This window comes from Drosophila erecta, unplaced genomic scaffold (genome assembly GCF_003286155.1).
Source record: "Drosophila erecta strain 14021-0224.00,06,07 unplaced genomic scaffold, DereRS2 tig00000021-arrow-pilon, whole genome shotgun sequence".
NCBI classification, from domain to species: domain Eukaryota; kingdom Metazoa; phylum Arthropoda; class Insecta; order Diptera; family Drosophilidae; genus Drosophila; species Drosophila erecta.
In genome coordinates this window covers 13,258,209-13,321,790 of record NW_020825198.1, presented here as the reverse complement: position 1 = coordinate 13,321,790, position 63,582 = coordinate 13,258,209, and the positions used below count along the sequence as shown (strand labels likewise).

The following is a 63,582-nucleotide window of genomic DNA, read 5'->3' as shown; positions in this document are numbered from 1 at the left end:
TGTGCTGATGCCCCTGCTTTATGTATTCGAGTTCGGTGCTCCGCTTTTTGTTAGCTCTTTGATCGCTTTTTCCGCTCCTTTTGTGCAAATGAAGTCGCCCCTGCTCCGCATCCTTTGTCTGAGTGTATTTTGCGGTCTCCTTCTTTTCGGCGGCCTGTCAACAATACCATAGAGGAGTCTCCTTTTCCTTTCTGGTTTGTTTGTTTGCTATTTCTTTGATTCGATTTGCCGCCTTAAAGGAGCCCCGAACGAGTCCTGGCTGTGGTGAGAGCGAATTACGCCTTCTTTGATTCTGCAAGCCATTGAAATCATAATTAGAAGACAAATGATTCCTCTGTTCTTCTCAAGATCCCCGAACAATGGCCAGGCATCGAAGCTGAAGTGCTTATATACGCCACTGTTTGATAGAGGTTTATGAAAATAAATGTATGGCAAAACAACTTGGGCACTAATAAGCTTAGACGATGTGTGCAAAGAGTTGGAGTTTGAGTTGGGATCGGGGTAGCTGCGATCCCAAAAATATATTTGGGTAGCGGATCTTTAATTGTTTGAATACACACAATTCTTTCAATACCAACTATTTTTTATTTAATATTTGGTATTTATTTATAAGTAGCCGTCAGTCCTAAAGGTACTAACAGTGAAAAATGTTCTTTAGCTGGAGTGCTTGAGGATCGATTACATGCTTATCATATCATAAGCTCCTATCTAAAATGACTAAGAACTCCATCCATCAATTGTAATCCACCGTTTCCTCCTTAAACATATCTACACTGCCCACCACAGACAATTCATATCTCCATCTTGCTGTATCTCAACTGTGGGATCATAAAAGACAACCATCAAATGTGATCCATCTCCTCTAGACTCCACTGTTTTTATGACTCACTCTACAGCTCATTTCGTCACTTCAACATGGCTGGGCTGTCTGGGATGTCTCCTTTGATTTACGGCCAGCCTGAGATGTCAATTTATTTTTGTGTTCTGTTCTTAAACTTGGCATTGACACTGGCCCCATACCATTTTCGTGGGGTGCAGGCAGGTGTTAAGGAGGTTGGAACCGCGATCCCGCTTCCTGTGTTGCGGTTGGCCATGGAGGAGCTCTCTCCGGAATTCGTTTGCCTCTGGGGGCTGGTTCAAATTGATTTGTAATTAGTTGCAGTTGCAGTCAACAATGTGATTATCTGGCATTTGGCATGGGCCTAACCACGAGGGATATACATATGTCTTTGGGCTAGAGAGTGGGATCTCAGGGAGCTGGGGGCGTTGTGCGATCTAGGATTACACAGATGTGCGCAGACTTATCCCGAGAAACCGAGATCCACTTGAGTTTGCTATAGGCATAAATTACCGACAGAACACCACATTATCCTAGGCAATTGACAGATCCCTTAAGTAGTCATCTATCCATGACATTCCCCGTATGAGGAATGAGTGCTGGGCGTTCTGGTGAGTTGTAAACGCATCTGTGGGCAGGATTCGTGGATTGTGGCCAACCGATTCCACGCCATGTGTCGGCATACGTATAGTATCGTATATATATTCCATTCCATGTAGTATCCATAACCGTTGACAGTTCTGTGGTGTAAATCATTATGCTGCAACTGTCGCCCATTTTGAGGTTTTCATTTAATAATATTTGAGCACTTTGCGCGCTCGCATTTTTTGTTTCCACCCACCAGCTGAGTTATTAAATTAGAGTTTAATCCACTTCGGTCACGCGTCTGCGAACATTAATTGAATTCATAAATGAGCAGTTTATAGGATATTTATAAATTAACTAATTACCGTATCATTTGATTGTTGTTTCTGTGTGTTTGCTGCATTGTCCTTTTTTCACCGCCATCAACAATTGGATTAAATTCATAATGCAAAATGGCATTTAAAATGCCGCTTTTAATAATGCAACAGCGTAAAAAATCTGAAAAACTAAGTTGTGAAATTCCATTTGACTGGTTGGGGATTTTCGGCTTATTTTAATTAACTTAATGAAATGCTGTTTACGAGGTTTGCAAATTTAAATTGCACAAGACAAAAGGATTTTGTGAAAGGCCAGATTTGTTATTGCTAATCGGAATTGAAAGTTTAAGAAGCTTAACAACATTTCAGCAATATAAAGTGATACACTTCAAATCTGCATGGCTATTTTCGTTATTACTGGTTTTTAAGATTAATTATATAATTATTTAGGTAGAAATACATAATTTCACGTTCAAATCTCCTTGGAGCTCTGTAGGTAATAGCTATCAAAGTTTGTCGAGCATGAAGCCTTCAATTTTCCTGTTCTTATCAAAACCCAAATCTTAATTAAGAACATCCCAGCTTAAGACCTTCTCCCATGAATTTCTAGATTAGTTTCATTTGACTGAACCACGGTAACCTAACCACCATATCAAATTGAAGGGTACTGTAGTAAAAAGTGAATCATTAACCGATGTTCCCACAACTTTTTATCGGGATCATCAACACCTTAAAGGTGACTATCCTCCAGTTTTAATAAGGTTTCCTCATTGTCATCGCTCATTTTTGCTGGTGTATTCGGGTCATATGAATAATGTCAAATAATTTTATTGCAACAACCCGCAGAGGTGGTTGCATTTAAATTTTGATCGATTACTGGGCAGAGCTGTAACTAGTTTGACATTAATTGACTGCCAAATATGCACAAGCGCATGAAATAATGGAAAACCCTATTAAAGTCAACCCAACCTAGCCCAAAATCGCAGCCCCCGGCAAGTTGAGAGAAAAATCAACTCGGCCAAAAGTTCATAAATGCTAATGTGCCCCGGAGCCTGACGATGATTGATGGTCGCCTCCGGCTGAGGAAAGTTCCGTGCTCCGTTTCCCGCTCCGCATTTTCCGGTTTTCGCATTTGGGGTTTTCCCGCCAGCCAGAGACTGCGTAAAATTATGCGAAGGATCAATCCTTGATGAACTGTATACATTTCACCTTTGTGCTCTAGGTCCCATTTAAGCCAATTTAATCCCGAGCCGGCTTAGTACCTTACGATCTGGGCTTAGGCCATGTTGCAACATCTTCTCCCGCGCAGATTTAGTTGTTAGCTGTGGCAAATATTTGCACGGGATTTGTTTGTAGGCGGTGTTCTCCTAATGATCTTTGCCAAAAAGGAAACCAGATTTTCCAGTTCTTGGGAAAGTGGGCTCCTCACCCAAATAACCTTTTGTCTGACTAGGCCAGGCTGAATCCTTCTTTAAGGCCGGCCCTATCTCAGCCGTTCTACTTGCCTGTTTTCACCCAAGCTAACATGTCAATAAACTCAAAAATTGGCTGATTTATCCATAATAACTATAATATGAATATACAATTTAATGCGTAATTTTCTGGAAAAATGTACTTTTGTTACATCAAAAAGTTGTATCATCCTCAAAGTAATTGGACGAAAAGTTAGAAAACTGTCATAAAATAGATTTCTATTTTGAACACTGAAGTTTATGTAATTTTCGCATATTTTGAAGAAATATTTAATAATATTAAAATATATTAATGTTGCTTTTGTGTGCAAGCAAACTATAAACATAGATGGTAGAAATTAAGGAGGAAAATGTGTAATTTTCAGGAGACCTTAATTACCTAAAAATAGCTAAACCAACAGCTCTAGGCAAGATTCCAATTGCCGAATCCTCCACATTTACCAAACCCTTCCTGCTTCCATTTTCCGCAGTGCTTCCCATGTGTCTTTCGTTGGAATCCGCAGCGCATAATTTTTCACTCGCTCGTTTGGTGCGTATCCCTTGCTGTCTGCTGCTTTATCCCTTCATATTTTTTTCACATGTTCCGTGTTGATAAATTTGCTTAGATTATTATCCTGGATCCTGAATCCTGAATCCTGGCTGCTTGCTGCTATCTCCCTGTCGTAATTAGTCTGGAGCTTGTTTGCGCCGCATTTACACAAAACGCTTTTCCAGGCGCCGCACGCACTCACGGACAACGGACAAAGGACTCGCATACGGACGGACACTAAGGATGGGCTGGTATTGCCCGTCGTGCAGGCAAATTGCTCCTAAATATGAATGGATAACATTCGTTTTTGCTGCGACCGCCTTCATACGAATTACCTTCTATTCTAATAGATAGCCGTGGATTCGGAGGCCTCAAGTTGCAGGGGCATCTCGGTTGGAAAGCGCAGGTCGTTCCCAAGTCAAACGGGCAACCTTTTAGCATAAATTTCTCCAGGCCGAGCACGACAGGAAGTTGTCGCCAAACGCCTCCGCCAACCGCAATTTCCATTAGCAGCTGTGGGGGATGGGTACATCATATGTGGGCACGGACGAGCGAGCGAGCGGATGGATGGATGGTCCCCGAGAACATTTGACATTTTAAGGAGCGCCAAGTGAGTTGCTGGTTGAGCAGGTAGCCCAGGTAAAATGCCACCGGTAAAAGCCCCCAGACACCGAACATAGAGCCACGCCCATGGATATGTCAACTGTTTTTAGCACGCACAATTTGAGGGAAAGCCAAACAAAAAGCAGGGAAAATGCTCTCCAAGGTAACATGAATATATAAACGATGGACTCCAGCACTAAGGTACACAGTCTAAGGAGATTGCCAACCAACCTGCTCCAATTCCAATTCCCCAAGACCAAATCCACACACGCACACACTCACATTCATACACTCACTCACACACCTGTGGGAAGGGCTCGAATTACGAATGCAATGTTGAAATAGAAATTAAATGCCAGGGAAAACCGCATTTTAGACAAATGCCAAACCGGGTTCGCACACTCCCGTCGTATCGGCTTTCAGGACACTGAATTCGAGTTTCAGGCGACAGCATCCCTCGCGAGGAGCAGGTATCCTTCGAATCAACCACAACATGTACACCTACTTCCTCCCTGACACCCGAGAAGTTTGCCAAAAAAATATACCAAAACAAGGGGAAAAAACGAGCCACAATGCCAAGGAAGTTGCGGCCTGAACAGGAACCTCACCAAATTCGATGAAGAGGAAATGCGGCCAGATCGAAGATATAGATAAAAAGCATGTTAAGTGCCCCTGGAAGGCGATGGATTACCGATAAGTTCGAGCTGCAGATACGATTTGGCCGAAGCCAAAACCCAAATTGAGTGTACAAAGCGGCTAAACCGAAAGGTTAAGTGAAGATGTATCTACATCAGAGGTATCCATCAGATAAAATCGACTGGACAGCAGGTTGCATTTACTTTTTATAGGGACTATTTTAATAAAATTTATAAAAATACTTTTCGCAAGTGTAAAATCAATTTCTTTTAATATCTATGCATGTTAAAAAAACTAAGGGCCATAAACTTACTTGTTCACTTAAATAACGACCCATTTTATTAGTAAGTCTAGTGTTATATTCAATGCAGATAGGAGAAATAATTGAGATATATCCAAAATCATTTTCTTAGTCGCTTTTGAACTCTTCCAAGAATGTTCATTTCTCGAAAAAGAGAGAACTCGCCAATCAAACAACGATTGCGGTGGACAAGGGACATTAATTACACCTCAGTAGAGCGCCGACAATAGTCCTTGGATGGAATCCATGTGCGTACCCACACCCAAGCCACTTACATACACATGTAGGTATGTATGTACATATGAAGTGCAGGACCAGCATGGCAGGCTTTTCAATAAAACTTGCCCCAAATGGGTGCCGACAAAGGCCGACCGAACGAACAATTGGCCAACAAAAGGAGGTCGAAATTACAGCGCACTTTCGAATGCAGAGTGAGGAGTGGCGAGAGAGGGGGAGCGGTGTTGGCCAAGGCATTTGTCATGAGCATTTCGCAAGCGGGCCAAGAATCGAACAATTAGTATACGCCCCCGAGCTCTGGACTCTACTTACACCTGGTAATTGCCCCGCAAAAACTTCATGTAATTTTTCTTCAACGAATCTCAAATGACTTTGCAACCTTTGTCCCTGGCCGCCTTGGCCATTGTTTGTTGACCAGACTCCTGTGGTCTCTCCAGCTGCAAGTGTGAGAGAAGGTCCTGTTTGAAATCAGCTTGCTCTATTAAAACTGAAGCGACATTTATGGCCTTGATGTGAACAGAATTCAGAATTCTGGCTTTTTTTTGTTTGGTTTACTGATTGGCCTTGGAATTGGTACTCGATGATTAATGTTGGTCTTAGCCATTGGAAAACTATTTCTGGCAAATTCCTTGTCTGTTTCTATTGACGCATTGTGAGTCTGAAGGCGTTGGTCTTCTTTCTGATCCTTTGTCCTTGGGTCAGCACCTTTTCTTTACACCTTCGCAGGCGGCAAACTCTTTGGTATTCCCTAATTCTAATACAATGACCCTCGGATGACTTTTGAATTGTTTGCTTGCTGGCAGCTGAAATTGGTTTGCAGTGATCCAAAAAAGAGATCTAAGGAACTATTTTGATTGGACTATTCTTAGCCACAAGGCCATATATTTTGCAAGCATTTTTATGATCCTTTTACATGACCAATTTTGGCCAATTCAGTTGAAGAATTTATGCTACCCAATAACATTGAGAGAAATACCATATTTTTAATATCTAGTTATATAATAACCTCTGCCAATTTCAATTTCTTCGCATCACATATTTCGTAAAAATTGAAAAACGCAGCTTTCCTTCAACTTGATATCCACATTATTGAACTTTTCCCACAAAATACACACGTTAACCCGCCCTATTTAACCATAATCAAAGCCGTTAAGTGTTTTCCATTACAACTTTCCTTTTTTCTCTGAATGGACTTTCATCTTTAATCCCTGCCCCAGCCCCATATATTTGTTTAGTAATACTGCACACTTTGTGGGTCAGCGAAGGCTACCCTATAATAAGCAACTGTTTAAGCACTTACCCCCGAATGAGAAAGATTTAACATTTTGATGGATTTTCAATGAGCCCCTTTCAGCCGCGAATAACTTGGCCCGATGACAAGGCTCATTATTATTATGCGGCGAGGATCCGCTTTCGCAAAGGGTCCAATTAGATGAGTTTAAAATTGAATTTAAAACGCATCAGACTGTTTACCGTAATAATATCGACACATTTATGCGACTCTCCACTCCTGGCCAAGTTCCCCCGACTCCGCCGTGGGCCAAACCAAGGTGATCTTCGGTCCAGGTGCTATACCTTAATGGGCTTTTGTCTTCTGATGGCCGAGGCCCGCGGCCCGCGGCTTCTTCCTCATTGCATATGTATCTGCTCGCATAAGTATCTGCTCCTCGGCCTCGGCGAATGTATCTTAAGCTTGCGGATTTTTGCCTTATCCCTTTAAAAGCGGACAGATGTTTTTGCATAGCTGCAAAGTGTAAAACCTTTCAGTGGAATCGCTTTAAATAAATCGCCATAATGCATTTTTCTCTTATATTTTTAAGCCAGAAATTTACTATACAAAAATATGATTAAAAATATGTTAAAAAATGGAATGATATGGTTAGTCGGGTTTGGTTATAAGATTTAATCATACAAAAAAGAATATAATGGATGGCAATATTATAATTTATTTGGTTTCTTTTTATACCTGATAGTTAATTGCATTTATTTCTGCAATAGCGTTCATTAAATCTCAAATGAATTGTTATGAACGCTCATGCAATAAAATTCAATTAGTTTATCAGTACTATTTTAATTTACCCATTAAAGCATTGTTGTCTGAAACCTCTTCCGATGACCAAGTTTTTATCTGCTCGCCTCAACATTTTTTTACCTTGTGCCCTTCTGTTCGTGCCGAGTTAAATAAATTTTAAACCTGCTGCGTTTTTCTGGCTCCTTCGAAGAAAGGACAGATGTTTCTGGCTTGTGCTTTTTTCTGCGAGGGCTATGATTTTTTGTGCCATCCTCCCCCTCTGAGTTAACTGATATTGTGGATGCTTTATTGCTGCGGGGAGCAGGATGAGCAGCAGGAGCAGCAGGAGCAGGAGGAGCTGTACCTGCAGTCGGTGCCTTTCCTGCATCTGTTATCCTGACAGCAGGACTCACCTCACCCGCACGCTGGGGAGGTAATCGATCTCATGTGGTTTATTTACATCCGTTATTGAAATTCACTTTTCGCTCTTTTGTTGCTTTTGTTTTATGGATTGGCTTTGTGTGCCGCCCCGAATCCTGGGTTCTGCATCCTGATTCTCCGGCTCGTATTGATGACAATTGCAGTTTTTGGCATGCAGCTGGGCACATTTACATCCGCTTTTGGCTCCGCCTTTTGACAACTGATTTTTTTGCTTCGCTGTCTTTTCTTCTTGTTTCAGGTTTTCAGCCTTTGTTTTTTCGACGAATATTCGTTTTTTATTTGCAGAAAGCGGAAGTGAAATGCTACCCGGTGCTTTAATAATTCAGTTGCGCAAATAATGTTCACGGCAAATGATTTGGAAAATGTTAACTAAATAATAAATGTCCTCAGCATTGGCTGCAAAAAGTTTGGATAGATGGAATTTAATTCAATTACAACTTCATCAAACCGAAATACTTAACATTGCTACACTCAGAGGTTATTTCTCATCAATTTCATTTAAGTTCACAAACTATCGCAGATTTGGTTCGCTAGGCAGGGCTCAGAAAATATCTCATCATAGCCACTACCTTTTCATTAAATGCTTACCAAGTCATACCAAAATTAATAAGGGCATGAACTAAAAAAGTAACATTTTACTACCAGATAGACATAGGTATTACCACTAAAAAAACATTATAGATAAAGAGGGCAACGAATGGAAGTTGTTGTGGTAATTCCAACGAAAATGCAGTTCTTAGCGAAGAAATTCTCACCGCACCGCTCTTAAAATGCAAATGTAAGTCATTTAATAACGAAACCATTATGTAATCTTGCGCGCTCATATGCTTTATGGAGCACATCGGCGAGGATATCAAGTTGTATCCACAAGTTCACTTTAATTATAAGCCACGCCATAAGCCATCAAAGTTCCGATCCGATGCAGGTGCAAATGCAGAACCTTCGCTGACCAGTCGCCAGTCGTCAGTCGCCAGTCGTCAGACGTCAGTGGTCAGTAGTCAGGGATCCGGGGCTCATTTTCGGTTCCACATTATTATTATCCACGCTCTCGGTCCGGTTTGGTTGGGAATCGGGAATGCCGCTCTACAATTCATTTGCAAAGCGTATCCAAAAATGCTGATGGGATTATTATATGTTGTTGATCTGGGACTGGGCATATACGATGCGACTGCAGGTGGAATATCTCAATGACCCAACCGGGTCTTTATCGCTTCAATGCCGTGGATGGCTTTGTCTTTTTGTTTCCTTTCCTCGCATTTCGGCTCTGAGCCCTAATTTATGTATTAAAAGTTAGAAATCCGTGTGGACAGGTGAGTTTTCTTTCCTGGGTTCTCAAGGGCAAGGGTGTATAATTTAGTAAGGTATCGAAGTTCTTCATTAATAATGCGATGGGATGGCGAGGGAAAACAGGAATGTGTTGGAAATTAGTAGCAACGATATCAAAAATGTAAGAGAAGAATCTGAATGAATGGATGAATTTTTCTAAATGTACATTTAAATTAATATAAAAAACATATACAATGATTGAGACTAAGCCTGGATTAAGAAATTCCCGAAATTTGCTCTAATCTCAGCACTTCTATTTTCAAATATAATCCCCTATAAGAAGTGTAAAAAGCAAAAAATGGAAAAACTTAATACCCAAAACGAAATAATAGACAAAACACAGCTCATTGTCATTCATCATATAAATCAGAAGCCGCGCGTCGCATAGAAAGGATATGGAACTCAAACCAGGAACCAAAGCGTTCGATTGTATGCAAAAACAAAAAGATAATGAATACGGAATCGAATGGAATGGGTTCTCTTGTTTTTAGGTTTTTTTTGTTTTATTTTTATTTTTGAATGGTCATGGCTTGGCGTGGAATGCCGCAGGTGGCCGGCAGCAGTGGGCCTCTGTCGCTCGCTTTTCAAGTGTTTGCCTGTGCAGTTGGACAAATTTACATGCGCGCCTCGCACACAATGAGATGGCGGACAACCTGACCAGGTGACCAGGTAGCCGTGGTCCATGCCCCATACACTCTGAAAAAACGGGCCCATATTCTGCTAGAATCTCTTGTTATTACACTTTCACATGTATCTGTTTCATATAATTAAAGCAAAAGGTGGGGCGAAACCACATCGTCAAGAAAGTTATGTGCTTAAAGATATATAGGGCATTAAAGCGATTTAGAAATATATTTAAACATTGTTTATCTCCATAAGTGAGAAATATTCGTAAAAATCTTATAATTTGAATCATAAGTGAGATAGTAGTTTTTGCTTTGTTTATAACGCAACCTTTTGTTTAATTTCTCACCAAGCTCTCCTCTTCAATGTTTTTTTTTGAGTGTACGGAGATCTGCTGGCTGCTACCTGGAATGCCCGACAGTGGGACACACGTCGCTATTCAAATAGGTCGCCGACCGACTGAAGGCAGCCAGCAAATGCAAACGCAAGGGCAAACAGAAACGCATCATTTAAATGATGGAAAATGCAAAAAGGATGCTGGGCCGTGTGATTTCCGCACTGGACGCTGCTTTTTATCCTTTGTGAGGGCGGAGATGCGTGAAAGGTGTCCGCTCCTTTTGTTCGAAATATTTTAATTAAATGGACTGAGCTAAGCCCCGTGGGCAAGGGGATTGGTGGGTGGATTTGATGGTCGGATGGTCAGGTGGTCGGGATGGATGAGTCTGAATGCAAATCAATCAATTCCTGGCAAATGCGGTCAAAATGCAATGCTCAATTAAATAAGCCATAAAATGAAACGCCAAAAACAATCACTTTGATGTGGGAGACAGGGATTCCAGCGCTGGCTTTAAGTTGAAGAGATATGCGTTTTTTAATGCTGTTCGATTGGCATAAATGTTCAAGTGTCTCTGCTATTACCAATTTGCTCACTAATTGGTGAGTGCGAGGAGATTGGCTGCTAATCAAGTGGAACGCCAGGCTAAAAGCCTCAAAAAGGGTAGACAGTTTTTATTGAAAGTTGCTAGCATGAGGAATACTCTATAGATTTCTCTCTATGCTACGCAGTTGTTCCAGCTAACATGTATAGTTTTATAATAATTTCAAATATTATTGGAGGGCAGGCATACAAATAAAAATACCAGATGTCTTCTGTGTAAAAATTAGAAAAGTTTAGCTGTGCCATAGATTTCTATTTACTCCTTTGAATATTTTCCCCCACGACATCCTTCAAGACATATTCAAAACCCCCAAAAAGTGGCGAGTGTGCTTGGATAGGTGTCAAAAAGTTCCGAATGTCTGATATCAACTGCTTCTTTCCGGCACTAAAACTGCATTTCCGAAAGGTCCGTCCCCCAAATTGCTGGTTGAGTGCAGAAATGCATTTGCATGCTGGAAGCACTTTCAATCTGGTGCTAAACTAAAAACGCAAAACGCCCAAAAAACGACTAACGAGCACCTGGGGAACCTGTCACCTGTTCCTCAGGTAAGTGGGCGGCGGGCGTGGCTAATTTGCATGCGATTGAAAAAGCGCGGAATCAAAGTGCTTGATAAAAGAGGCTGGCTGGGGTGGGTTTTGGGAAAAAGAAAACAAAACAAAAACACTCAATTGGCTGTGAATTTTTCCGGCTGCATGTGAGTGCGGGATGCTGGCTAATTAAAAGCGCATCAAAAGCGGGCAGAATTTGCATAGCAAACGAAACGAAACGTTGCGAAAATTAAATAGAAATTGTTAGTTGCACTTTTTCCTTTTCACTTCGTCAAAGCTGCCAATGCCAAAAAAGTTAGTCATGAATAGCTGTCGTTAAAGGAGCGGAATTACGGAATTTTGGAATTCCGGAATTCTGGGCGAACGGAGCCGCAGCGAATCGTCCAATAAATGTCAGCACAACCAACTTTGTTGGCCAACTATTTTTATAATTAAACAAACTGATTGTGATAAGTAGGAAGCTGAATGCAAAAGTTCTTCCACCAAAGGTCCGCTCATAAATTGGCCAAACGTCAAAGTTAGCATTGTAGTACTTGGTCAAGAAGTCCTTGAGACAGCGTTGGGGAAAAGTCAAAGCTCACAACAAGAAAACTTAATGCAAACTTCAAAAATTCGTATAATTTGCGCGCAATTTAAAAGAAAATGTCATCGTTGTAAGAATATTGTAAAAAATATTGAATATTGTAGGAAAATGTATTCTGCACTGGACATCTTTCAACTTTTTCAAAACTTCAAAGATTTGGTATCAAAAAATTTGGCCACAAGACTATTGAATTCAGCAGGAACTTAAAAATGTAAGTAGTTTTACAAGTTTAGTAGAGTATTTCAAGACAGCGAGTAGTAAGAATGACCTTAAGCTGAAATGCTCAGCTATTACTGGGATGTAAAAACCCTTTTGAGAACCTTTAGAGGAGAACGCAGTTGGTCAACTGAGGAGAATTCATGTCCACTCAGTGCCAATTGATACTGTAACAATGGAAATAGTTTAAAAAGATTTTACTATACAATATGCAGGTCATTCGGTTATCAACAATGTACTTAGGCCTAGAGTAAGCTATTCCGCGGACTTGGCGGTACTGGACGCCGCAGCCGCCTTCGCCTGGGAGGCGTGGTGCTTGGCCACCGCCTCCTGGGCCTTGCTCAACTGGATGTATCCCTCGTGGGCGCGGGATCGCAGTTCGCTCTCCACGCTCTTGTTGACCGACTTCGAGATGACGGACTTGATCTTCTGCGTCTCATTGAACTTGGCCTTTTTCGCCTGTATGGGCGCATCTACAAAGTATTCATCCAGAAACTTATATTTCGATAGAGATTGTTGGGCATGCTGGTACTCACTTGAACGGCGGGTGAAGGCAGCCTGTTTTTGGTTCTTCTTTTTCTGTATCGCTGCGGGCAGCTTGGCCTTCTTGAACTTTCCCTGTGGCATCTTAGCAAATTGTATTTTTATCAAGAAAACCAAATGTAAATATTCTACTCCGCAGCACGTTGTTTTGGTTTTGACCCACACCGATAAGTCTATCGATTACGTGCTATCGATTTAAGCGGACTGCCAACCTATTCCACTCGCCTTGCGTTACTTGGCGCGCCTTTCAAAATACACAAATTGGCTTGTTCGATTTACTTTATTTTCGATTGCTGGCTCACTTATTTATAACTTGTAACATATATCAAAAGGGATTACTGAAACCGCATTCGGCTTCGGCAATCCCCCTTACGCTTGCTTGAAACTAAACACAAAAATTCTACAAATTTCAATGCAAAACTTAAATTGCTCGCGATAATCGTTTTCAACAAGAAATAATTAACATTTAAAAGCGCTGAATATTGTTTATATGCAAGTTAAGTGGGATTCAGTATCCTTATTTACTTATGTATATATATATATATAATTATAAATATGGTATTTGTTTATTTTTTGCTTTAGCTTTTCCTCTACATCTTGTTGTCTTTGCTCACTTGGTGATTAAACAGAGTTATCAACGATCGAATATTTTGTTTCTTATAAAAATCGTTTTACAAAAATCTATGCGTGTGTGGGTGTGGGTTGTGTATGTTTGCGTGTGTTTGAATGTGGGCGTACAAATAAAACAATTAACTGTTCAGTTTGGCAACGATAACGCCAGTTACGATTAAACCTATTATCACAGCGATCACCAGGAGTATCAAGATCTTGCGCCGGTAGCTCTGGCGACTCCTGGCCGCCTTGGCCAGTTCCGAGGTGCCATCCTCCACGTTGGCGGCCGTCTGCTCAATACTGTTCTCGATGAAGTCTGTGGAGAAATTGAAATCGGTTTAAAAATTGCCTTAAAAAACATGTACAATGCACAATCTAAAAAAATTTCTGCAAATATTACTAATGAGTAGATGATTAATGAGTATTTAAACCTGCAATAACAGTCAGTAACTATTTATCAGTAGATCTGCCTATTCGTGTAAGACCCGAAATAATTGATTAATGCTTAAATAAACAGGAAGTTGAATTCAACGAAATGATAGGAGTTATTTGCGAAATGACACCTGATTTTATGCAAAATGTGGAAAATTAAAGCGTTCTGCTTATTAATAATTGCAATCAGTTCGAAATGTGCATTGCTATTGAAGCAAAGTCAATGATTCATAATTTCTGGCACATGTTTAACTTATCAACTCAATTGAAAAAAGCCATAAAAGAGATTTGCAAAGTCACATTCAAGCAACTGATAAGCTCGAAATATTTTGTTGCACCAACGGATTTCTCCATTTGCAGGCTATAAAATTTCCGAAACTCCATGGAGTTTACTTTACTATAGTAAAGTGAGAACCCTAATTACGGCTTGTGGTTTCTCGATTTGCGGTTGCTGACCCCCACCTACATACATATATGGAAATTACTCACCCATCTGCTGCCCCTGATCGTGCACCAGTCCACTCAGCTTGGTCATGATCTGGTTGACATCGATGATGTCCGACTCAATTTGCTCGACCTGCCGCCGCCGGTCGTCGAGCATGTCGTGCTCCTGCTGGAGATGGGCCTGCTCCAAGCGCTGTTGCTGCAGCAGCTCAGCACGGGTGTTGGCCTCCACATCCTGGTCGGCGAACTGCTGGGCCTGCTGAAGGGTCTGTCGCATGGCCGACGAGATGCGTCGCTGCAGATTGGAATACTTCTCCACCACGCCGTGGAACTCCCTGGTGAGCTTCTCCAGCTGCAGCTTCTGCTGGCGATCTCCATGCCGCACAACCGCCTGTAGCCTCTGCAAATCCTGACTGGTGGTCTCCACCCGGGCATTGCACTTGGTGTTGATGGCGTGCACCTTCTCCCGCATATTGGGCAGCTCTTTTGGTGTCCCAATCAGTTTAAGCTGCTTCTCCAGCTGCTTGGTGCTGCTGTGGATGGCAGTGATGTTGTGGCCAATGTCCTCGCTGAGGGACATGAATTCCGTGGGACTGAAGCCGGAAGAACCGCCGGCAGCCGCAAAACTCACTTCGGGCGTGGAATCGGCCATCGCCCCATAGTCCCGATGGGGGCCACCGCCTCCTCCGTTGCCGCCTCCTGGATTGTTCAAGGCCTGGGACATATCTGTAAGTTCATATCGCTGTCAGTTCAGAGCAGGGGTCTCGTTAAATAGGCCGACATATAATACCACTTGCGAGCAAACGCAAACAGACAAATCCCTACAAATGATTCACATGCATTGTTGTTGTTGTCGCCAACTTATCAACATATGATGTTCGCCAGTGTGCGTGTGTGTCGGTGTGCATCGGTGTGTGCAGCACATCGGTGTATGGGTGGGCAGCATTTACGTGTTTTCTTCTTCGCATATGATTTGCTTTTGGGGGCGGGGGCTCTTCTACGGCTTCCGCCCAGCGGAGGAACGCTCCACCGGGATGGCCTGGTACTTACTTCAAAGCGAGTTCTGATCCGGGGACGCACAATGTCAGCGCACAAAGCCTTTCACCACACGAAATACAATGATAATTCTCTGCAGCAGAAGCAGCAGCCCACTGAGCAGTGTGACCGGAGCTTTTGCGGCGGCCGTTCTATCGATGCTTGGGGGGCGGGTTATCGATTATTTGGGCGCCAACTCCAGCCCCCACGCACCACTGTGGGGCTGAAATGCACCCCTCGATTAAATTCGCCCCTTTTCTTCGAAAAATTTGTTAGTAAAATCTTCAGCTGCATGAGAAAGAATATACACCGATATTCAGAAGACTTACCTTTAAAAGTTCGTAAGGAAAACGTAAACAAAGTCACCACAATTGTCCTAAAAGAAACCTTAAAACCATTACTTTTCCTACACAGTTTTCAATTCTTGCCACGGGCTAAGATAAAACTCAGGAAAGCCATATCAAACTCTGAAGATTTGATATTGAGGATATCAACTCTAAATAAGCTTAGATTCTGAGGATATTCTTTCAATCCTAATAGTTTTACTTCACATGCTGAACACACAAAAATAAGCTAAAAGCCAGCTTTACGCATTGTGAATAGATTCGAACTTTTTATGAACTCATACATAATTAACGTTTGAAGAACTTAAAATCACGCCGCACATGTCCCACGTTTTTATACACTATTCATTGCATACACTTGCTCCTTACAACTGTTGGCCAACACAAAAATTAAATATTGAATATTTCTTTGCAAAAGAAAACACATGCATTACGTTCTTGGCTTGTAATTCCGTTGCTCAACGTACAGAGTGTTATGCTAAAAGGTAAAAATCCTTAAACTCCTGCGTCTTAGTGGGTCTTGGCGGCCAGACGCTTGTCGCGCTCCTCCGCGATGCTCAGCTTGACACCCTTGCCCTTGGGCAGGGAGATGTAGGGCTTGTTGCCCTTGCCAATGATGAAGACGTTGGTCAAACGGGTGGCGAACACATGACCCTGCGAGTCCTTGATGTGCACAATGTCGAAGGATCCGGGGTGACGCTCACGGTTGACAACAGTGCCGACACGTCCCAAATTCCTGCCTCCGGTGATCATGCAGAGATTGCCTGTGAATCGAGAAGCATCCAATTAGTTGAAATCGCAATACTTAGCTCAGATTGTGCGACTGTCATTGCACGTAAAAGTTACTGAAACGACTGTGGAATGCCGAATCAGAGACCGTCGTGACAAAAATTGCTTTTGGCTTATTGTTTTTGAACCACGCAACTTTGATGAGCGTTTTGTGGTCTTCGAACCAGCCAATGAAAGCGATCAACGGTGGGGATCCTTACCGGAATCGAACTTGATGTAGTCGGTGATCTTGCCAGAGGCAATGTCCACCTGCACGGTGTCGTTGGCGTGGATAAGGGGATCCGGGTAGCGGATGGTGCGGCCGTCGTGTGTGACCAGGAAAGGAACTCCCTTGGCGCCCAGCTGGGTCTTCTTGACCTTGCACAACTTGTACTGCAAAGGAGCAAAGAAAATGAGGTTAATTCCAAGACTTGGCGTAGCTGAGGTTCCAACTAAACTTATAGTTTTACCAAATTCTTTTAAACTCTTACTTCCACTTCATTACATTGTAATTGCACGTAAAAGTTACTAAGACGGCTGTGGAATGCCGAATCAGAGACCGTCGTATCAAAAATTGCTTTGGGCTTCGATTTGAACCAATAGACACATGGCAACAGGCGGAAATCGGTCTTCGACGAAGCCCACAAACAGTTTCCCTTATTAATTATGAATAACTAATAATACATACTCCTTGATTTCATTTGTAATTGCACGGAAAAGTTACTGAATCAACTGAGATTTGTCAAATCAGAGACCGTCGTATCAAAAATTGCTTTGGGCTTCGTTTTGAACCAATCGGCGCACTATTCTACACGCAAAACGGTCTTCGACAAAGCCCTTTTGGATATTTAAGATGATAACATTCAATATTTATCCTAAAAATTGATTTGGTATTGATGTAGGATTTCAAAACAAAACTAAATAGTGTTCAATAGAACCTAAGCCTCATGACGGCCTCCTTTCTATACCTTGTACAAAATTAGCATATTTAACTATATCGTGCAAAAAAACAGTTTGAAGAGGAACGTTCATCGTAAGCTTACTCAAAACCCCAGTTGAGTATTTCAGATTCTAACTCATCCAACTGGCAATTCTGGCAACTTCCATCTAAGTTGGATACAACATTCTGGATCCAGCCTCTGGAAGCAGCATTCTTGGGCGGAATAGACAACTCACCTTGGCCTCCTCGGCGGAGATGCGGTGGATGACGAAGCGTCCCTTCACGTCGTAGACCAGACGGAAGAACTCACCGGTCTTCTCGAGGGTGATGACATCTGAAATGGGCAATGGAGCACATTAGTAATTGGCACATTCGAAGCCCTTTCGCCGCACAAAACTCACCCATGTAACCAGCGGGGTAGGTGGGGTCGGTGCGGACCTTTCCGTCGACCTTAACGAGGCGCTGCATGACGATCTTGGTGACCTCGGCGCCGTTGAGGGCGTACTTCAAGCGGTTTCTCAAGAAGATCAGCAGGGGCAGCGACTCACGCAGCTTGTGTGGGCCGGTTGAGGGGCGCGGGGCGAAGACGCCTCCCAGCTTGTCCAACATCCATGCCTTGGGGGCGGCTAAACGCTTCAAATGCTTCTTGGGGCCACGAGCCTGCAAAGTAAGTGGTTTTCAGCCGTTAGCCATGGTTTGCATTTGAGAGAAAAAACACAATCATAACCATATCTCGCCGCCAACAGATACTCACCATGTTTGATTCACTATATTGAACGGGCGATCACTGCAAATAGAACAATCGAACGTTAGTTTTGTGCAAGCAATCGGGTGCCTCTGCCAATGCCGCTTCGCTGGCCAGCAAATACCCACTGCCGGGCCTTCCATTGACAAAATTTAGCACGTGGCTGGCTGCAAAAAATACACATACCGTCCGTCGGGCAATACAACAGGAAAAGGAAAAGGCCGATTTTCGGACGGTGTGGCCAGCAGGCGGTTGGCGCGAAATGATTAAATACTAGATTCGACAGCTACGCGCAGGGTTACTTTTTGTATCACTGTATCAATTAGATTTTGTCAGCTGTCGCATAACTATGTCATAATGTAAACGCAAATATATAATTATATATTATACTTAAAAACGATCGAGAATACTATAATCAAGTGCCTCCGCTATATTGCCTCCAAAATATTTAACATTCTTATGAATTTATACACCCGAAATTACGTCATGACCAATGGCCGTTACCTAATAATAACCCACTTGTAGTTATTTTAAAGTTATTTAGTAATTGTCATTGTCATTTACATGAAGGCATATTCGGTGCATGGAAAATTATCAGGTGATAGATACTAGACAACCGCCTATTGTGTTCCTTATAGTTTTTGAACAAGGAAAGCTTGGCTTCCTTACGATTTTCTCAATCGACTACCATTTATGGATTTTCATTTACCGCGCTGAACCAACTAATACCTTTCAGTAGTTATATTATGCTAACACATAGTTTGTTAATAATTACTAATCCTTTTTTAGTCTGGCTTAACTAAGGAAAATTTAATACATTAGCGACTATCCTCATTATAATACCAATTTATTGACACGGGAATACCCTTGCTAAAACCAGAAAGTAGGGTACAGCAACGCGCAGCAAGAAAATACCAGAATTCACACGGCTGCATTGGGCGCCAGCAATCGAAATACAAAAGAGACAAGCAATCGAAATTTGAACGAACTTTTTATAATTTTACAATTGTTTATTTTCTCATTTAGTTAATGCCCCTCAAACACACAATTCGCGCTTTAGGCATTATTAATTACATTCTGTAAAACCTACTTATAAATTAAACTGCGGCAACAATACAAATTGCCAAACGGATTTACGCTTGTTTATGTGTATCCTTGCTTTGTTTTTATGTTTTTAATGTTTTTTTTTTATGCTTGTGTATGGGAATCTATGCATTTAATTTAAAACCACTGGGGGCTAAATAGTTATGTTGGTTAAATCAGTTTCTCATTTTTTTTGTACATAATACAAACTGTATTCAATCGCTTAATGTTGGCTCTCTAATTAAATCGCTACTGTTTTTGTTAGGCGAAAGAACTTAACGGTATGTGAAATACACTTTAAGAAATACAATGTATGCAATTGATGAATGTTTAGTTGGTTTAAATGTATACTTCTATGTTACTGGCTACGTACGTCTGTCTGTGAGGGCGAGCGATTCACTATTCACGATTCACGTTTTACCACTCGCGATTTGCGATTCAAGATGAATGGATGATTTGAGGGTCAGTTATGTGGGACTAAAGTGGGCAATCATTCACGCACAAAGTCGCTCGTGTCGTTCAGTCCAGCTTCTTCATCGATTTGAGGGCCCGTTCCCGCAGCTGCTTCTCGAGGTCCTCGTTGATGACGCCGGGTCCGGAGGCGCCCGGCAGCAGAATGGGCAGCTTGCCTGCGTTTCCATTCCGCCTTGCCGCACCCGTCGGCGGCTGCTCATCCTCATCGCTGCTGCCCTGGGAACTGCTGTCCGCCCGCGACTTGCCGGCACTGCTCTTCCGCTTGTGCTTCTTATGCTTCTTGCTCTTCTTGCCGTGCTTCTTGTGTTTCTTATGCTTCTTGCGCTTGGAAGAGGCCTCTGAATCGCTGTCACTGGAATCCGCCGCCTTCTTCGCCTTCTTGCGCTTTTTCTTGGGCACATGCTCGTCCTCGGAATCGCTGTTGTCGCCGGCCTCGTCCCGACGTGACTTCTTGTGAACGCGCTTGCGACTGCTCGTCGACTCCTCATCGCCGCTGGACATTGCACCCCGCTTGGACTTCTTGTCCGAGCGCCGCTTGTCCTTTTCCTTCTCCTTTCCCTTTAATGCCGCCACTTCCTTGCCCTTCTGTTGCTGCAGCTTTTTCTTGAGCCTCTCATCCCCACTGGAGTTGTCCTCATCGTCACTCTGTTCGCTGCTGGTTGAGCTCTCTGAGCTGCGCCGCGCCTTCTCTTTCTTGCCCTTAGAAGTCTGTACGTTGGCTGACTGCTTCTTACGACGCGGTTGCTCCTCGCTGTCATCGCTCTCGGCGCTGCTGTCCGAACTGCTGCTCTGGCTCTGATCGCGGGATTTCTTTGGTACCGCCGCAGACGCAGCAGCAGCTGCCTTGGCTGCGGCTAGACGCTCGTGGGGCTTAAGGAACGGTGAGGGCGTGCGGGACAGGCTGGCGTAGCTGCTGCGCACGGCTGGACCCTCGTCCAACACTATGATGGTTTCTGGCTTGTTTTTGCGCTGCTGCTCCTCCCGACAGAGATCGATGGTGTTGACCGCCGGGCCAGCATACTCCACCGAAGAGCGTCCTGTAATAAATGGCGTCTACACTTGATAACCCATTCTAAAGTTTGATATTTGCTTGTCACTTACCAACTGGACTCTCCCGCTTGCGGTTGCGTCGCGAACTGGAGCGACTACGGCTTCGTTGGCGACTGAGGCTGCGACTGCGGCTATGGCTACGACCCCGTTTCTCCGGCGGACTGGCGCTGCGCTGTCGCTGCTGCCGTCCACCTGCCGAGCTTCCCGATGATGAGCGCCGATTTCGGGGAGGCGGCTGGTTGTCCCATCGGTTCATGTGACCGCCACCACCCGGTGAGCTGCGCCGTTCCCTCGAGTTCGGGCGACGATCTCTTGAGTTTCGACGCTGCTGCGGCGACGAGAAGCGACGTCCCGGCCCCTGATGCGGGGAGAATTGCTTGCGGAACGGCTGGTTCTGCTGCATTGGCGACTGGTGGCGGTGGTCGCGATTATAGCGATTCTGTTGCGGCGACTGGCGTCTGTCGAAGCGACCCATTCCGCCGCCACCTCCACGCCCTCCGCCGCCAGGACTGTGTCTGGCCTGCCAGTGGATGCGCCCGCCACCGCGGAAGTTGGGCGATCCGCCGCGATGCTGCCACATCTGGCGATGTCCGCCGCCACGTCCGCCTCCACGTCCTCCACCTCTAAAGTTCATCATGGGCGAACGCCGACGGTTGTTAAAGCTGCACGGAACGAAGGTAATATGATTTAATTAGTTAAGGCATTGATAATTAGGTGACAGAGTGTACTAACCGTCTTGGAGAGCGAGAGTACCGCATGGGCGAGCGTGATAGCCGCCGGGATCTCGACCGACGACGCGAATTGGATCGCTGAAAGCGATTGCCTCCGCCGTTGCCTCCGCCACCTCCTCCATTATCCTGTCGCATGGGACTGCGTCCACGCGGTGAGAAACGTCTGCCACCTCGACGGCCACCTCCACCGCCGCCAAACTGTCTGCCTCGATCGTTACCGCGCTCCATAGAACTAGCCGAGTCGCCGCGATTGTTGCGATATTGCCGCTTGTTCTGCACGCTGTTCTTGTTGCGCCGGTGCTCAAAGTGATCTTGGTTGCGCTCCGGCGACAGCGATATGCTGCTGGAGCGTCCTCGTCGGCGACTACGTCGCGAGGAACTGCGGGAACGTGAACGCTTGGCGCTGGGCGATCGAGATCGACTGCGCGGCGACCGAGAACGCGAGCGGGAGCGCGACTTGTTCTTGGAGGCCGGCGGTACCGGCGAGGACTTGTCCGTCGAATGACGGCCGTTGACAGTCTTGGCGGGTGCGGGCTCCACTGAGCCCGTCTTTTTGCCAGCGGTTCGCGAGCGGGAACGGGAACCCTGATTAGAGCGCGAACGTGGTCGTCGGCTGGGTCTCCGCTCTCTGGAGCCGGGACGCGCGGCGGAGGTGGAGCCGCGTTTACGAATTTTGGCAGCCGCATTGGCGGCCGCCTCTCGTGCGGCACTGGGCACCGAACCGTTGTTGTTGGCCGGCTTCAATGAGCGGGATCTGGAGCGGGACTTGGATTTGGAGCGGTCACGCTGGCGATCTCGCCTAGAACTGGCCCGCTGGGAGCGGGATCGCGAACGGGATTTCGATCGATCCCGCTGTCGCTGCTCCTCCTCCCTTTTGAGTATCTCGTCCTTTTTCTGCTGTATAAACTCTGCCGGTATACCGGAATCGCTATCCTGGGCAGAGAGCAGCAGGGCCCACAGTTCACCCATAAACTGGCGGGCATTGCGGCCGTTCAAGAAGCCCGTCATATTGATCTGCATCTTCTTGGGGCACGGATACTTCTCCTCCTCCAGCTGATTGTAGACAAACTCGACGACCACGTCGTCCTCGATGTGCAGGATATCGGTGATTTTCTTGCTGATCCACGGACGCAGTACGTCCAGCTTGACTTTTGACATGTCCACCCTCTTGTTCAGGCAATCGCCGAACTTCATTTGCTTCATCAGCTTCTTCTCCTTGTCGCTGAACCGCGTGTCCTGCTGCTGGTTGGTGCCCTATTTTTGTTTTATTTTTATTTATTTTTTTTTTTGGTTGAGGGGAGAGGGGGAGACATAAGGACAGTTGCAAAGCATTACAAGAAGAAAATCAAAAACGAATGGGTAGTAATGTGTGAAAAAGCATTTATCGATTAGTTTTGCGGGGAGGGGAGTCGACGCTTCTGACTTACAGTGAACATCATCTTGGCTGCGTTTTCGTGATTAGAGTCCTGCGGGAATTTCGGTGCACTGCCGCCAATTCGTGGCCCGACTTTAGGCCAGGCACATTTGTTTTCTAGCGCAGCGAGGGCGAGTCAAAAATCCAATAAAAATATGTAACCCGGCACCACGCAAGTCGATTGTCTACAGGAGCACACACACACTCGCGCAGCGTCTTTTCGCCGTGTGTATGAGTGTATGTATGTGTGATGGCCGGGGAGATGCGCTGCCTTTGGCCCGATTTAATCGCTATGTGAGCACACTGCTAGCGCATTTATCACTCTCGTGCACCTGTCGTCGTCGCGGAAAGTCTTAATGGCAATTTGCGGAATAGTTTTCAGCACTTTACGTTCGCAAAATAAAAAATATATTCGTGAAAACGGTCTGCGCCAGTGGTGGCAGCAGCGGCTCAAAACACGAGTAATCGGCACGAGCGCTGAACTATCGATTCCTGTTATAGGCGGTCATCTGGCAACGCCGCGCACAGGGTGTTTGCAGTCTCTTTCATTTCAAATGCGAACGTTACATTTTAAATTATTATTAAAATAATCAGTTTGGATTTGTTCCTGGTTTATAAGATCTTAGGATCTTAGTTTTTTTAGATAATTCTAGTCAGGTTCGACACGTTATGGGCTCATTTGGATTTAACAAATTTTTCAAAATGACTTTTTATTCAACCGATTTTTAAAAAACAACTGCAGTCACATTTCGAAACGAATGTTTTTATTTTGCATTTTCGAATGCCGTAATTAGGGGTTCTAATAAATACACACTACAAACGCACAGAGGCATTTAATCAATTTTGTTTAAATTTAGACTTAACATTAGGATTTGATTATTTTTCGAGCAAAATTGCATTTCAATTTTATACAGCTTAGAAGGAATGAAAGGAGAATGAGAGAATGGGGGAAAACATTAAATAACATTGCAAAATTGATTTCGCTACAAAAAATAATTCCTTTTAATTAAGCCAGCCAGCCGCCAGCCAGCTCAGCCCAGCTCGGCTTGGCCCGATCTGCTCCGACCCAAAGCTCGCTCAGTTCTTTTGGTTGCTGTTGGTGTTCCTGGTGGTTACCGCCTCCTCCGTCTGCTCCCCCTACGGTATCATGTTGGGCTCCTGGGCGGCACCCGTCGAGTACTTGGGCTTGCACACGCATCCGCTCTCCACCAGCACGTAATCCTGGCCAGTCAGCGTCACCGGGCCGAGGGGAATGACCAGGAACAGGTAGGGCACATAGGTTTGCGTACACTCGCCGCGGACCACGTCGCACTCAGAGGATCTGAAACGGATCATAGAGGTGAGTTTCAAAGGTGGAACCATCTATTGAAGTCCAAATGGATCTTCTTCCTTAAAAAACATGTCAAGTTTTAGGTAGGAGAATGGACATAAAGTGCTTCCTCATTCCTTAGACCGAATGTTACTCACTCGCACACTTCGAAGACCACCTGCTGGAGGAGATCGGGGAACTTCTGGACGATGGTCACCGGCTGACCGGAGGTCAGACTCACTCCATACATGGGCGCCGTGGTGTTGTAGCGCGTCTTGCAGAGGCGCGCCGGCGTCTCGCTCTTGCACTGCTGCGCCGGCGTGGCATTCTTCAGCGAACGACCTGTTAAGTTGCGATGATGGGATTGATTAATCAATCAATCAGTCAATCAATCAATCGATCAATCAATCGATCAATCAGGCAGTGGTGACCGACTTACCATAGCGACTGCTTCCGACGGCCTCGTTGTTCACCTCGTCGTAGGCCCTCAGCAGAGCACTGGTGGTTATGGCGGGGTCCAGTGTGCTGGGCAATTTGCTCTGGCGACCACGTCGCGAGTTTCCGTTCCAGTTGGAGAATGTGCGCGCCACTGCCGCGCTGCGGAGATCCCAATTGGGTGGTCAAATGGGCGTTAGAAAAGAAAGTTACCATCCATACCATGCCATACCCCTCCCAGCTGACTCACCTTGGATACGGCGCATTATTGGGCCCCAGGCAATCGAGCGAGTCCGTCAGCGCATCACCCGACAGGTACTTCAGGCCACGCCCACCGCTGCAGCGGCTGGGGGGCGCATCATCGCTGCTGTAACTCGGCCACAATGCCGCGTTTGCGCAGGTGAGTGCGATGCTGATGACGCAGAGAGCCGTTAGGTGCTGCAACAGATACGAAGATACGGAGCGGTACGGATTTGGGTTATAAAACGGGCCAAAAGAGATTATTCGCGCGGCTAGCTGTAGCTCCTTTGAGCCATTATTGTTTCCTACACTCTCAAGTACCTCATCGAATTTCTTTGAGCTTGTAGATGTTTGTAGTTTAAAGTCTGAGATATGACACTTTGACATGGGGAGCATCAACTGGGCCGATTGATGGGCATAATTTTACTATTATTCCTATTTCCTGATAAGAACTTGAACAACTCGGGCAGACTTCCCTTCATTTTAAGCATTAAAACTTCTAGGAAAAAATAAATATTTAAAACTCCAGTGACAAGCCCCAGAAAATGACTCAGTCCGAAAAAGGAATTTATAGTATTCCTTGTTTTCACTGCTGGTTTCTATTTCACTTTGATTAATGTTGTCGAAATGTACTTTCTAAAGTTGTCGCACGTATGCGAAACAATCCCATAGGCATGGCATTACAATAGTAATAAAAAAAATTTTTTAAAATTTAGATTAAAATTTACAATTACTTGTAAGTCACTTGCGTGGAAATGATAAATATACAAATTTCTAACCAAAATTACTGCATTAAATAATAATGATGCATTTGATCGTGCCATTTCCAACGATCACGTAGTAACGAAACGCACCCACAGAGTGCATTCTGTAGACTTAATCAAACAGGTGCGTAACTATATTACAACGAAATAACACAGTATTTAAGCATTTGAGAAGAGATTTGTTCTTTCAGAGGCATTTGCTCAAGTGCTGATTACGCTATGTTGAGATTAGTTAGAATATCAATGTTTCCAGGTGTGGTCACTTTACAAAGGTTGCACTATGGATAACGGGTAATCCGCGCAAGGAGGGAAGTGCTGTCTCATGCTGAAAACACAACTAGTCGTACTGAACTGGAGTTCCGTAAGAGTTGTAACGTGTTTTATGGCCCGTCGTTGAACCGACGACCCTGACCATGGCCCATGTATGTACATAAATACTCGTCTGGTACTTGCCTTTGGCTGGGGACTCTACGGAGTTCTAGGAAAGGGTTTAAAAGTACGCCAGTGCAGACGATGGCGATTACGAATTCCAAGGGCTACTCTTTTTGGGTTTGAAGGGGGATGTGGCCGGTGAAAAGTTTCTATTTTCACATGCTTGACCCGCTTAGCCCCGAAATCCATAAACAAATTAATTAAGCTCATAAATAAGCATCTTGCGGGGGGCAGCGCACGTGAAAGTAAAAACAGAGACGAAAACCCACATCGAGTAGGAATGTGTGTAGTAAAACATACGGACATGCGGATACTTTTCAGTGGCTTGGCATGCAAAGTCGACTTCTAATATGGTCTGAACTTTTTATTGCCTCTTCTTGCGGTTTTTATCCATCCGCTCGCATGTAGATATTTTCTTTCACTTTCTCCGTGCAGATTTGGCTGCTGATCAAGTGCCTGATTCGTGCCGAAAACCCGTTTCGATTGAATTAAAATTGCAGCACAAAATTTGCCATTTTCTGCTTTTTTTTTTTAATTTTTTGCATTTGACTTTCTGTCGAGAAAATCGCTGCACGTATGTACGATAATCGTTGCTTTTCTTCGAGCCTTTGTGCAAATGTCAATGGCGGTATACCGCAAATATTTCTTAATTGATATAAATATTTTCTTTGTGCTCATATTGTTTTGTTCGGTTCGCACATTTGGTAAGTTTGCTAGCCAACTTTCTTTTCAGTTAAATATTTGACAAAAACAAAAAAAAAAACTAAAGAAAAACGAAGGGGCCATAATGGTCATTGCGTGTGCACTGCGGTGGTGGGAAAACCAAAACGAAAGCGAAATTCTATTATTTAATTCTTTTCCCATTCATTACACGAATTTAATGGCTCTGTGCGAACGGAAAAGGGGACCTGCACACGTGCAGACCAGCCGGTCTTCAGGGTCTTCAGGTTTGATGGTGCAACTATGGCCACAAGCACTTCCACTCTCTCTTCCGCGCCTTTTGTCGAATTCTTCTGGGGTGGGGGGTCTCATTAAACGCGCTTTTCTCGACATTGTCATTTCGTTGGTCGGACTTTCCGTTTTTATGAGTCTTCAGCAATTTCGTTTAATAAATGCTCGCTGTCCCCTCTTAATTCGACATTAAAGCACTTGGGACCCGGAGAAGCCATTGCCATTTGAACCTGTCACTAGACGCATTTCTACCTGGTAATTGCCCTCTTGATTGGGCCTTCGTCGTCTCCTAATGAGGCGACTTTCTTGGCTCTGTGGAGGGTTCATTGTAGTGATTGCGGCATGACTGTACCGAATGCAAATAATTGTGAACATAATTGGGCTTTGGAAATCGGCAAATCACGCATTAATCAAAATCCCATTGACGATCCGTTGACAATTTCAGTTTGCCTCGTCATTAGGCTTACATAACAAAAACAACAATAGCAACAGGGTGCACTACAACGATTTTCTATGCTCTGCTTTGTATTTGCCCGCGAGGAACAGAGAAAAAGAGAAGAGCCAAGCAGGGCTTGAAAGAACTTAGAGATGACAGCGTGATGCATATCGCACGCCCAGAATGAGGAGAATAGAAGCCACGAAGTGTAAAAAAGGTACAACTACCATATGTTGGGTTACAAACAAAACAAGCAATTTCTATATTACTATAACTTAGAGTGTACAGTACAGTGGAACAAAGCTTTGAGCAATAGTAATCACTATAGTCAAACTCATGGAAACAATGCAACTAAAACAAAGTGGTGAATACTTCATTCTGTGTTAAGTATGGTTATTACAGTTTGAATTTGTTAGTATTTATATTTAACAAGTTGTCTAATCCATCCATTTAAGGGAGCTGTAGAATTACGAACGGCAATCTTTTAGCGCTAATCCACTTCGTGTCACGAGGTGTCACGCCTTACTCCATCCCCATAAAGAACCGATGGCAAAGAGACGCCACAACAACAGCAACAAACGGCAAAAAGAGACAAAGCGACGGGCAAAACTGTCAAGAGCAGCGGCTCTGTTCGTGGATCAGGTGCCGTTATAACGAGGTTAACGACCCACATCGCCGTCTCCCTCTCATGCCATGTCCCTATCTCGCTTTCCCACTCGCTGGCATAAACAAACATTGGCGTTTAATAACAAATGAAATAAATTCTAACAGCTCAGCTGCACGGGTGAAAATTAGTTTTGGGAAAGCATGGCAATGTCGACAGATTATTGACAGCCAACAAATAGCCGCCGGTGACTTTGGCTGTGACTGTGGCTTTGACTTTGACGGTGACTGTGACTTCGATAGCTGGCGTTGCACGCGATGCGATGTTGTTAATGGCTGAAACCAGGAACTGGTTTATTGATAAGCGTAGCCCATAGCTCCGGGCGTTACCCCTCTCGGAGTTCCACATTCCCAATGGATGTCAGTGATAATGCATTGTGATTGAAACGAATAGAAAGAGAGAATTGTGCTTGGCCGTTGGCTTTGACTTCGCTTGACTGACACAATTTCCCAAAGGCCTTTGTTCGCCGATTGTGGATCAGTTGGTCAGGAAAAGCCGATGAAAAGCAAAGGCCAATTGTTATTCTTTGGAAGAAGCTGTCAACAGCAAGGCGTGTCTAAGAACAGGTAAGAATTGCTGGTAAATGGTGTATGAGGTTTCAAATCTTTCGAAATTTCGGTCTGTGCCACAGAGTCTTCGAATTTGTGTTGACTCAAAGCGGCATTGGTTATCTATGGGATATATTAGGCTTGTCCATAGATTGGGGAATATTTGCGGTACTCAAACTGTCAACATAAAATAAGTATTGGCACTTCGCGACAATAATGATTTGTTCATCGATTATGCAGAACCGATTTTGCCATTTATCGATCAATTACATCGCCTCAAGAACAGTTTCTGTGAAACTCTGTATCTTTTTTTCGCTACTTCCCAGCACCGTTGCGCATTAGACCGTTGTTTTATGCTGTTTTCCATTATTTTTTTCGTTCCGCGACAGACAACAGAGCTCAATGCCGTGATAACCCCGAAGCGACAAAACTTTCAATGGGTTTTTTCCCCGAAGAAGCAGCCGCTATGCAGATCACGTTTTCCCAGACCAATACCAATACCATTACCAAAACCAAGACCAAGAGCAAGACCAGAAAAGGCCAGGCCAGACCGCAAAGTTAGAGCGGGACAGGTGCAATGGACCTGGCTTATTGCGCCTTTGGCCATCGCCGCTCCGTTTCACTCCCCCGCACTTGAGTCTTGGTCGACGACAGCGGCGCTTTCATTTTTGGACCGCGTCCATTGTCCAGATGGTGGGATCCGAATCGAGGAATCCATGGAATCCGTGGAAACGGGGCTAACTTTGAGGCTGGGCTGACCAAAACTAGAACCGCTGTATCTTAATGACAATGGGCAACACTTTTACTCATTACGCTCTCGGTTTTAATGCCGCAGATCTAGATACATACATATCTGGGCAGAAGTTTCACTGGATGATTCGCGTCATTATCTTCTGGGCAATCTAGTACTGTTAGCTTTTGGCGCTACATTAAAGTCGGCAATTAACACAATTGTACAATTGTATGACAATATACTCCCCTGACAATCGGAACAAAGTTGTTGCAATGCTGGAAATATTTCACCCAGAACGCCGTTGTGGCTAACAGTTTATAACTCCGTTTCCCAAATAGTTATATACCCTGTTAGACTAAAGAGCAAGAATGCCAGAACATGTGACGCTCGAATGGGAATCTTCTACCTGTAGGGCAGAATCAGAGACTCAGACGGCCGCAACCCATAAAAATCAAAGTATGAATATATTTAGCCTACTTTTTATAAAATTTTTATTTCGCTTTTGCCCGCGGCGTGCTCGCCACTCGAGCATTTAGGCGACGCTTTGAATCATCGCTACACTGGCCACAAATTCCAGTTCCTTAACATCGATTAAATAAATCGGTGTTTAAATAATAAGCGTTTATTTTAAGCGTTCACTGGCAGAATGAATCACTTATCATAATCATATGTTAAATGAACACGTAACGGGGCATTCATGTTCATTAAGTAGAAATGTACATCGTATCTCTGATCACTCATTTCCAAAATCTAACAGACTAGCAAGAGATAGATGGATTGGTTGCTGTGTGGATTGCGGGTTAAATCGTTAAATTTGCTGGACAAGCAGAGAAAACCCCGATCGAATCCAATTGCCGAATGAAATCCAAAACTGCTCCATTCAAGGGAAATCGTTGACTAAGCGATTTGATTGAGTGGGCGTGTTTTTGGCTTTCTCGCCATCTGCCTGATTAACATTCACATGAATCCAAAGTCGGTCAAGTTCACAGGGGATTCTTTGGTCCCTACGATTTCATACCCTACAACTTAGGGCTCACAACTGCTATAGAGCTGCTAATAGAGAGAAAAGTCTTTTTCCCACAGGAATGCAGCTGCATTCCGCACACCAGCGTGCCCAATCGCAGGGTCAGATCTGCTGCCGCATTCCTCGACCTCTGGACAGGGCCATATATCACTTGGAAGCATAAAGCGCGAGAGCTCTCTAACTTTTGCCAATTCAAGTGGCAGGGCCTAGACGTGAGTGGAATACCCGAGTATACCCATAGATACACGTTTGGGGGTAACGCTGCCTAGTAAAAGTTATTTGGCCGCGGTAAATTCATTAAAAATGCGTCAAGACCGGCCGAAAAGAAAGTCCAAGAAAGGTGCTAATTCATGCCATCGGCCGATCGGGCTACATGAAAAAAATGGGTCGAAGTGGGCGAAATGCCGGCGAAATGCCGGAGCACCGAAGAGCTCCAATGAGGTGCCATCCCATCGGAACCCAGCCCATGCCATTGCTCCGCGCCAGGCACTTAGTGGACCACCGAAGGTGTTGCCTGGCTGCGGGATGCACACACATGTGTGCACTCGTATATGGCCATATTATATGCGTTCTGTATGCCATACTGGTTTCCAAAAGGAACACGGCGTCGCAGACGAGAACAATGCCAAGTTCAGGCAAAATATATAGAAAGAATGAAAAAGAAAATCCAAGACGTGTAAGAGATCTTGCAGCTGCCTCTCCTTGTGGGCGCTACGGCTTAGTGTCTTTATTTTTTGTGCTTATTGGGGTCACTTACTTTGACAGAACTTCTACTTAAGCACCGGTATTCCATTTTGTAGCTGCGTGTGTTGCCTGTTGGTTGCTTGGATGGATGGATGGATGGATGGTTGGTTGGTTGGTTGGTTGATTGTTGGCTTATTGGCTGTACTTGGGGCACTTGAGGTGTTCTGTCGAACGTCTCGTATATCGTGTCTTCTGCCGGCGACTTGTCCGATTCGAATTGGCTTTTCACTACACTTCTGCTACACTTCACGAAACGAAACGAATGAAATATCACACGGATTCTTTCGCCCAAGCCGCTGATTTCACTGGATGCCCCTGTTCGGAAACTCTTTGTGGAGGTAACGCGCGTCTAACAACCGACCAACTCGAGCGCTCAACCTGAACTGACGGCCCAGGTAACGTTTACCATTCCTTAAGCACTTGGTGTCTCGCTGCTGCTAATGGCATCTTCGGCTACATCGCACTCGTAACCTGTTGCTGTCGTGCCAAGTGCTGCTGCTGCTGCAGATGTTGCTGCTGTTGCTGCTGCTGCTGCCGCCGCTGTTGCTTCTGCTGCTGCTGCTGTTGCGGCTGCAGAGGATCGGGTTGCCCGCTGCCATTGTGGGTGCCGATCTGGATACTTGTGAGTGCTCCGCAAGAAACAATCGAGGCAGAAGCAAGCCAGGAACATCAGGCTGTAGCACAGGCACACGAACAGCACAAAACCGACCAGAAATGACAGGATTATGCTTAAAAGGAAACTCATTCTGCTGCCACAGCTCAATAAATCAAGCAATCCATTCAATACTTTGTTTAATTTTTCAATTTCAAGGAGATAGTAAAATCGAAGAAATCTGTAGATGGAGCCACTGCATTCTAGCAATGCAGTCCAACAAGACTTAACTGGCTTAAGACTTTTTAAAATATATTACGTTCTTTTTGATTGCTGGAAATATATCTTATACGATTAGTTAACTTAGAAATGTAAGGAGGATCAAGGAGGCTGCTACGTAGACTTTAATGTTTGACGTTCAAAAAACATTGTTTTAATGTACTATACACATGGAATATTGCTTTAGACGGCATTTGGGCCACATCCTCTGGGCTCTATACTACCTTCTGTGGCTGCCACTGCTTGCTGGGTCATGGGTGATCCCACTGCCATCAATTGTCGAGGCTGAGGATGCTCCTGGGGCAAATGTGGTTCCAGATGAAGGGCTCGCATTAGTAACGAGCAGCACCCGCAACAGATGAGGCAAAAGCAGCAGACACAGCAGAAAATAAGAGAGGTAGCTATAAAGATCGGAATGAATACCAGCCCAATACCTTTAAACATTTTTTTAAAGTTTTTTTCCAGTAAAATCCGTCTCAGGAAATTCTATTTGAAGTTAAAATATCAGCAATTCAAATAGCACATGTGAATTTTCAGATCATAAAGATGCCATGATTTTGGGTTTGGATGCCACGCTATCTGCTTCCAAGTCATCTCATGTCTCCACTCCCTCCCCATTTTGACCACTTCGAACTTAGAATTAATACCGGCGAATTTAAAAGTGAGACATTATCCTGGGAAGCAAACAGGTTGCGCGTTTTGAAAGAATTTTACTACAATGCTGTTTTATTGTTAAAATGATTAATTGCACGAATCAATTAAACTAGTGGAACCGCGGACCCATAGAATTACCATAGAATAAAATGGCAGCCAAAGCAGGAACAATACCCAATACAATAAAAATTCAGTTTTGTTTAAGACTACATACATAAAACGTATTTTAGCCTATATTTGTTTTAGCGCATCATTCCATAATTCAGATTTTTGTAAGTGCAAATAGTAATAACGATGTGAGAAAATGAATTTGAAATGGATAGGACAATACTGGCGAGAAAGGGTTTCCACCTTCACACCAATCTGAAAGCATTGCAAACAGACTTATCGGTTAATTGGTTATCGATTAATGGCATTGCGCAATCGCGCATTCTGTAAATGCCCATCGCTCCATTTCTTTCACCGCGTCTGGCAATTAAAAGGCGCTTTTCATTTTCTTTTGGGAAAGTTATCAAGCTATGTATATATTCGTTACAATTCGCTTCGGTTATTATCGAAAAATGAAGAAAACGCCGAAAGGCCACAGAAACTTTCATAGTGGTCGTAACTTTTTCCCCATCGGCCAAACGACATTTGAAGTCAATTGTCGTCGCGTCGTGCAGAAAAAGCGCTCTAGGTATATAAATAAATAAAATTAAATGAATACTAACAATTGAAACAAACGCACTGCCACAAAGCAGCAAAAGAAACATGCACCATTCCCCCTCCATACATCTCTTTTTTCGAATGACATGCTACGCATGAGCAGTCAACGCAACTTTTCAGCGAAAGTGACTGAACGAGTTCCAATTGTCCACGGCCGACGCTCCAAACGCCTTTATCGGTGCGGTGGCCAACAATTAAGTGGCCTGCCGTAATATGTGGCTGCCAAAATAAATGAAAACCAATTGCCTGCGGGACTGCTACCTGCTGCCGAAAAGCACGTTTATTTTCTAAAAAGGTTAGTAACTTTATGCGTCTAGACTCTGAACTCTAGACTTCCATGTTGTGTATGCAGCCATCAAATTCTGCAGTTGGTTCATTTTCTACTTCACCAAGCCTAACGTATTCCCACCATTACTTTACTAAACTGATAAATACATCTGTTAATTCTTAAATTATGCTTATATTTGAATCGTTTTACTGCTCTCTGTTTAATTTGTAGATAACTTTTCATTTTAAACATAGTTTTAAATATTTTGCTTCATCAATATCAAAAACCTTAAACAATGCAGTTGGCTTTAATGATTTGTGTACAAAAATATTGATAATAAAATTTAATGCTTAAAATGCTTTATGTTCCTGCAGATATGTACTTACATAGCTAGCCAGAATCCTAGCAACCACTGCCGGTCATGGCAACCGATGCCTGTTTATTTAACTCTGTTCCCACTCTTCAGTTGTCATCAACGAAACGAATCGGAAAAACGTGTCTTCAAATTTCCTAGAATTTTTAAAAGGTGTACAAGAAAAAATGGTGAACTTTGTGTATCCGGAGGAAATGTATCTCTTTGTGGAGAGCATTCGTCCATTTGAGGTGCGCGAGGTGGGCAGCTCGAAGTGGCTGGAGGTGCACGAGATGGTCCTCAGGCTGAGCCAGCAGGCCGCCCTGGAGCTGTCCCAGAATCGCGAGGAGGAGGTGAAGGAGTTCCTCATCTCGCGCGACAAGTTGCGCGTGCTGATCCACGAAGCCTATTGCGTAACCCTGTGGAAGACCCGTGTTCTGCCGCATCTGCTGGAGATTGATCCCAATCCGCAGGCCACGTTCCTTATTTACACGGTGCTCTATCATGAGGCTGCTTTGGTGGCTTTACTCGATGTGTGCCTGTACCATCCCAGTGGCTGTGAGACGCTGCAGGAGTCCGTGCTAGATTTGATTGACTATTGCGCCCAGGCCGTTTCCCAGGTCATTGGCTTGGTCAGCATGGGTTACCACGAGAATGAGACAAAGCTGGACGTGGATGAGGCAGTGCTCACGGAGCTGGAGCGCCAAAAGCGCGACTTTATCTATAAGATTGGGTTGCGCTGCATCTCAGTGCTGAATTACATAGCGGACAATGTGGCTTTGTTTCATCTGAGCGCCGCACGTCGCTTACTGGTGACTCATGACATCCCGTGGCTCATGACAGATGTGCTTTGCTTCTGGTGAGCAGCAAGGATTATTGAGCATTTTTCTTATTTCACATACTTCTCATCATCCTAGCCCGTGGCAGAGGAAGACCAGCAAGGGGATGCAGAAGTTCATCGAGGAGAAGTGGACCAATGTGGACGACGTCACCAAGATTGTCAAGCCAGAGGCGCAGGCCTGGTTTTGTGTGCGCCAGCTGCTCCTAAACGCTCAGATCATGGATAACTACGTATTCAACGAGGCACGCTGCAAGCAGTTGAGCAAGGTTAGTGACGGCTTAGTTCTCTGACTAAAGCACTGACTTACCAAGGAGAAATCTCACCGCATTTTCCTTAGCTTTTGGGTCTCATGCACGAGACTTTGCTGGACCAGCTGCCACCGCTTATAGAGCTGAAGGTGTTCCTCAGCCGGATGACGCTAAGCGGCAATACAGCCAAGTCGCAGCCGCTATTGCTGGAGGACATTCCCCAGATACAGGAGGATCTGCTGAAGGATGTCGAGGAATGTGGCGGCTTCTATCAGATTGCCCAGGATCAGGACGCGGTGTTTCTTAGCAAAAACAAGGAAAGCATCTGCGCTTTGGCCACTCGTCTAAGCAAAGCATACGGCACGGACTTGCTCTGTGAGCTGGAGCAGAATTTAGAAGATCTTAATATGGGCGAAGAAAAGGCTGCCGAGGCTGGTGGCGATGGGAATGCTGATCACACCTGCGCCACTTGTCAGGCGAAGGCCAAAAAGAAGTGTGCCAGTTGCAAGAAAGTGCACTACTGCACCCGGTGGGTTAGACGTAACCTTTATGGAGTTTGCATTATCTATAATTTCTTTATTGCAGTGATTGTCAGCTCAAGGATTGGCCACAGCACAAGCTCGTTTGCCTTAAAAACGACTTCTAGCCCAGCTAATATACAAAATAATCGTTTCAGTAGAATAGAACATTCCAAAAATGTAAAAAGGGTTGACTTTCTTTTATTTTTTCATCTGGATTCAGGTGCATTACGTTTTATTTTCAATTAGCGAATAGCTTAAAAAAAAACTTTCACGTAGTCTCTCATTCAGCAGGCAGGGTACAACTGTTTAGCTGTTCTGCCTGAGATGGTCCTTAACCACGTCCAAAGCGGGTGTCTCCTCACCGAAATCCTTGATCACGACCACGGAGCAGCCGCACACCTTGCGGGGCTTGCCCTCCTTGTCGATCTTGCACAGACCGGACCATTCGCCCAGCTTCTTGTGCGAGTCCACGCGGATCAGGGGGATCTGGTGCTCGTTGCACAGGGCGGTGACCAGCTTCTTGTAGTTGGGCTCGTCGAAGGACTCGGCCAGGATGCACAGGACAGCCTGACGCCTGTTTGGAATACAACAAATTATAATCAGGGAGGGTTCTTTTCATTCAATGCAAATCGATTTGCTGTGATTTTCTCAGTAATTGGAAGGTTTTTAATCAATATAAATTCATAAACACGGACCAATTAATTTCATCATAGGCAGATCATCAAAATCAAGCTGATTTCATGTGGAAACACTTCTTGGGATTTAGTTGAAAAGGATGTTATAAAAGAATAAAATGTTTTAGTTATTAGATGATTCTAAAAGTATTACAATTAATAAACGAAACGTCGTATGAAACGTCGAGGAAATAAATAGGTTAGGTAGAATGAAGACCGATACTTTTTAAAACGTGGTCTACGCTTTCAACTATAAAATTTATATATTCGTATAAGGTCGTTTAAAACTATAGATAACTTGACTGTAATATGTATTGCTACCATTTAAAGTCTCTGTAGAGGCTTCGAAAATCCCAAGAAGTGAATAAGCACCTTGATGTCTGGATTGTGCGACTACTTACTTGTCCAGGGCCTTGCAGGCCTGGTGGATGCCATGGACGAGTCCATCGGCGATCAGGGACTTCTTCAGGACCTCCTGGAGGGCAGTGTTAATATCCATGGCGCCATCGAGCACGGGGACAGCGGAGGGAACATCACTAGGATGAACAAACATATACTATTAGCAATCAAAAGTACCACATGCCGTGTAGCATCGCAAAAAACTCGATTTAGCCTTGCTTGTTCAGTAATTGGAGAATTTATAATCAATGGAAATTCATAAACACGGACCAATTAATTTCATCAACAAGAGGTTTTCCGAGCAAGGCGTAAAATGCGTTTTTCGTCTATGAAACATCCACTTACACATCAACGTCGGCCATTGTTTTGCGGTAAAGGATGCACTGCACTGGAAATGAAAGGTAAATGTTTATATTTATCACATTTTCGATGGAAAAAACCTCTTTATTTCAGAGAACGTATTTCTACACATCTGTACCTTTTGACAACCGGAAAGAAAGAGACCAAAATCGGCATGGCTCTGGAGATGTGCGTTTCTTGCTATTGCTATAATATCGATAGTCTTAGCAGCGCTGCATTTTGAGGCGCTCGATAGTGCGAACTATCGCAACACATTTAACAATTATGTACATTAATGACTCAAAGAAGTGGTTTGTTGGTTTCAAAAAAGTTTAATGCGAGTAAATATTATAACTTTTTTATATATGTTTCATATTTTAACTAATATGTTAAGCTAGGTTTCCCAAGCTTCAAGGAAATTTATATATTTATATTTTTAATATTTATATTTGAAAACTTTTCCTACAAGATTTGTAATAAACTAATATGACTGGTTCCCCAACCTTCTAATAAGTCAAATGGTTGCATTTAATTATTTTTATAATATGGATAGGTAATTTTATATTATTTATATATATTTTATAAATTATAAACTAATATGACTGGTTCCCCACTTAATAAGTCAAATGGTTAAATTTAATTATTTATATAATATAAATAGGCCACTTTCTTGCCACCTAAATATATTTCAATCCAAGCGATTTTCCCGCAGTGCACAAAAATATCCCTGCTTGAGAGTCGCCACGCGTTAGTCACACATAATTGACCCGAGGCACCTGGTAACACCGAGATAAACAATCCCGATTTCCCAAACGCCCGCAACTCGCGCTTTCGACGACGGCAGCCCGTGCTAAAAATCCTATAAATACACGCGACTATATCTCACGATTCGATTCTCCGCCGGATAGCTGAGTGCGCAACCGGAGATCTGAAGTGCAATAGCTTGTTTATGTTTACATAAGAAGGCAGCCGAGGCAGCAACAGCAACAACCACACGAGGAGAATGACGAGCACGCTACAGTAAGTTGCAAGTGTAGTGGTGTTTTATTATTAACAAAATAAAAAGCAATATGAACAAAATAGAAAATAGCCACCATGTGCTCCCGATTCTCGTGTCGAACACACACGCAGCATATAACCATATAATTGCCGAAAATTTACAGCGGCATGTGAAAATCGTGTGCTTTGTGTGTGTGCGTGTTTGCCTTCGTTTTCTGGAACTCTGAAACTACGATCTCCAAATGCTGATCCGTAAGATGCAAACAATTGTAGGGGCGTGAATGAATTAGTATATATATCCGGCCAGGTTCTTCGACGCTGGAATCTCGAATCTGAAATATGCGACTGATAAGCAGGGCGAATTCTTGCCCGCAACTACAAGCATTATCGTAAACAAGAGCACACTGGCGGGCCGAAAATTGATGATGCCTAGTTATGCTGAGATAATTTGATATTCTTATGCCTATCCGAACAATGTTAAGTTCGTATGATCAATATTAATGTAGAAGATTGAATAAGTTTTATGTACCAAATAACCATAAATAATACCTACCGTTGGTACTCATGCACCTTAAGAACCTCTATGAGAATTATTTTCCGTACACTACATACCGGGCGTATGCGCAATATCCCGACTGCCAGTCGTCTTCCACTGGGGGTAGGGCTATCTCTGAAGTTCATCGCCAGCTGATTGCGCTGAAAGCTCTGGCTGAACACGATGTTTAGAGGCATCGTTAATTGGGCGCATTAGCATCAGTCCCTCAGACGAGCAACATGTGCGATCCTATAAGCAGTAGCATTAGGTTTGGGGCTATTACTATATACTCATCGAAACAGAGAAGATAGCACTAATAATCCAAATGATTTTCTGTTTCACAGAGAAGGAACCCTGGTCGGATGCGGCAACCCGCTGCTGGACATCTCCGCCGTTGTTCCCCTGGACTTCCTGCAGAAGTACTCTATGAACGAGGATGATGCGATCCTGGCCGAGGACCGACACATGCCCATTTACGGGGAGCTGGTCGAAGGCTTCCAGGCAGAGTTCCTGGCAGGCGGATCCGTGCAAAATTCTCTAAGGATTGCCCAATGGATTCTGCGACAACCCAGGGTGGCTGTGTTCTTCGGTTGCGTCGGCGAGGATAGGTACGCCGGTATCTTGAAGGAGAAAGCGCAAGCCGCCGGACTGGATGTGCACTACCAGGTGAAGAAGGACGTGCCAACGGGTACCTGCGCCGTACTGATCACTGGCACTCACCGATCGCTCTGCGCTAATCTGGCTGCGGCCAACAACTTCACCATCGATCACCTGGAGGAGCCCAGCAACAAGGCTCTGGTGGATAACGCCCAGTACTACTACATTTCGGTGAGTACATGGATTTCTCTTTGAGATCTGGGGGTGGATTCGATGCCGAATGTAATAACTAAATAGCACAACCGGAAGTAAGTTGTTATAGCAGTTGTAAACGAGTGAGATTTGGTTCTTTGCATACCAAATTACAAATAACTTCACTTATTTTTAAATACTTTTAACTAATGTTAACTTGTTAACTAAAACCGTTTATGTGTACTAACCACATATAGGGATACAAATTATATGAAATGAGTACATAAAGATCAAATGTATAATACTTTACCTATTCCATTTTCCCAGGGCTTCTTCCTCACTGTGAACCCGCCAAGCATCATGCAGGTGGCGGCTACCGCCCACGCCAAACAGCGACCGTTCCTAATGAACCTCAGCGCACCATTCATATCGCAATTCTACATGACACCGCTGCTGGCCGCCCTGCCTTACGTGGACATCATCTTTGGCAACGAGGCGGAGGCTCAGGCCTTCGCCGAGGCCCAGCAGTGGCCCAGCGGGGACCTGCGCGAGATTGGCAAGCGACTGGTGGCGATGGAGAAGAAAAACCCGACGCGACCGCGCATTGCCATCCTCACGCAGGGTTGCGATCCTGTGCTGCTCATCCAGCAGGATTCGGTGCAGGAGTTCCCGGTCACGAAATTGGCGGTCCATGAAATTGTCGATACCAATGGCGCTGGGGATGCATTCGTTGGAGGTTTCCTCTCGCAGTTTGTGCAGGGCAAGTCGCTGGACGTTTGCATCAGGTGCGGAAACTATGCAGCCGGCCACATCATCAAGAATCCAGGATGCACATACTCCGGCGAACCGGAGTTCGTCGAGTAAAACCGGATGCGGAAGCTACAGAAACCTTACAAACACGATGACATGGAAGGAGGCAGGCAAAGCGCAGCAAGATTTGCAATTGTTAATTAAGTAAATGAGAGTGACTAAGACATTTTGTTAACACTGATAATTGTTTGTACATATAACTCAGACTCAGACACATACAAAAACATACACATGTGGAATGACATGGACAAATAGCAAGAGTGAGGCTTGTGTCTTATAGATAGAGCAATATTCGAATTTAAATTGATAATAAAACAAAAGTGACACACGCAAAACACAAAAGTCAACAGTTTGCACAACTTGAAATCTTTGTTTTCTATTTCAAAACAGGTGATTACCCCAAAAGGAGGTAAATTTCTTTTTCCCTTTATCTAGGGGGCTTTTTATCAAATCGTAATTGAAATGATTCATGAAGTAGTCAGCCCATACTTTCATAGATTCAATTTGACTTCTGATAATATTTTCTACAATGCAAGTGTACAATTAGATTCCTTTATGAGTGATTCAGAAAATTCTTGTATAACAGCCTTTACACATTGTATATAAAACCAGATAAGATTATCTGCAACATTAGATATAAAAGTTAAATATCAAATAATCTATGGAAACACGCAGCTGTTACACGTAGTTGGTAATACCACCCATAAATTCACAATCAACCCAAAAAAGATTAGATTATCAGCAACATGCTTTGACTAGTTTATGAATACAAAACAATATGCTAAGTGTTAGAAAACTTATTTTGAAAAAACAATGTGCTCGTACATCTTTTTTTTTGCTATACAAAAAAGAACTGTTGTGTACCTTGTATACCTAAACCTATAATAGAATTTTGTTGTTCGCCATGGCGACTTGTGACATTGAACCCCTGATCGGTGGCACTAATCGACCAGATAGCCCCGGATGAAGGGCAGGCCCGTTGGTACCCGCTTCTGATAGCGCACATAGTCCGACTGGAAGAAGTTGAGCAGGGAGTACTCCTCGACGTAGATGCGGTCGTGGAAGAACAGCCAACTGACCAGTGTGTAAATGCAGATGCAGATGGGATTCAACAGCAGGATCTGGGTTCCGATGGACCACCAAAACCACCCGACATATGACGGGTGACGGCAGTAGGCGTATATCCCGCTTGTTATCAGTCTGTGATCCGAGTGTTTCTCATTCTGGACCTGTAGGAAATTAGGATGTTTGTAAATTAGATTTCTGTGGTGAGAAGTTTAAAAGCTATTTCCTATATTAGTTACTAACTTTTCTAATATTCATTTTAGCTAATTTAAACTAATCTTTAGATCAACATTTCTTAAAGATCAGCTGTCATGGAAACGCTCTTGCTTAATAATAATGTTTTCATTCCTTTTTGCACTATTTAAGTGTTCCTGTTGTTGAAAAGTAACCCAACTAACCAAGTGAGTGAAGCTCCGACCAGCTGTAATGATGGCTGCCTTGCGAACCACTTCGCCCAGCGAGCACAGGACCACGCCCGCCAGCCATATGTATCCGTATCTCTTGAACTGGGGCAGGAAGTACACCTCTAGTGAGAACTCGATCCAGCTGGCTGCCGCAGCCAGTCCGTAGTGCACGGAGTGATTCAGCATGAAGGAGTCGAGACTGAGAGTGCGAGGATTAGCAAATGCGATCACGAGGAACTCCGAGTAGTGGAAGAGGGACATGAAGCAGCCGTAGACGCCAAATTGCTGCCACTCGGTGGGAGCAAAACAGATGACCAGCACACTTACGGCCATGGCAAAGCCCAGGAAGGACGCCCTAATGGCCACCTGAGGGGCAAGAATATTTAATACCACTGATAAGGTTTATCAGGCTTCATCGAGTGACTCACCTGGTAGTCGTGGTTCCTGAGCACAAACCGTATAATCATGTTAATCAGGGCGTAGTAAAGAAATGGACCCCAGAGCACGGCACCCCAAACCTGTGGCACCATCCCATAAAGGATCTGGGGCACCGAGGGGATCAGGACTAGAGCTGCGGTGATTACAAAGCAATATACACTGATGCGGCCTTCGGAACACAGGCTGGAGCCTCCGTTCCCAGGAGCTGGGACTCGGCTTTTTGCACACATGGCTGAGGAATCAGGACACTTTTTGTGCTGCTGCTGTGCGCCAAAACACGGGAATCGAGGTTTTTCAAAACATTTGCTTCAATGCACCGAAATGTAAATAAACCGGCAAAGCTTTCGATAACGATAGGGAACACAGTGAATGTCCGCTAAGGCATAAGACTCGTAAACATCATATAAATCAATAATATAATTTTTACAGCCTTTGTATCCTATTAAAAGAAATCAATATTGCAAATCAAGTTTAGCAGAAAATATTAAAAAAAAACATTTTGAACTATGTCAACCTATGTATAACCTATACTCACTGTTCCCATAAGCGATAGTTATGGTAGTTAAAATGTTTGTTTTAAAATTTACTTAAATTTTAGAATATATATTTTTTAGAATATATATTTTTTTAGATATATATCGTATTTCTATTTATTGTTATTATTTCTATTTACTGCACGCCGTTCATCGATATATTATCGATAACATTATAAGCGGCTGTTAACTGCTCAGTGCAGGTTATGTAAAATAAAAAGTAGAATCGTTGAGATCAATTAAAAATCCAAGAAAGCAGCCCAACATTCTGCTAATATCAAGCCATGGTCTTCCTGAATCTACCCCTTCTGGTGCGGTCCCGTGGTCCGGATGAATTCTGGCGGAAGAGACGCATCTTCAAGCTTGCAGCGGTACGTTCCCGAACCTCGCGGCCAAAATAACAATAACAAGCCAGTAGTGCTTCATTCCTGCAGCATTATAGGAGCCGCACCCGCAATGTCTACTCCTTCGCCATCAGGAGTGTCCATAGGGCACTGGCCTACGCCACCAAGGGGCGAAAGCTGAAGAAACTGGACATGGCGCAACTGTGGAGCACACGCGTGGAGGCGGGTTGTCAGCAGTATGGAGTCGGTCTGGAAACCTTCAAGGATGGCCTCGCGCGCTCCGATATTCTGCTCAACAAGTGGGTACCATCGGAAGATTCCAATATCCACTAACCACTTATAACGTCTTTCAGAAAAGTCCTTTCAGACCTGGCAATTTGGGAGCCGCGTTCTTTCGAAGCTCTAGTGAAGATCTCCCGCGAGCGGGCAGCTGTCGAGGGAATGCCGGACATCAAACGGAGATCGGCATTTAACCAGGTTTACGGACTGAGCAACCTGAAGTTGGATTAACTTAGCCTTAAGTAGGTGTTCAAATATAGATATTTGTATATTTTAAACAACTTTTTTTGTATACACTTTCAAAGATAGTTATATCGTTGGGGATTTATTCAATATATTGAAATAGATTAAATTGCTAATTTTTCAAATCAAAAATGGTTGCCTATTTACACTGAGAGTTACATAATTCGTAATTTCTGCTTGCAAAAAGAAACTTAATAAATCATCAAAATTAATTTACCACAGATACCTTACTTTTTAAACGAATGAATCCAAAATTTTTTACACTAAAAAAAAACACCCAAGCGCTTGTGATCTCAGAAATTGAGGACAGATATTTGTGCTGTTATTTTTAACAAGTAACTCGAAATTTATTTAATGGCGGTCCAAGCGCAATGCAAACAAAAATATTGCATCAGCGTTTATTGTAGTTCTGTGGTTTCGGGTTTGTGGGTGTGTTACATACTAATAAAAAACATAGAATTCATAGAATTGTGAGACAGTGTGGCAGGCGAGATCTACTCCAGTTTGGCCAGGATGTCGGACTCGCGGAAGAGGAACAGCTCCTTCTGGTCACCCTCCAGGTTCACCTTGGTGCCACCGAATTCGGGCAGCAGGACACGGTCGCCCTCCTTCACGCCAATGGGAATGTGGTTGCCAGTGGACTGCGGTTCAAGTTAGATGTTCAATGATTAGTTGACTTCTTCGCATAGATAATGGCGAAATACTCACGGCATTACGGGTGCCAGGGCCAACGGCCAGAACGGTCCCCTCGAGCACTTTGCCCACCGATTTCTCTGGCAAAACGATGCCGCCTTTCGTCTTGGTCAGCGCCTCGGCCCGCTGGATCAGGATGCGGTCCAGCATGGGTATGATCTTCTTGATAGCGGCGGCCTGGAGATCATTAAATAAGCCCCAACAATTAACCCATGTTTCATGTTTCTCTCATTGATTACACAACAGCCCGGCGAATGGGAGCTGGGCCGAAAGTTGTGGAACCTTCTCGAAGAACCGCCCTCCCTTCGATTTCCAACTTTCTTCTAAATGGCTTATGGGACAATGCACTTTTAACTCACCATTTTAATTCTTAAATGCAAACTGGAGCGCTTGAGAAAAGTTAATGAGTGAACTTTTTACTCAACTACACGTGCCGGCGTAACTTCTCGATAGATGTTGGTGTGACCAGCCTATTTCATGGATATAACGCCAAGAAGCTAAAATTAGGGTTGTTGATAATATATCAAAATATCAATATATCGATATTTTTCAAAAAATTTTATATTTATATCGTGATATTGTTTTTGCCCAAATATCGATATTGCGATTTTTTTTTGTATATTTTCCCTTTGGTCACTCTGATTTCCAAAGCGGGTAAAAGTGATCGAGTTAAAATGACCAAAAGGTACTTGATCACTCCGGGTAGCTCAGTACCTTCAGAGCAACTACTTTGTGCAAGTAACACATACACATATACATACATGCATACATACATACATACATGCATACATACATGCATACATACATTCATTCATACATACATTCATACATACATACATTCATACATACATATGTACATACACACATACATACATACATATGTACATACATACATACATAAGTACATACATACATAAATACATACATACATACGCCGGTATATACACTACTGCATACATAAATACATACTTACATACATACATCCATACATACGCCGGTATATACACTACTGCATACACATACACTCACTGCTCGACCGCTAAGAGAGATGACTTGAACTATTTTTCGACTGTAAATTAGAAGACATGCCTTACAGTCCTCACTAGAACTAGTTGGGAATTATAGGGCTACAAGAAAATATTTTTCGTAAGCAAATATCAAAGGCGGCAATAACTATCTGTTCCAACAGTAAGTTCTTCAGGCTTTATTTAAGACAATTTTTACTACTCACTTTAAAGACCTCACTATTTCACTCACTAATATAATTATGAGAAAATAATAGACTGACTTACAGCTCGAGATTAATCTAGTAGCACTTTGTATACTAATAAACATAATGTTGTTAATTTTGCAAAATAGTATTAACAACTTTGAGCCAAGAAAGTGATTCCCGAGTTAATTGCCTGTTTGCTAAGATCAAAAATAAAGTGAAATATGAAAAAGAGTCGCTTTGCTTAGGAATTCGCAACCAAAATTTCTCATTTGATAAAACCAATAAATCAGTAGCGTAATTGTTTTGTTTTTAATTACTTAATTATATTTTAATTTACATAAACTTAATTCAGAACTGTTTGTTTATTTTCTCGAAATTAGATATGTACAAAAAGTGAGTTGGTATCGGTACTACCCAACAGTATCGATTGACTGTGGCGTCGGATTTTTCACACTATCACCTGTTGCAAATAGTTAATCGATGATTTTAGTTATTACGTCTACTTAATTAAGACAAAAGACAAAATTGTGTCGAATTCGAATTGATCAGAATTTTGGAACATCCGGTTCTAAGACGTTTTGTCCTTTAGTAGTGAAATTAATACGATACAACTATCGATTGCTTTGGACAGTCCCACCACCAAGTCTGATTGGGAGATTTTTTTGAGTCACCGTTTTGCCTTGTTTACATTCAATGTAATTTGTCCTTGATGAACACATTTAATTTGATTTAACTCAAGTGACACGATGTGCTTTTGTTGTTCACTTAGTCTTTAGTTTGTCCGAGCTGTTTTCGTTAAGTTATATACCCCGATAAGCCAGCAATTAACCCACTAAAATGTCTGATCGTCGTGGCATAAAAGTTGGAACTGGCACAAAGGCTTTGGAGTACTGGTGCCGAGTTGTGACCCAAGGATATAACGGCGTCAAGGTGGAGAACATGACCACTTCCTGGCGAAATGGACTTGCCTTCTGCGCCATTATACATCACTTTCGGCCGGACCTCATAGATTTCGACCGACTGAAGGCGGACGATATCTATGAGAACAATGATTTGGCCTTTACAACGGCCGAGAAATACTTGGGAATTCCAGCACTGCTCGATGCAGCTGACATGGTTTCGTATGAAGTACCTGACAGGCTCTCCATACTAACCTATTTATCTCAGTTTTACAAGGTGCTCGGGAAGAGCCTTAAGCATCCGAAGCCAGAGGAGCCACTTGGCGAGGAGAGTGAGACCCCGCAGAAGATGATGCACATTGTTGGAATGCCCCGACGTGATAAGTGTCAGAAATGCGAGCTTCCCGTTTTTCTCGCCGAAAGAGTCCTCGTTGGAAAGCGGGCTTATCATCGCACATGCTTAAAATGTGCAAGATGTTCCTCATTACTCACACCCGGGAGTTTTTACGAAACGGAAGTCAACAATATATACTGTTGCGAGACTTGCCCCGATGAAGAAAGTGAACCGGAATCTGACATTATTAAGTTAACGACAACCACTGCTGATTCTACGAATGATCAGCAAATGGTGGCAGAAAATTCTGATTACCCTGAAGATAAACAAGAAGACGTGAAAGATAACGATATACGTACTGGTGATAAGCCTGAAATCAGTCAACCGCCGTCCAACAAAAATGAACAAAATAATGATATAATTATTAGTCCAGTAAGGCCCAGCAATTCAGAGGAACCCAAAATCTCTTCTGATCCACTAGACGAAGAAGATGGTCTTCTTGAACAAAGTTTTAAACCAACAAATAGTCCTGTGAAGCCTGTTATACCAGAGAAACCAAAAATCGATCCTCTTCCTCTAGACGATGAACATGGTGGCCTTGAACAAAACAATGAACTGGCTGTAAGTCTTGAGAAGCCTGGGCCACAAGAGAAAGATAAGGATTCTACGGTTTCAGTAGATCTAAAAGATGACAGCCTTATTGTAGATGCAATACCCCCTGATAATTTAGATAAACAAGCAGCTATTAGTTTCAACAATACATCAGATGTACTCATTCCAGAATCACAAGAAGCACTGATTCCCGAAATTAGCGCTCAAGTAGCCATTAAATCAGAAGACAATATAAGCCCTCGTACAGAAAATGAAATTTTCTCAAAAACAGAAAGCTGCTCTAAGCAGCAGGAAGGTGATATCGTAAAACAAGTGGATCTCGAGACTCCCAAGGAGAAAGTAATTGAGATAAAAGCATCTGAAACTGACTATCCAGAGGACTTAAATCCTTTTAAAGATGATGAATCTTCCAAAGGTGCAAATCCATTCGACAGCTCCGACGATGAAGTGGAGCTTCTAAAATCCATTCCAGCCCAACAAAGCAAAGTCCCAATACAAAAACGAGACAAAGTAGTACCGCCCCGTCCACCCCCACCTAAAATTGGTCTAGCCATCTCCAAACCGGCAGAGGAACCACATTCAAGCCCTACACTTTCGCAAGGAAAAAAAATGCCAATGCCAACACCTAGAATATCTATATCACAAGCCCAGAGTCCAGCAAAACCCATGCATCAAGGTCAGAAAAGTAATATTTCCTCTTCATCCTCGGAGCATTTGGATAACATGAGAACGTTCGATCGCGGAGCAGATGATCGTGGCTCAAGCATCTCCTTGCCATCTACAAATGGGCCTCGCAAGCCACTTCGTGCCTCAAAGGGAAGTCCACTACGAAGCGAAGAATCGAGTCCCACCACCAGTCTTAGCTCTATTACCTCTCCGATGCGGAAGAAACGCCAGGCACCTTTGCCCCCAAAACAGACGGACTTTGAGAGTGATCCTGGATTTTCAAAGTTATCTGACGAACAAAAGGCACGGCTGCACACTCAGCACAAGGCTCCAAGTTTTGTTGATTCAACTAGAAGATTAATACCACTTGACCAGAGTCTGCTGTCCGATGAAGCAACCGAGTCGAGTAATTACGAAGAGAGTTTAAGCACATCCAATGCCGACGAGGAGGTAAATGTGGTATACCGACGCATTTTGGTGCCGCCAACTCAGCCCGAAAGCACTATGGAACGCAGCAAAGAGGATCAAAAGTCGCCTATTGTTTATAACCACTTCGATAGAAACGTAAGCCCCTTGGGGCACAATAAATCCACGCATGGGAAATGGAAGAGGCGAAAGGGACCAGCTCCTGCGGTTCCAATACCACCACGCAAAGTCTTACAAAGGCTTCCGCTGCAAGAAATTCGCCACGAATTCGAAATTATTGCCGTACAACAGCTGGGTCTGGAGAAACAAGGCGTTATTCTGGAGAAAATGATCAGGGATCGCTGTGAGCGTTCCCTAGATGCCACCGAAGCTGATGGTCCCGAATCTGCAGAAGTACTAACCAACTCAAAGGAAGTGGAAGATCTTATATTGCAACTGTTTGAGCTGGTCAACGAGAAGAACGAATTGTTCCGCAGACAAGCGGAGCTGATGTACCTTCGCCGCCAGCATCGCTTGGAACAGGAGCAAGCGGACATAGAGCATGAAATACGAGTATTAATGGGGCAACCGGAGCACAACAAAACCGATTCGGATAAAGCCCATGAGGAAGTATTAATCAATCGCCTTGTGAAGGTGGTTGAAATGCGTAACGAAGTAATTGATAGCCTGGAGACTGACCGAGTTCGCGAGGCTAGAGAGGATATGAGCATCAAGAATCGACTTCATGTCTACAATTCTGAGCGCGAGGAACCACCAGGCGATCCGAAAAGCGCTGACAAATCATCCAAAAAGTTGTCAAAAAAGGAGCGAAAAAAACTTAAGGAGGAAAATAAGTTGGGCAAGGGCAAAAAGTCAGACCTCGATAAGGACGTCGATGAGTCTGAACAGGCACCAGCTTTGGAAAAGGTTAAAAAGAAGCGAAACTTGTTCTTTTTGAAAATGTAGGAGGGGTGGGGAAAATGTTTGCACGTGTCGAACAATTTAAATTTATTTTATATAAATTTGTAAGCTATTAAGTTTATATTGCCATATGTGCGCATTTCAATAAATAAAATATACTATTTCTTTAGAAACAGCATTTATGATTGAGAACGGCAATTGTGAATGGTTTTACTTGATAATTCTCGGATAAAATACTTTTAAATGGAACAAAGCAAAATAAATAGTTTCGAAGCAATCATCCATTAATTCTGAAAAATTCTCAATACATTTCAAGAATTATTTTTCTTTGTTATTTTATATTTAGTTAATGGTGACATGGAGGTATCGATAAGAAGGGTTTGCCTCTGTGGCTAAGGAACCTATTTGCTCTCCCGGATAAATGGTGCTCGATGGTTACCAATATTTATTAATACATTATAAATGGATAATACAATATAAACATAAAAGGATTTTCGTTATATATTTACATCTGCTATCGATTTTTAAATAAATGTTTGGTACTGTCGAAATTATAACATCTCTAATTTGATAAGACCTATGTATTACTCATCGACGACTAGTAAATTCTTATAAATTCAAAGTTGAAATTTGAACTTTCCGGGACTTCCGGGACTTAAAAAAAATTGTCTTTGCTGTAGAACCTTATAATAAAACAATGAACCACAAGGATAAACAGACCCATTGCATTGAATCTTTGGGGATCCTCTGGCAGACGACTTCCGAGTTTCTGAGGCAGATCTTCGACGATCACATTCCATTTGATGGACAGCAGATTCTGAAGTTCTACAGCCACATCTACCAATATTTCTCGACCTGGGCGCCCAACATGAATGCGCCTAGCCAATATGGAGGAACATATATTTACGCGTGGTTGGGCAGCGACCTCACCCTTCGACTAAAGAACATATCAAAGGCTATTAAGAATCAAGAGTATCGCGACGACCTGATCGCCAAATATGTGGAGCACTGGCTGCAGTATCAGAAGTCATGCGAGATACTGGACAAAGGTTGCCTCTACATCAACCGCAACTGGGTGGAACGGGAGAGGTTTGAGGGTAGGAAATATATTCAACCTGTATATCGCATGGCCATGATTAAATGGAAGGAAGAGGTCTTCCGTCCCATTGACAGGGAGCTGGTCAATGCCATTACCACGAATTTGAGGCAGAAGAACAGTGAAAGCACTAAGGCATTGGTGTACCAGGTGCTCCAATCCATTGTGGAGCTGTACGCCAACGATGAGAAGCAAGAAGTGCCAGTGTTATCCAAGCTCGAAAATGTTTTCATGAAGGATGTGGTGTGTTTCTACAAGACATCGACCATGGCCGAATTCCAAAGGATCATCGTATCCAATGACCACACCGATTTCAAGCACTTCCTTAAGTACGCATGCCTAGCCATGCCAGAAATCGAGGATGGGTTCGAATTTAGGGCTTTCCTAAGATCGCACCTCGCTGCGCAGCTGCAGGAGGCCATTGCTAAATCATTAACATGCAAGGACTATATCCAAGCCATCTTCGGAGTTCGTAATAGTACTTTGACGCGGGCAATACGGGACCACAAAAACCTCTTGGCTATAGTGGATCGGGTGTGCGCGGATGCCATCAACAAAGTGGATGAGGAAAGGAATCCCATTTCTCTGATTGTGATGTATGCCGATGAACTTATGAGGAAAAAGCAGGAGTCCGAAAAAGCTATTATTGAAGAACTTAAGCGGATCGTTGTACTAGTGGAGTTCCTGAACGACAAGGACACATTCATACGCTTCTATTGGAACATGCTTCGGATTCGACAAATCAAGGAGACATCAGCCTCGGACGGCAATGAGTCCACAATGATTTCGCTGTTGAGCAAAAAGTTTGGAGATCTACTCATTTGGGATCTAAGGCAGCAGTTGAAGGAGCTAGAATTGTCAAGGATCATTAAAAGTCAGTTTCAAGATCACTTGAATTTCAAGGGGGTCAAGCTAGGATTCGATTTTCGTCCAAAATGCTTCCAAAAAAAGAATGAACCGAATTTTAAGTTCACTTTTCCCGACGAATTGCAGCAAGCTTCGATGGAGTTTTCGATGTTTTTAAAATATCATTCTCGCAATGAGCGAAAAATTTTTGAATTTAATAACAACTTATCATCTGGGGAGATATCCTGTCATTTAAATCAGTCGATCCATATTATTGAGTTGAGCACCTTTCAAATGGCTATTTTGCTGCTTTTCAATCGGCATGAACGAATCACGGAGCAGGACATGGCGTTGGCTTTGGGCGTAGAAGTGGAGACGCTTAAAGGGGTGAGTGACAGGATGTGAATTGCAATTACTCTAGACTTACCTATAAATTAATTTCTTTTAGAAACTGAAGTTCTTGAACCAGAAACAGTTGCTGATTTATAATGGAGCATTTGTGGAAGTAAACATGAACTTTACAAACAAGAAACGTCGCCTTGACTTCATCAGTTACAAGACCAAAATTAGAAAGCTCGATGATAACTGCATAACTGAATTAAAAATAAGGCGAGCAAACCAAACGGATGCTGCAATAGCGCGCATTATGAAGAAGAACAGGGAACTTGAACACTCGGAACTTATTTCACACGTTTTTGAGGAGCTTAAAAATCTTTTTACGCCACAAGTGGGTTACATCAGAGAAAGACTTGAAGCCTTGCTCAATATGAAGTGTCCATGCGTGGAACGTTGTAAATCCGGCACCTACAGATATGTGTAGTTATGCCTTAAAAAATGCGAAGCAATTCATGTAATTTGTATATAAAAAAACATTAAGGTATAAAATTGTAATATTTAAAAATTAAAAACTATTATTATTATAAATGTATTATTATCAGCTAAGCGCATTTCGTTGCTTTTAAACTTTTAAATACAGCAAACACAGTGAACCCCACATGTATTTAACAATAATATTTCCTTACCATTGTTGATTAATTGGAATCACATTTTAAGCAGATATGTCAGTCTATAGCTTAAATTAAAAAGAAATGAAAAATTGTTGATTACAGCTTAAAATACAGATACCCCCTGATAAAACCTGGTACGTTATTGTATAGTTATTGCATTATATTGTTTCTTCATCCTCGAACTTGACACAGATCCGTTTGGAACCATCAGTCTCGAAATCTGGGGTTATTAATTCGCTTGAATTGAAGCGCTCAGCATGGTGATCCCTCAGGTGCTTCTCCAGATGGGATTCGTTGGAGAAGGCAATGGGGCAATAGAGGCATAGGCGCTGTTGATGCACGCGCATTTCGTTGCGCTTCAGCATCCCTGCTCTCCGTCGAGATATCTTCCACCGTGGAGTAGGTGAGTAGTTTAACTCGAAGTTATGCTTGTTCCTGGAAGTTGTGGCTTTCGCTGACTCCAGTTCTGGTATGCTTTCGCCTTTTTGCAGTCTGAGGTGGCTTCTGTGAAGTGTAACAAGCATGTTAAAACCAATCTGCTGAAGTCACCTACTGCTTAATTTTATAATTATAATGTGATTTTTCTTATTCCGATGTATCTATTAATATTGCTCACTATGCTCACTTTAAGTGCACGACCAGCAACGACTTGTAACGAAACTTTCGGGGACAAATTTTGCAGGAGAATCGATCGGCATGGATGTCCCTGCAAGTGTGAGCTGAAAACTCTTCGATGGGAAAGGCCTCCAAGCACTTAGAGCACATTTTTGGTGGACCCGCCAAGTGATAGCTTATCTCATCCTCTTCTTGGGCAGCGTTGGTTCCCATGCAGACGTGTTTGGAGAACCCTTCGCTAGGAAAGCCTTTCCAGCATACTGAGCACAGCTTTGGCGGACCAGCCAATTGATAGCTTATTTCCTCCTCGTCTTCTGGATTGCGCTCTTCCTCACTCGGATCCTCCAGGGCGAACTCCTCCTTAATTTGATTATTCGCCTCTAGCATAACCACTGTAAGGGATTGATTAGCAATTTGTAACTTTTTGTTTGCTGTTTTTCAGCTTACCCTCATATAACCCAGTCTGCGGATAAGATAAATCTGTGGAATCTTCCGCTTTTATGGAAATCGGGGATCGATTAGTTATATGTTCTGCATTCTTTATACATAGTTCATTTGAATTTGCAGGGTTTTGAAGAAGTGTCTTTGTTTGGTTTGTCTTTCTGCATTTTCTTCCCATATTAGTGCACCTCCAGATTTTCTATACAAACTTATTCTTTGCACAGCTGATCAGTTGCTGCTTTTAAGGTGACCAGCTTTTAAGCTATCGATCTGAATGAGTCCGGCCTCTTTAGTTTTCATTTCGATATAATTTATCGGTACATATTAAGAATCATTGTCATTTTTTTTAAACTTGAGATCAATAAAATTGTTTTTTATATTTTAGTGAAAATATTCATAGAATTCATAATTGTTATTAAGTTCATACTTAATACACTAGGCTAATTCCAGGACATGTTATTCCATGCCACTCCTGGTGAACTCTTCCGTTTGGTGCTCTCCTCGATCTCCCCGTCGGTCTTATTGTAGAATGAATCTATAAGTTGGAACCCAAAGCGACTGGCGGGTGCCATGTAAATGGCTACATCGCAGGACCGGAAGCCGAAGAAGCTGTGGCTAAACTCTAATGATACGCGATGGACCTCGGCGCAAAAGTTTTCACTATAATTCAAGCGATGGTGCATTATGTGCTGGAGGTGGACCATCTTGGCCATGTATCTTATTTGACTGCGGGTCAGTGGACGAGCAGTGAAGTTTCGCCGCGATTCACAGGCTCCAGTCACCTCGTCGCAGAGGATTTTATCCATTGATAGTCGGAAGACGAAAGATATAGCCTCTGATAAGGAGAACGGAAATCTTTCGTGGCGCTTCAGGCACAGAGCCACAAAGGTATCAAAGATTCCGCCCAACGAGATGCGTTGCCTATGCAGCAGATGATCGGCGATCCGGTGACTGTAGTGGACCACCTTGCGCGGCTGATCCGCCTCCAGAATCTTGGCCAGTTCCGGAAATATCGAGCCAAGGGCCTTGATGTCGTAAATATACGTTTCATTGGCCGTGGCCACCACCAAAACAGACGTGCCGTAAAGTATGTAGTATCCGCCTGCTGTATAAAAACAATTCGATCCAATTGCTTCTCGATGCTTTTCATTTCTCCTTTTCCGAGAGGGAAACAAATGTTTATAGGGAGGCTGTCGAGCGCAGAGCTAAAGCTATCGTTTCCATCGCTGTCGCTCATTGTAACCTGTACTGCTCTAACGCAGAGTTACTTAAAATCACAATTTTTATATAAAATAACCTTTTCGGATAAGAAAGCTTTGATAACAACAACAATGTTATCGATTACAAGAGATAAGTTGAAATCGATCTAGTAGAAAGGACCACAGCTATAGTGATGAGAAGTACATACTTGTTTGGTCTTATGTATCGATTACCCTCCGCACTTAGTTGATACACACTCCTTGCATGGCTAATACACTCACCTCATTTAGTCAGGGCACACACCAGATTGAACAAATCAAAAAAAGCGTTGCTTCATTTTTGTTTTTATTTGTTCATGAATTATTTTTTATTTATAATTTGTTTCATTGAATTTTATTTAAATAGCAAAGATCTAATTTTATATTTTAAGAACTATAGCTAATTAGACTTATGTAATTATACCTATTTTTGATAGGTATGATATTTAATTATATTAACGATTGATTCCATGCGTACTATATAATAATTCTTAGTTATGTGTTTTTAAAAACGAGAGAAAAGTGAAAATCGAAATTTGTGCAGAATGTGGATCATATATTGAACTAATGTTGTGCTTCAGTTAGTATTTCCTTGAGGTGAATTATTAGAAAGCTTGTATTACTTTTTAGTAACTCGTAATCCCAAATAAATTATCAAGAAGGTATGTGTTCCATTAAGCGTATTTCTTCCGGCTCAAGAGAATATTGAGATAAGTCCAAATGGCAGAATAGTAATGTTTGTGATGACTATCCACCATTTATAGACTTATGACGCCCATTTCTCGGCGGAGTTGAAAGGAGTTTTGCCGTAGAGCTCACCTTTATTTGAGGGGATTGAGATTGGAACTGGATTGGTTGCTAGGGGATATTGACTCGCTTTTGATTTGACCACAAGTTAATCACCGACGATGCCCGAAGGTTTGTAGCAGTTCTCTAAAGCGGTCATCACTGCAAAATGAGACAAATAAGTGCTTCGCAAATCCGCACCTTTCGCCCCGGCTAATAATGAAACCCGAAGCGATTACACTGCAAAAGGTTAATTGGTTTGTAAGCGCATTGGATGGGAAACGACAAAAATAAAAATAGTGAAAGGAGATGGCAAAGGAGGTGTGCACACAATAAGTCCAGGCAGCTGACTCAATCTAATTGGTGCACGCGGCGCATACTTAATGCGCTTAGATGCGGGCCCAGCGCACCGCTTTCAACATTGCCATTTATATTGCCATTGGCGCTGCAGGAGCCGCTTTGGTCCTTGTAATTAAATCCCGACCAAGGCAGCCAACTGCAACATCCCCAAATTGAGCCGTTCAAAGGGCAAATCAGGTTTAATTTTAATGCCCTTGCTAAGTAAATTGAGTGTACCAAATATTTCGCAGCTCATCATAAGATGATGTTGGATCTGTATATAAATGAAATGGTGGGCATTGATGTATTCAATATATGTACTTGCATAGAAGTGACTAAACGATGGATTTATAAATAAAGCCTGGAAGTACGATAACATAAGTAACCACGAGTATAAGTTATAAAAAAAACATAAGGCATAAAATTGAATTTTAAAATTTTTAAATATAAATTTCTTAATTATGTTACTAAATTTCTATTAAATATTGTGGTATTATAATATCACATGAAGTTGCTTAATTAATCGATGATGTTTTACGAAACATGGCATATTAATACACAGTAAATTGTATAGCCCCAATTTATTACGTTTCCTGAAGGGCCAAATCAAAGCTAACAAAATAAAGCTCATTGGAAAACCATTGCCAAACAAAAGAAACCTAAGAGGACAAGTTCCCTATCGTAATTAATATCATAAACAGCATTTTTCCATTGAATAATGAGGCAAATAACCAGGACTTTGCCTCAAAGCTCCCTTTTCGTTTAGTTCGCGTTTTGTTTCCGCTTTGCGCGTTGTCAATTATTGTTGCATACTTTGTGGCGAACAATGCAAAGTGGTTAATGAGAGTGGTGGTGGAGGTTCTCGGGGTTTTACGGCCATTTGAGGGGTCTTTGGTTGGTGTTAGAGGCTAACAAGAAAATCCCTCTATGCCAACACGCGCACACCGTAATTAAGAGATACTCCACTCCATTCTGTTCATCGGGGACGAGAACGTTGGCCCTGGGCCGATGGGAAAACAATGGATGAACACACGCCGTCCCAGCTTTTCCCCCTTTCCAAGCCCCGAAGCTGACCCAATTAGTGGAACCGGTCTCCATCCTTCCTCCGAATCTTCGATATACACGCTTTCGGATCTTTCTAGTTGCAGGCTTGTGGGCTGCCACGTTAATTAAATTATCACGTGTCAATTAATGTAGCCAACCCCTGCGAAACGCAGCTGGAAAAAGCATTCACTTTGACGTTCGGCAGCTTTACAGGTACAGGTACCGGAATACGGTGCGTATGAGCGATCCCTGTCAACTATCCGTTGACGCAATTTCTCATATACCAACACCTCTCGTACGATATAAACTGTAGCTAAAAAGTCCGTTTGATGTTTTGCCGTCAAAGTGGTTCAGAGTTTTTACAACCAGTTTTCGTATGGTAAAAAGGAAGATATTTAACCCTAATACCTGCTGTATATGTTTGAGTACGATGAATTGATTTTGGGAATTTCTTAAAGTACAACAGTGAATTAAATACAACCTTTCAATACTAAGTTAAGTCAGTTACTTTGAAACTTCAGTGTATTTCACATTTCACTAAGCTTAAAGAATTTTAAGCGCCTAATTAATTTTTCCCCGAGGCTGGAAAAGTAAAGCCTCGTGTTTTTTGAATTTATTGCTCAATATCATTGTGAAAATGCCGTGGGCCAAAACCCAAACAATTAACTTTGCAAAACGACAACTTAAAAATGTCTTTAAAATTTTGTGTAATACAGGGATTTGTACGGTTTACAAATAAAACGACTGCGAGGTATTATTGTTTGTGGAAAAAATATACAAAAACTAAAAACAAAAAATGTAAAAAGTTATACGAAAAAATAAAATCTTTTAACAGTTCACCTGGAATTCACAGCCAATAAATACGATTTATGCCGTGCAGTCATTTGGCCACAATCGATTTACCATTCCATGGAAAATGCTATTTATTTAATATGCAGCCAAACAAAATAGCAAAAACGTCGCTGCCAAAAGCATATTTCACACCTAACAAGCTTACAAGCTATGTAGTATTATTGCTGTTGCCGGGAAGGCCGCAAAACCGCAAAATTTGTGTTACATTTGCAGGCCGCTGTGTCAGCGAATTGCAATACCCCTTTGCCACTCGCACATGTAGCTATTATTCCTTTTCCTTTTGTTTTTGGCAGCATTTCGTTGGAGGTCCTGGCGGCGGTTGGATTTTTTTCGCTTTAATAGCATACTTCTCGGCGCGGCGCCAACCACCTGTGAGGAAGAAAAGGAGAGGCGTGCGGTGCGGTGCGGTGCGGCGCAATGGGTCTCAGGTGCGAAGTATCAGCGAGGCGTTATTATCGCCATTGCAGTTGTCCATAATGGTTTCGGCCATAAGCTCGGCTTGGCGCCCCGCAGGACAATTGTCCTCGCTCGCCGGCGGCATAAACATTAACACGCATTTTTATCGCCACACCTTCCATTCCCATACCCATACCCATTCCCATTCCCATTCCCATTCCCCGGCGAATTCCGTCTGCAATGCCATTTGAATGCCCTTCTGAGGGGAACCACTGCCATTAAAAATCCGATTTCCTTCGTATTGCCCCAATAGGGCTGGAAATATTTGGGTAATCTACGACAAAATCGGTTTATGTGATTGGTAGGTTACATACAAAGGAAATCAATTCTTCTTTTTTCAAACACAATACTCCTTAGAGGTTGCAACATTAAAAAAAATATATTATTTCTTAGGTACATCAATATCAATACCTAAAAGAAAAATAATATATAAATATGTATTTAAGGCTTAACGCTCATACGCAGTTTTTACAAGTGTAAGCATAAACAACTTTAACTGAAAATATATATATTTATTTGTAATACACGTATGTATGGATTTAATCCGTACTTATTTACGCTTTTGAAATGCAACTATATAAAAGGACTTCACCCGACTAGCAGAGCATTGAGCATTCCAGTGATTTCAGCCTTTTCATGGTAAAGAATTCTGTCGGGAGATATCCTTTACATTTATAGTGCCCTCAATTTGCATTGTTTGCGTGTGCGTAGTTATATCCTACATCTTTTATCCCCTTTATAGACGGCATCGTGGGCATGTGTGGATGTAATTATGTGCAATATAAATGCTTAGTGGGGGAAATTATGATGCAATAACTTTTCACCCCACACGCAGCCACTTACATACATTGAAAATGCCAATCGAATGCCATCAAACACAAGCACAAACACAAGCACAAGCACACCCACGCACAACAGCAACGAAAATAAATACATGGGTGTGTGTGCGCATCCTTTGATCCTTTAAGCAACCAATGCGTATACTCAATTTTTATGGCTTGTCATTTGCTTGCTTCGTCTTGCCGCTTGGCTCCTTCGTTTTTAAAGCCCCACTCGACTTCGTCTCAAGTAGGAAATATGAAAAAGTCGCTTTGGGTCAAGGGGTGTGGAAAAAGTGAGCGAAAGTGGTATGCTTGGTTTTTCCTTTGCGAAATTTTCGGGCCTGCAATCTCAACATTTGTTTCACCCACTTGGACGAAATTACGTAGCTTGAGACGCCCCCACTCTACCATCCCTCATTTTCATTTTCCGTCTGTTTCTTATTTTACCCCCGCATTTCTATGCTTTCGACTGGGTCCCTGTATTGCCTGGATTTTGTGCCTTTCATTTGCGGCTTGGGGATTGTGTGTTTTATGCTAACCATAAGATTTTCGTTGCATTTACTTGACAAACAGGTGGAATCAAGAGGGTCTTACTGATGGAACCATTTAAGCTGGCCTCAGTGAAATAAGTCGGAAATGCTTTTATCTTCATTGTATTTATTTCCTAGTAATCTTTGTACGTAGTACATAGTCCTCTTACATACATTTTTTAGATACTTATAAATATTAACTTTATTACTGAAACATCATAAGTCACTTAGGCAATTAGCTAACAAAAATAAAAATACTGCGTCCTAAAAACGTACATTTTTAAATTGTTCGGCCAATCCATTTCTTTCCCAAGGAATTCACGTTCTGAAATTAAAAATGTGATATAAAATGGCTAAGCCATTTCCCAAATTTTTGAATTCAATAAGTATGCCAGAGAAATATGAAAAATACTATAAATTCAGCTTGGAGCACGGGAAGGATTTCCCAGATAGGTCAGAATTTAATAACCGAAAACCAAAAATGCCCTCAGAGTAGGTCCTAGCCCACACATACACACAAATCGACTTATCCTTAGAAAGAGAACGCTTGCTTCTGTGTGTGTGTGGGTGTTTGACTGGCACCATTCAATTCCTTGGACCTGGATCTAAAAATTGAATCCAATTGCACAAACATTTTTGTCCCTCGGGGAGTTTGAGTTTGAGTTTTGGTACAGACGTCTAATCAAATGAAATGAAAATTGTCATTTTCTAAGCCGTTGAGCTCTCAACTGGCCTAGCAACTCTCACATCCATCAGACGAACTTTGGCCAATTGACTTTTGTTCTCTGCCGGGTAACTTAATATTCATGATTTATTTGCTTTTCTTATTTGCGCAGCACATCAAATGGTCCTTTGCCCTCCTTTCACTTTGGCTGTGTAATAATAATTTAAATACATTTAATGCGATGTACTCAACCTGCCTCAGTCTTATGATTTTCCTTGGCCTCATAAAATAATTTATCATTAATCATTTCTGTGGCCCGTTGAGAGCTTTGTTTTTTGTGTTTTTTGGTCGTATTATTTTTACTGATATTCTGTGTGTGCCCCCGTATCCTTAATGCATTTTAAATCGCGAGCATTGACCAATTGTCAAGCGGCGAATTAATGAACATCTGTGTGATTTATGAATATCCTCTGTTGGCATTTGGGAGACTTTCGTTTCTGGGTTGCTTATTTGGCATTCATTTTCATATTCTCCATTCCATTAATCAAAAGTTTCGCGGATCCTGAAATATGTAGAATAATCTACCCACCTTCAAGAATCATTATGTTCATATATTTTTCACTCTTATAATTATTACTTAGCACACATTTCCATTTTGATTTAAATGGTTTGCGGCCTCATAAAATATTTTCTGGAAAATAGGCAGGAATCTCAGCATAAAGATGAAAATTTTAATTGCCGCTTTCGGTTGGTAAACCTCAAGTGAATAAACCAATTCAAATAGCTAGCATATTTCGAGAGCTTGAGGCAGCATCTTTAAAGTACTAAAGCATCCGGCTAAATTTTCCGAATGCCACAATCCAAAATGCGCAATAAAACTAAATGAGCCTGTGTCTACGCTGTGGAGTGGTATCCTTGCAAATCCAGAGCAAATAAACCAAGGATGCCAACAAAGCAAATATTAACAATGCCAATAAAACCGGGCAGCACTCTGTGGAGCGAGTATGAAATCCTCGAAATAAGTAATCATTATTACCATCAGTAAACAATGTATGCCGTCCTTAGAGGGCTATGTAAAAAATGCAATGGGCCTATCAAAATAACAATAATAGTCGTACCAAGGACAACTCGGCTGAGATATGTTCTTGACCCATCGCCCAATGTCTGCTTATTAGCCTGGAAAACTATGTCCGGACATTAGAGTGCGTGACCAAAGGATATTTAGGTCCGGTACTAAAGATGGCATCGTGATGGGATTGTGGTAAGAGCTGAAACTCAAGATAAATATTTATCATAATTGGAAGAGATTAGTGCGAGCTACAGAAAGAGCTTCTGCTGGTAAGCTGATTTAGTTTTTTGGCAACTTTGATTTATACGTTTACCTAAGGAAGACAGAGTGATGCCCTTAATTAACTAGTTTTACTCGTAGAGAAAAGGGTTTAGATTCGTTGAAAAGTATCTAACAGGTAGAAGGAAGCGTTTCCGACCATTTAAAGTATATATATTCTTGATCAGGATTAATAGCCGAGTCGATCTGGCCATGTCCGTATGTCCGTACAAACTGAAGACTGAAGTTCTAAAGTCCATAACTCAACTTAATCGGATTTTAAAGTGGCATACCTCTAAATGTTTCTGGAGGAAATCTCTAAAAATCTGAATTCAAATTTATAATTTTATTTTTTTTTTAATTTTTTCCGATGTTATGATGTTGTAGAAATTCAAATTTTTCATTTTATTATTTTTTTTTGCACTTTTTACCGATATTTCAGAAAATTTTGAAATTTTTCGTTTGCACTTTCACTAGCTGAGTAACCGACATCTGATAGTTGAGGAACTCGACTTAGCATTCTATCTTGTTTTTACTTAAAGTGTAGCTTTTTAATTGGTTAGCTAAAATTATTTAGGCGCCTGATTGTGTATAAATAATCTGGTACAACTAGCTTGTCCTTTTCACTAATCCCTAATAATGCTCATCACCAATCAGACAAACAATGGGCACACCCACAAAACAAGGATAATCACTAGCAGACTTAATGGCATTTTTATGTTGGCCTAAAGGATTTTTAACTGCCGGTCTGGTCGTGTGGGAGGACAGGTGAATTACAAATTAGACGAGAATTAACACCAACTCCCGACAGGGACTGACATGTCAAGAAATTGATGATGGCCCTGGGCATACAAGTCAGGCTGAGTTAATTACTTTTGTGTCCTCAAGTCTGGGATTACAGATTTAATTCATGATTGTCCAGGTGAAAGCCGATTTTCTCAGGCTTTTCATGTGTGTGGCAGGTGAGGTTAATTCTATGCATTCTTCGGTGTCTCTAGTTCGCTGCAGATGTAATTAGGGGCGACATTTGTGCCAAGCAGACCTACATAAATCATTGTTGTGGCTGATCCTCAAACATCTGCATAATTACACTTTCAGTTCGTGTTGCAGCTCCAATGTGCCATGACTTCTGTTTTGCCCCACCATTTTATTAAACAGCACTCTGGTCTGCCGACACGCCACATTCAAATGCCGCACGGTGCTGTTGCATTTTCGCTTTTCCGATTTCCCAGCTGCGGCAGCTGCGGCAGCTGCAGACAGCCAACTATTAAAGCGCACTTCAGAGCAAAACCGCCGGCGGTATGTCTGACTATCCTTCGGTTTCCTGCGGAGTGCTTAAAATTACAGATACGTGCGCCATCTACGTGCAAACCACACCTGAAAAAAAGAGGGGTCAAAAGCGGGAGACAATGGGCGACCAGCCAGCTGCCATAAGTGGGTGAGAGGCCAGCTCGGGAGCAGCGAGAATCCAGTGTAATTTAATGTTTCATTTCTACACATTTGGCCACCTTGGCGTATACGTTATACTACCCAGCACACGTTGTAAGCACGCGATGCCAACGTGACGCTTCGCGTAACCTGGTAACGCGAGTTCTTCTGGCCTCAATAGAGTTGGCAAGGTGATCATGCAAGTAAGGAAATTACACACATATATAGAGAAATTACTAAATTGTTTTAAGTATTCCCAAAACTAGTCTTATTTATATATTGATTGCATTATAATTTGGATACTTTTTCAACAATGTCTTAATAAAAAGGTTCGAAATTCGATCTTAAAAAATGTACATCAGCAAGTTCAGTTAAGTTATATGAATTACCTAAAAACCTAACTAAAATTGGGTAATACAAAACAAATATTAAGATTGAATCTATATTTTTAAAATTCTTATTAAAAATTAAGTTTACATGAGAACATTTTTGACATTTTCACTACTTAGATTATAAAATACCGTCCACTCGCGGAGGCATCTCTATGCCAAGCTGAGAGTTACGAGCCAGTAATGTTAGAGGCTAAAGGCCAAGTTAAAGTTTTGTCCTCGTCGCCTTCATCAAGTGTTCATACACGCCCAGTGCAATTAAGGTAATTAGCGTTACGTTGCCATTGCTCTGGCCTGTTGTTGCCCCATATTGTTGCTTCGGCTTACATTCAATTTGTTGTTTCGATTTTTGTTTGGTGTTCTACTCACATGCAGAGCTGCTTTCATGTTTGCCATTGGCAAGCAAACCTCGTAAAGCCAGAAACGCCAACGCAATCAGACATTTCGTTTCGTTTCGTTTTATTTTATTTCATTTCATTTGATATTATTTCACTCATTTTTCCTGCTGTCGCGTGTTTTGGTAAATATATATATCTGCTGCTGTTGTTA

The 63,582-nt window shown here is 42.7% G+C and overlaps 15 protein-coding genes and 5 non-coding genes across 23 annotated transcripts; 5 read left to right on the top strand and 15 right to left on the bottom strand.

Annotated features, from left to right (window-relative positions):
- Nucleotides 1–12,387: 12,387 nt before the first annotated feature.
- Nucleotides 12,388–12,951, bottom strand: LOC6545373. The gene is made up of 2 exons (XM_001972586.3): nucleotides 12,742–12,951; nucleotides 12,388–12,678 (listed from the first exon to the last, which is right to left on the bottom strand). Exons 1-2 carry the CDS (start codon nucleotides 12,830–12,832, stop codon nucleotides 12,461–12,463), a joined length of 309 nt encoding a protein of 102 aa, XP_001972622.1. The 5' UTR covers nucleotides 12,833–12,951; the 3' UTR covers nucleotides 12,388–12,460.
- Nucleotides 12,952–13,009: 58 nt separating this feature from the next.
- On the bottom strand, nucleotides 13,010–15,451 carry LOC6545372 (syntaxin-12). Its single transcript, XM_001972585.3, has 3 exons — nucleotides 15,287–15,451; nucleotides 14,282–14,962; nucleotides 13,010–13,676 (listed from the first exon to the last, which is right to left on the bottom strand). Exons 2-3 carry the CDS (start codon nucleotides 14,958–14,960, stop codon nucleotides 13,498–13,500), a joined length of 858 nt encoding a protein of 285 aa, XP_001972621.1. The 5' UTR covers nucleotides 14,961–14,962; nucleotides 15,287–15,451; the 3' UTR covers nucleotides 13,010–13,497.
- A 594-nt stretch (nucleotides 15,452–16,045) lies between these two features.
- On the bottom strand, nucleotides 16,046–18,335 carry LOC6545368 (40S ribosomal protein S4). Of its 2 annotated transcripts, none has more exons than XM_001972584.3 (6): nucleotides 18,255–18,335; nucleotides 18,078–18,110; nucleotides 17,725–17,983; nucleotides 17,560–17,657; nucleotides 16,605–16,776; nucleotides 16,046–16,379 (listed from the first exon to the last, which is right to left on the bottom strand). In XM_001972584.3, exons 2-6 carry the CDS (start codon nucleotides 18,078–18,080, stop codon nucleotides 16,126–16,128), a joined length of 786 nt encoding a protein of 261 aa, XP_001972620.1. In that variant the 5' UTR covers nucleotides 18,081–18,110; nucleotides 18,255–18,335; the 3' UTR covers nucleotides 16,046–16,125. The 2 variants fall into 2 exon arrangements, with proteins under 2 accessions (XP_001972620.1, XP_026832669.1); XM_026976868.1 differs by having other exon boundaries at nucleotides 18,197–18,266.
- On the bottom strand, nucleotides 16,437–16,578 carry LOC6545371. The gene has a single exon (XR_046528.2). It is a non-coding gene; the product is annotated as a small nucleolar RNA psi28S-3327 (small nucleolar RNA).
- LOC6545370 lies at nucleotides 16,888–17,030 on the bottom strand. Its single transcript, XR_046527.2, has one exon. It is a non-coding gene; the product is annotated as a small nucleolar RNA psi28S-3327 (small nucleolar RNA).
- On the bottom strand, nucleotides 17,083–17,225 carry LOC6545369. The gene has a single exon (XR_046526.2). It is a non-coding gene; the product is annotated as a small nucleolar RNA psi28S-3327 (small nucleolar RNA).
- A 992-nt stretch (nucleotides 18,336–19,327) lies between the features above and the next one.
- Nucleotides 19,328–23,337, bottom strand: LOC6544946 (serine/arginine repetitive matrix protein 1). The gene is made up of 4 exons (XM_001972583.3): nucleotides 22,834–23,337; nucleotides 21,408–22,660; nucleotides 20,727–21,337; nucleotides 19,328–20,662 (listed from the first exon to the last, which is right to left on the bottom strand). The coding sequence occupies exons 1-4, from the start codon at nucleotides 22,843–22,845 to the stop codon at nucleotides 19,671–19,673; spliced, it is 2,868 nt and encodes a 955-aa protein (XP_001972619.1). The 5' UTR covers nucleotides 22,846–23,337; the 3' UTR covers nucleotides 19,328–19,670.
- Nucleotides 23,338–23,572: 235 nt separating this feature from the next.
- On the bottom strand, nucleotides 23,573–31,514 carry LOC6544945. The gene is made up of 5 exons (XM_001972582.3): nucleotides 31,114–31,514; nucleotides 24,815–25,002; nucleotides 24,569–24,726; nucleotides 24,288–24,471; nucleotides 23,573–24,141 (listed from the first exon to the last, which is right to left on the bottom strand). Exons 1-5 carry the CDS (start codon nucleotides 31,147–31,149, stop codon nucleotides 23,958–23,960), a joined length of 750 nt encoding a protein of 249 aa, XP_001972618.1. The 5' UTR covers nucleotides 31,150–31,514; the 3' UTR covers nucleotides 23,573–23,957.
- A 1,509-nt stretch (nucleotides 31,515–33,023) lies between these two features.
- LOC6544943 (zinc finger MYND domain-containing protein 10 homolog) lies at nucleotides 33,024–35,739 on the top strand. The gene is made up of 5 exons (XM_001972580.3): nucleotides 33,024–33,625; nucleotides 33,973–34,809; nucleotides 34,868–35,057; nucleotides 35,129–35,568; nucleotides 35,625–35,739. The coding sequence occupies exons 2-5, from the start codon at nucleotides 34,139–34,141 to the stop codon at nucleotides 35,683–35,685; spliced, it is 1,362 nt and encodes a 453-aa protein (XP_001972616.1). The 5' UTR covers nucleotides 33,024–33,625; nucleotides 33,973–34,138; the 3' UTR covers nucleotides 35,686–35,739.
- Nucleotides 35,740–35,758: 19 nt separating this feature from the next.
- LOC6544940 (40S ribosomal protein S12) lies at nucleotides 35,759–37,177 on the bottom strand. 2 transcript variants are annotated; one of them, XM_001972579.3, is made up of 4 exons: nucleotides 37,112–37,177; nucleotides 36,979–37,021; nucleotides 36,636–36,770; nucleotides 35,759–36,134 (listed from the first exon to the last, which is right to left on the bottom strand). In XM_001972579.3, the coding sequence occupies exons 2-4, from the start codon at nucleotides 36,993–36,995 to the stop codon at nucleotides 35,867–35,869; spliced, it is 420 nt and encodes a 139-aa protein (XP_001972615.1). In that variant the 5' UTR covers nucleotides 36,996–37,021; nucleotides 37,112–37,177; the 3' UTR covers nucleotides 35,759–35,866. The 2 variants fall into 2 exon arrangements, with proteins under 2 accessions (XP_001972615.1, XP_026833616.1); XM_026977815.1 differs by having other exon boundaries at nucleotides 36,979–37,016; nucleotides 37,112–37,159.
- On the bottom strand, nucleotides 36,204–36,274 carry LOC6544942. The gene has a single exon (XR_046525.2). It is a non-coding gene; the product is annotated as a small nucleolar RNA U18 (small nucleolar RNA).
- LOC6544941 lies at nucleotides 36,852–36,922 on the bottom strand. The gene has a single exon (XR_046524.2). It is a non-coding gene; the product is annotated as a small nucleolar RNA U18 (small nucleolar RNA).
- Nucleotides 37,178–37,704: 527 nt separating the features above from the next.
- LOC6544939 (adenosine kinase) lies at nucleotides 37,705–40,471 on the top strand. 2 transcript variants are annotated; one of them, XM_001972578.3, is made up of 3 exons: nucleotides 37,705–37,992; nucleotides 38,851–39,334; nucleotides 39,623–40,471. In XM_001972578.3, exons 1-3 carry the CDS (start codon nucleotides 37,976–37,978, stop codon nucleotides 40,157–40,159), a joined length of 1,038 nt encoding a protein of 345 aa, XP_001972614.1. In that variant the 5' UTR covers nucleotides 37,705–37,975; the 3' UTR covers nucleotides 40,160–40,471. The 2 variants fall into 2 exon arrangements, with proteins under 2 accessions (XP_001972614.1, XP_015013155.1); XM_015157669.2 differs by lacking the exon at nucleotides 37,705–37,992 and adding an exon at nucleotides 38,713–38,774.
- A 172-nt stretch (nucleotides 40,472–40,643) lies between these two features.
- Nucleotides 40,644–42,388, bottom strand: LOC6544938 (protein-S-isoprenylcysteine O-methyltransferase). The gene is made up of 3 exons (XM_001972577.3): nucleotides 42,003–42,388; nucleotides 41,569–41,940; nucleotides 40,644–41,334 (listed from the first exon to the last, which is right to left on the bottom strand). Exons 1-3 carry the CDS (start codon nucleotides 42,240–42,242, stop codon nucleotides 41,047–41,049), a joined length of 900 nt encoding a protein of 299 aa, XP_001972613.1. The 5' UTR covers nucleotides 42,243–42,388; the 3' UTR covers nucleotides 40,644–41,046.
- Nucleotides 42,389–42,703: 315 nt separating this feature from the next.
- On the top strand, nucleotides 42,704–43,623 carry LOC6545022 (39S ribosomal protein L20, mitochondrial). The gene is made up of 3 exons (XM_001972576.3): nucleotides 42,704–42,916; nucleotides 42,980–43,188; nucleotides 43,243–43,623. Exons 1-3 carry the CDS (start codon nucleotides 42,830–42,832, stop codon nucleotides 43,397–43,399), a joined length of 453 nt encoding a protein of 150 aa, XP_001972612.1. The 5' UTR covers nucleotides 42,704–42,829; the 3' UTR covers nucleotides 43,400–43,623.
- A 138-nt stretch (nucleotides 43,624–43,761) lies between these two features.
- LOC6545021 (10 kDa heat shock protein, mitochondrial) lies at nucleotides 43,762–44,618 on the bottom strand. Its single transcript, XM_001972575.3, has 3 exons — nucleotides 44,464–44,618; nucleotides 44,120–44,281; nucleotides 43,762–44,052 (listed from the first exon to the last, which is right to left on the bottom strand). The coding sequence occupies exons 1-3, from the start codon at nucleotides 44,464–44,466 to the stop codon at nucleotides 43,906–43,908; spliced, it is 312 nt and encodes a 103-aa protein (XP_001972611.1). The 5' UTR covers nucleotides 44,467–44,618; the 3' UTR covers nucleotides 43,762–43,905.
- A 1,144-nt stretch (nucleotides 44,619–45,762) lies between these two features.
- On the top strand, nucleotides 45,763–49,327 carry LOC6545020 (MICAL-like protein 1). The gene has a single exon (XM_026977388.1). The coding sequence runs from the start codon at nucleotides 46,155–46,157 to the stop codon at nucleotides 49,197–49,199; it is 3,045 nt and encodes a 1,014-aa protein (XP_026833189.1). The 5' UTR covers nucleotides 45,763–46,154; the 3' UTR covers nucleotides 49,200–49,327.
- A 354-nt stretch (nucleotides 49,328–49,681) lies between these two features.
- LOC6545019 (cullin homolog 1) lies at nucleotides 49,682–51,916 on the top strand. The gene is made up of 2 exons (XM_001972573.3): nucleotides 49,682–51,483; nucleotides 51,545–51,916. Exons 1-2 carry the CDS (start codon nucleotides 49,852–49,854, stop codon nucleotides 51,914–51,916), a joined length of 2,004 nt encoding a protein of 667 aa, XP_001972609.2. The 5' UTR covers nucleotides 49,682–49,851.
- A 116-nt stretch (nucleotides 51,917–52,032) lies between these two features.
- Nucleotides 52,033–53,502, bottom strand: LOC6545018 (zinc finger protein 234). Its single transcript, XM_026977728.1, has 3 exons — nucleotides 53,166–53,502; nucleotides 52,729–53,110; nucleotides 52,033–52,607 (listed from the first exon to the last, which is right to left on the bottom strand). The coding sequence occupies exons 1-3, from the start codon at nucleotides 53,335–53,337 to the stop codon at nucleotides 52,262–52,264; spliced, it is 900 nt and encodes a 299-aa protein (XP_026833529.1). The 5' UTR covers nucleotides 53,338–53,502; the 3' UTR covers nucleotides 52,033–52,261.
- Nucleotides 53,503–53,524: 22 nt separating this feature from the next.
- On the bottom strand, nucleotides 53,525–54,521 carry LOC6545017 (protein Exd1 homolog). Its single transcript, XM_001972571.3, is given in 2 exon segments — nucleotides 53,525–54,246; nucleotides 54,249–54,521. Coding segments are annotated over 2 exon segments (795 nt in total). The 5' UTR covers nucleotides 54,397–54,521; the 3' UTR covers nucleotides 53,525–53,599.
- Between the last annotated feature and the right edge of the window lie 9,061 nt (nucleotides 54,522–63,582).

Excerpts from the sequence above, each read along its gene's own strand:
- LOC6545373 (XM_001972586.3), bottom strand. The coding sequence starts at position 12,832 with ATGCCACAGGGAAAGTTCAAGAAGGCCAAGCTGCCCGCAGCGATACAG. Across the intron at positions 12,679-12,741 it reads TGCCTTCACCCGCCGTTCAA|ATGCGCCCATACAGGCGAAA; the intron begins GTGAGTACCAGC and ends AATACTTTGTAG.
- LOC6545372 (XM_001972585.3), bottom strand. The coding sequence starts at position 14,960 with ATGTCCCAGGCCTTGAACAATCCAGGAGGCGGCAACGGAGGAGGCGGT. Across the intron at positions 13,677-14,281 it reads CGATCAGGGGCAGCAGATGG|ACTTCATCGAGAACAGTATT; the intron begins GTGAGTAATTTC and ends ATTTCTCCACAG.
- LOC6545368 (XM_001972584.3), bottom strand. Across the intron at positions 16,777-17,559 it reads TCTCCGCCGAGGAGGCCAAG|TACAAGTTGTGCAAGGTCAA; the intron begins GTGAGTTGTCTA and ends GCTCCTTTGCAG. Across the intron at positions 16,380-16,604 it reads CTACATCAAGTTCGATTCCG|GCAATCTCTGCATGATCACC; the intron begins GTAAGGATCCCC and ends CTCGATTCACAG.
- LOC6544946 (XM_001972583.3), bottom strand. Across the intron at positions 21,338-21,407 it reads TACTCTCGCTCTCCAAGACG|CTTTAACAACCGTCGGCGTT; the intron begins GTTAGTACACTC and ends CGTTCCGTGCAG. Across the intron at positions 20,663-20,726 it reads CAAGCGGGAGAGTCCAGTTG|GACGCTCTTCGGTGGAGTAT; the intron begins GTAAGTGACAAG and ends CATTTATTACAG.
- LOC6544945 (XM_001972582.3), bottom strand. The coding sequence starts at position 31,149 with ATGGAATACCGGTGCTTAAGTAGAAGTTCTGTCAAA. Across the intron at positions 25,003-31,113 it reads TAAGTAGAAGTTCTGTCAAA|CACCTAACGGCTCTCTGCGT; the intron begins GTAAGTGACCCC and ends TATCTGTTGCAG. Across the intron at positions 24,142-24,287 it reads GTGGTCTTCGAAGTGTGCGA|ATCCTCTGAGTGCGACGTGG; the intron begins GTGAGTAACATT and ends GATCCGTTTCAG.
- LOC6544943 (XM_001972580.3), top strand. The coding sequence starts at position 34,139 with ATGGTGAACTTTGTGTATCCGGAGGAAATGTATCTCTTTGTGGAGAGC. Across the intron at positions 34,810-34,867 it reads ACAGATGTGCTTTGCTTCTG|CCCGTGGCAGAGGAAGACCA; the intron begins GTGAGCAGCAAG and ends TCATCATCCTAG. Across the intron at positions 35,058-35,128 it reads GCTGCAAGCAGTTGAGCAAG|CTTTTGGGTCTCATGCACGA; the intron begins GTTAGTGACGGC and ends CATTTTCCTTAG.
- LOC6544940 (XM_001972579.3), bottom strand. Across the intron at positions 36,135-36,635 it reads GCCTGCAAGGCCCTGGACAA|GCGTCAGGCTGTCCTGTGCA; the intron begins GTAAGTAGTCGC and ends TATTCCAAACAG.
- LOC6544939 (XM_015157669.2), top strand. The coding sequence starts at position 38,746 with ATGTGCGATCCTATAAGCAGTAGCATTAG. Across the intron at positions 38,775-38,850 it reads CCTATAAGCAGTAGCATTAG|AGAAGGAACCCTGGTCGGAT; the intron begins GTTTGGGGCTAT and ends TCTGTTTCACAG. Across the intron at positions 39,335-39,622 it reads CCCAGTACTACTACATTTCG|GGCTTCTTCCTCACTGTGAA; the intron begins GTGAGTACATGG and ends CCATTTTCCCAG.
- LOC6544938 (XM_001972577.3), bottom strand. The coding sequence starts at position 42,242 with ATGTGTGCAAAAAGCCGAGTCCCAGCTCCTGGGAACGGAGGCTCCAGC. Across the intron at positions 41,941-42,002 it reads TCAGGAACCACGACTACCAG|GTGGCCATTAGGGCGTCCTT; the intron begins GTGAGTCACTCG and ends CTTGCCCCTCAG. Across the intron at positions 41,335-41,568 it reads GTCGGAGCTTCACTCACTTG|GTCCAGAATGAGAAACACTC; the intron begins GTTAGTTGGGTT and ends AATTTCCTACAG.
- LOC6545022 (XM_001972576.3), top strand. The coding sequence starts at position 42,830 with ATGGTCTTCCTGAATCTACCCCTTCTGGTGCGGTCCCGTGGTCCGGAT. Across the intron at positions 42,917-42,979 it reads GCATCTTCAAGCTTGCAGCG|CATTATAGGAGCCGCACCCG; the intron begins GTACGTTCCCGA and ends TCATTCCTGCAG. Across the intron at positions 43,189-43,242 it reads TCCGATATTCTGCTCAACAA|AAAAGTCCTTTCAGACCTGG; the intron begins GTGGGTACCATC and ends AACGTCTTTCAG.
- LOC6545021 (XM_001972575.3), bottom strand. Across the intron at positions 44,053-44,119 it reads GCCCTGGCACCCGTAATGCC|TCCACTGGCAACCACATTCC; the intron begins GTGAGTATTTCG and ends CTTGAACCGCAG.
- LOC6545020 (XM_026977388.1), top strand. The coding sequence starts at position 46,155 with ATGTCTGATCGTCGTGGCATAAAAGTTGGAACTGGCACAAAGGCTTTG.
- LOC6545019 (XM_001972573.3), top strand. The coding sequence starts at position 49,852 with ATGAACCACAAGGATAAACAGACCCATTGCATTGAATCTTTGGGGATC. Across the intron at positions 51,484-51,544 it reads AAGTGGAGACGCTTAAAGGG|AAACTGAAGTTCTTGAACCA; the intron begins GTGAGTGACAGG and ends AATTTCTTTTAG.
- LOC6545018 (XM_026977728.1), bottom strand. The coding sequence starts at position 53,337 with ATGGGAAGAAAATGCAGAAAGACAAACCAAACAAAGACACTTCTTCAA. Across the intron at positions 53,111-53,165 it reads GCAGACTGGGTTATATGAGG|TGGTTATGCTAGAGGCGAAT; the intron begins GTAAGCTGAAAA and ends AATCCCTTACAG. Across the intron at positions 52,608-52,728 it reads TTGCTGGTCGTGCACTTAAA|AAGCCACCTCAGACTGCAAA; the intron begins GTGAGCATAGTG and ends TACACTTCACAG.